Here is a 72,089-nt window from a genome sequence, read left to right as displayed (position 1 = left end):
AGTTTGAGGATCTCTGTATTGTTACTATATCTTTTCTTGTTTCTGTGTTCATTCTTGTTTTACGGAATATTTTTTTGTTGTTGTTTTATTCAACATATCAATTAACATAAACACCTTATATTTTTATATATTAAGAATGGGACCGAATGAATGGACATCTCGTTTATTTTCTTTTTTTATAGAACACACTCATATGGTTAGTGGGGAAAAAGGAGATGCTAATAATTTATAGTGATCGATGATCTCTGAGAAGGCAAGATATTTAACCAAAAGCAACACACATGTTGCCTACATATTACTTAGTATTAATTTTACTCCATTGTTATTGCTCCTTTTCAAATACCGATCATCACCATTCTCTTCCTTAAACCATCACTTACATATTACTGGTTGCTATACAACAAGAGCCATCAAACCCCACCGCAAGTCTACTGTTCGAATGACTATTCGACTATTAATGCTGCCATTGTTTTCGGTTATCTTCATCACCACTATCGAAACCCACATAACACACCACAAAAACACATGCGGTTGCTACTCCCTTCATAAACTATTTTCTGTGATATGCTCATCGAACACCATCATTCATCATCAATCAACAACGACTACTGCTGTTGCCTTCTGTTCTATTCCGAATGGAAACCACCGCCACCCTCACACACCATCGAAACCCATTCAAGATAGCCACCACTGGACACCATAACAACCCACCATAACCGTCACCCCGCCATCACCTTGCACCACCATAAACCATCATTGTTATAACTATTTCTTTCTTGTTAATCGTGAACCCAAACCACCGATTATCTAACATGAATCACCACCTACAACCATCTCTCCCTCTCTTTCTTCTCCTTGCTTTCTTTTTCGTAAAACCAAGGCTAAATCCGCCACTATTCCACCACCTTGACACCATAAACACCATCACTCGAATCCTCGTTAACTGATGCTCGTTCTTGTTGTATTTCAATCATACCCAGACAACATTGAACTGCTGTCGCTGTTCATTTGCTGAATCACACCCAACAAACCACCACCAACAACCACCCTTCCAAACACCATGCTCACCATCACCACCGTCCTCCACACCTATAAATAACCGCCACTAACACTGTGTTTGCTACTGCAGTAATACGTGCCTGTGCATAACAATAACCGTAACCTTTTGATGCAAGATAAATGGGTTATTTCGTTTACTACTATTCAATTTTTTTTATTTTTACCAACGATAATTCCATAATTCTTTTTGGGCTTCCCATTTCAACTAGGCTTAAATAATATAGGGATTGCTTAGTGGGCTTATGAACTGTTTTCCATGTTGGGCTCGTTAAATTTGTTAATAGGCCGAGAATCAATCTTAATTAGTTAATGGGAAATTAGAAGGGAAATGATCTGGAATGATAATAAATGATACATGTACGATAATGATGGTAGTACTAGGGGTGTTCAAAACCGGATATCCGAATTTTCGGATATCCGAATTTCGGATATCCGAAATTTCGGATAGTAGATTTTGCCATCCGATATCCGAATCCGAAATTTCGGATATCCGATTTTCGGATATCCGAAATTTCGGATTCGGATATCGGATTATCCGAATATCCGAAATTTACTTTTCTAAAGAAAACTTTTGATTTGCGAGATTGAACTATAAGTTATTTTTCTGTATTATATCTTCATCTTCACATATATATACTTAAACAACGGGCATCTTCATATCTAGTACAAGCCATGGGAGATCCCACTTGTAATTACATTAACTGTATCTCAAAATGGATAGAAGATACCACCACACTGAGCGGTAGGCTAATATGAAAATTTTAAAGAAGCTAACATTTTTCTTATGAGAAAAGAATGATGGTTATTGAAAATGACTATAAAGAATTGTTGTGAGGTAGCTGTGGTGAATAAATGGAATTCTTAAGTTTTAACAATTATTAAGAACGACATACCCATTCCTATACATTACGGCTCTCCATGATGTTATAAAATATACAGCTGTTATATCATTGTTACATGGAATTGCTGATTAGTGATTACAATCATCAATAGAATTTCAGAATCCATAAGCTTATTCCCCATTATAATTATAATATAAAAGTATATTTAAAATAAGTATATGTAATTTCGGATATTCGGATATCCGAAAATCCGAAAATTATCGGGTTTTCGGATTTTTCGGATTGCGGATTCGGATACGGATATTATGAACACCCCTAGATGGTTTGGTTATGATGATGAAGGATAATGGTCATGATTTTATGAAGATGAAGGGATCGAGACGATTAGGAAGCGAGATAATTTGATGATATGGTTTTGTGGATAGGTAACGGGTTTTGTTTTTGAATCAACTTAGAAACCATAAAAATTATGATTTTTGCTTATAATTTAAAAGTGATGTCAACGATGTATATTGATGATGATGGAGATGGATTATTAGATATGAATGATGATAGTTAGTTGATGATGATAATTGGTTGTGATTAGCCTCAGTTAATTAATTTAAGAAGAAGAAGAAGATAGAAATTATGGTTCAATATATAAAGCATGCGAATTAATAGAGAAAAACATGGAATGGTTCATTGGTTTGGAGTGATATCGGGTTAGCGGGACATCGCGAGTTCAAACCCGGACTTGGGCATTTTTTTAAGGACTACTCCATGAGGTAGTTATTACTAATACTATTATTATTATTATTATTATTATTATTATTATTATTATTATTATTATTATTATTATTATTATTATTATTATTATTATTATTATTATTATTAGAAAATATTATCATTTTTAGTAACATTAAATTTACCATTTTTATCATTATTAATATTATTATTGTTAGCATTATTGTAGTATTACTATAATTATTATTTTAACAAAGAAATAATACTTTTATAAAAATATAGTTAAAACATATAATCCAACTACAATGATATTTTTATATTAAGTATTTATAAAATAAGTATAGTTAATAATTAATGAAACATATAATTCATTAAAATAACAAATATATCATTAATAATAATAGTATATAAATTTTTTCGATTACAATGTGTTAATATATATAATTGATATAGGTTCGTGAATCCGAGGCCAACCATGCATTGTTCAGTTCAGTCGTATGCATATTTTTACTACAAAATATCGTATCGTGAGTTCATTTGATTCCCTTTTACTCTTTACATTTTTGGGACTGAGAATACATGCGCTACTTTTACAACTGCTTTATTAAATGCTTTTGAAATACATTTTGAACTGCGAATACATGAAATGCTTTAATAAATATTTGACGAGATAGACACAAGCAAAACATTCCTCGAATGAATTATGTAGACGTGATGATTGCCACCATTGAATTATGTGGACGTGATAATTGCCACAATTGATATGAATATTTTTTCCCTGATTATTATTGCTTGGTAACCTAAGTATTAGGGAACATCACTAATTTTGAGAATTAGTGTACGCCTAATTGACGCGAATCCTAAAGGTAGCTACCGAGTTTAACACCCCCACCCAGAATGTTCACTAGATGGAAGAGCTAGTGGGCGTGGTGTTTAGTACTTCGAAGTTTATATGATTATTATACAGATGAGATGTTCTGTTTTGGGGATATTATTATGCGTATTATATGTTAAGGTCGGTTACCAAGCCAAGCTAGGAAAGCAATGAAAAGTGAATGTTATGTATCGAGAGAATGATTTTATACACAGGTTATGTGTATGTTATTTTTGTGCATAAGATATGTGTACGGTTACTAAGATTTATGAAAGATGATTTCGTACACGAGAAAGGTGTACTGTATTTAAAAGATATCGCATGTACATTACAGGTGGGTATAGGATTCGGGCCCATTTGTACCATGCAGGATTTAAATCATGTGGTCTATCAAAATGATGAATTTTTATTGTTTTATGATAAACTTATGAACTCACCAACCTTTTGGTTGACACTTTAAAGCATGTTTATTCTCAGGTATGAAAGAAATCTTCCGTTGTGCATTTGTTCATATTACATGGAGTCGTTTATGGTATATAGAGGTCAGAACCTCACAATGGGACCAACCGTTGAAGACTTCGTCCAGATGGATTAGGACGGGGCATTTCATACTATTGGTATATACACATAATAATTCAGCTCTTAGAAGCCCTAGATAGTCAACACACATGTGGAACCAACCATTTGGCAACTAGCATGAATGATTACACAAAATTACAAACTAATGTGACCATATATGGACATGCATATCCACGTTTTCCATCACTCATCATAACACTTTCATTTTTCAATTATTTTTTGAATCAAACACATCTCTCTCAAGTTTTCTCTTAGTGTTCTAAGTGTTCTTCATCATCTTCATCAAAATCTAGCTCAATTTAACTTAAAAATCTAAACATAAATCAACATACATAACAATCTTTCAAGAACACTTCAAGAATCATTTCAAGTTTACTAGATTACTTCCAAGCTTTCAAAACCATTCCAAGTAATCATCCAAGATCAAGAAACCTTTGTTATTTATAGTAGGTTATCTTTCTAATTCAAGGTAATATTCATATTCAAGCTTTGATTCAATTTCTATAACTATAACTATCTTAATTTGAGTAATAATCTTACTTAAACTTGTTTTCATGTCATGATTCTACTTCAAGAACTTCCAAGTCATCAAAGTTCCTTTGAAGCTCAAGTTATTTTCTCATCATTTCCAGTAGGTTTACCTACTATACTTGAGGTAGTAAAGATGTTCATAACATCATTCGATTCATATATATATATATATATATATATATATATATATATATATATATATATAACTATCTTATTCGAAGATTATAACTTGTAATCACTAGAACATAGTTTAGTTAATTCTAAACTTGTTCGCAAACAAAGTTAATCCTTCTAACTTGACTTATAAAAACAACTTAACACATGTGTTATATCTATATGATATGCTAACTTAATGATTTAAAACTTGGAAACACGAAAACACCGTAAAACCGAACATACGCTGTCGTAGTAAAATCGGGGGCTGTTTTGGGTTGGAAAAATAAAAACTATCTTAATCTTTGATTTAAAAGTTGTTCTTCTTTGAAAATGATTTTCAATATGAACATGATACTATATCCAAAAATCATGGTTTAACTCAAAGTTGAAGTATGTTTTTCAAAATGGTCATCAAGATGTCGTTCTTTCGACGAAAATGACTATCTCTTTCAAAAATGACTTGTAACCTGTATTTCCGACTATAAACTTATACTTTTTCTGTTTAGTTTCATAAATTTCAGTTCGTTATGAAACCATAGCAACTCAATTCACTCAAAACGGATTTATAACAAAGAAATTATGGGTAAAACAAAATTGGTTATAATTACTAGTTTTAGCTACGAAAATTTTATAACAAATCTATACTAACCATATCCTAACTAACTTATCCTATATTATATATATATATATATATATATATATATATATATATATATATATATATAATAATATACCTTGATAAACCATAGACACGTATACAATGTTTTGACATATCATATTGGCATCATCTATATATATTATTTTGAATAACCCATAAGACACTATATGCGGTAATGATCGAGTTAGCATATAATAGGTCGAGGTTAATTCTAAAATAATATATATACCATGGGTTGTGATCGAGTCTGAGACATGTATACATTGGGTCGTGGATTGATTCGAGATAATATGCATAATATGATATATTGATTTATTTATGTACTACTAACTGTGGACTACTAATTATGGACTACTAATGTTGGACTGCTAACTTAACAACTTAAATCGTCAACACGTAATAAAATATGATATGAATATATTTCTATCGTACTTTGATATATGTATATATTTGTTATAGGTTCGTGAATCGACCCGTGGCCATGTCTAATTTTCGACGAATTGATAATATGTGAAAGTGAGTAATAGTCCCATTTTTACTATCGAATATTTTCGGGATGAGAATACATGCAGTTTTATAAATGTTTTACCAAATAGGCACAAGTACTTGAAACTACATTCTATGGTTGGATTATTATACAGGATATTACCCTTTTAGCTTGGTAGCCTAAGAATTGGTGTTTATTATAATTGCCACCAATTGACGCGAATCTTAAAGATAGATCTATTAGGCCTAACAAACCCCATCCGAGTTACGGATGCTTTAGTACTTCGATTTATCATATCCGATGAGAGTCCCGGAATGATGGGGATATTCTAGATGCATTTTGTTAATGTCGGCTACCAGATGTTCACCATATGAATGATTTTTATACGCTTGCGAGTGTATGGTTATTTATAATATTTGAAATCTTGTGGCCTATTATTATTACGATTTATGATATAGGTTAAACCTATAATTCACCAACATTTTTTGTTGACGTTTAAAGCATGTTTATTTTCAGGTGATTATTAAGAGCTTCCATTGTTGCATGCTAAATTAAGGACAAGATTTGGAGTCAGCATGCTTGTATTATATTGTTTAAAAACTGCATTCGAGAACTTACATTGTTGTAACATATTATTATTTGTAAACCGCTATGTAATGGTTGTGTGTGAGCATTATATTTTAGATTATCATTACTTGATAATCTAGGTTATGTCCTTTAAACCTTTGTCGACAAAATAAAGGTTATGGTTTGTTTTAAAAATCCAATGCAGTCTTTGAAAAACGTCTCATATAGAGGTCAAAACCTCGCAACGAAACCAATTAATATGAAACGTTTATAATCGATATGAACGGGACATTTTAGTTGGTATCCGAGCGTTGGTCTTAGAGAACCAGAAATTTGCATTAGTGTGTCTTATCGAGTTTGTTAGGATGTATTAGTGAGTCTGGACTTCGACCGTGTCTACTTTAAAAATGATTGCTTAACAATTTTTGTTGGAAACTATATATTTTTTCGTGTAAATATTATGTGAAATATTACTAATATGTTAGTTAATGTGTGATAGATGTCTACTTCAAGTACCAATCCCATCGACTCAAGTAATAACAATGAAGAGTCGAATGTATTTTGGAAAGATTCACAAATTCCGGAAGAAGAAGAAGAACCGGAAGAAGAGGAACCAGAAGAAGAGGTAACAGAAGAAGAGGAACCGGAAGAAGAGGAACCGGAAGAAGAAGAGTAACCAGAAGAAGAAGAAGTTCCGGAGGAGGAAATGTTAAAAAACACAGAAAAACCGTTAAATAAAAGAAAATCCTCAACCAATGGACCAAAGTTAAAAATGGTCGATGGTGTCTCCGCTAAGGAGGAAAAATATTGGGAAAATTATCAATTTTCTGACGAATTGGATCCCGATGAGGATTCTGATGAAGTGATAGAAATTACCGCGGCCCATTTTAATAAAGAAAGGGAAAACAATAAGGGAAAATCTATTAAAATAGAGAAACCCGATCCAAAACCCGATGAACTATATGTTAACATGAAATACCCTGACGGAAAATACCGTAAACACCCGTATTTCTTAAACTTTAACTATATCCCGGGAACATCTAAGGGACCAGATTTTTCCAAACCATTTGTGAAAAGGACTCCTCGTATAAGTACTGGCCAGTTTATCCCTACGAAATTAGCAAAACGAACTAAGTCCGAGGAAGATGAAGGAAACAAGTCTGAATAAAAGAGTTGAAGTCATTTACTCTTACCATGTCTTGTAATATATGTATGATAATGTGCTTGTACTTTTATGCTATATGTAAAATAGCGGTATGGTATGATTGTAAAATATTGTATCGAAAGTTTAAGCGTGAAATGATAATGAATTAAAGTTTTTCATGATATAATATTATTTTAGTAGTAGTAAAATTTTGAACTAGCTATTAAGTATGAACTTTAACTGGTAGGTATCACCCGAATTAAAATTATAAAATGCTAGTATGAAGAAAAGGCTTTTATAATAAGTTCATATTATGCTACAAAATACTACTCTTAATATTCTATATGATTAACTTAATTCTTTTGGCTATTTTTGAAGGAAATGGCACCGACTACTCGACAAAACTTGAATATGAGCGAAGAAGATTTCCGTGCATTCTTTGCTGCAAACATAGCCGCAGTACAGGCTGCAATGCAAAAAAAATAATAACTCAGGGTCTAGCAGTGGAGTTAACTCCACAGGAAACCGCGAAGGATGCTCCTACAAGGCTTTCACTTCCTGTAAACCTCTGGAATTCAATGGAACTGGAGGACCAGTCGGACTGAAACGGTGGACTGAGAAAGTCGAATCTGTGTTTGCTATAAGCAAATGTGCTGAAGAAGATAGGGTAAAGCACGCCACACATACTTTCACAGGTACTGCGTTAACCTGGTGGAACATCTATCTCGAACAGGTGGGACAAGATGCTGCTTACACACTACCGTGGTCACCATTCAAACACTTGATGAATGAGCAGTACCGTCCCAGAAATGAAGTCAATAAGCTCAAAACAGAGCTTAGAGAATTACGAGCGTAAGGATTCGATATTACCATATACGAACGATGATTCACAGAGTTGTGTTTATTGTGTCCAAGAGTGTTCGAAGATGAAGAAGAGCAGATCGATGCATTTGTAAAAGGGTTACCAGAGAGGATTCAGGAGGATGTGAGTTCAAGCTCGCCCACCTCAATGCAAAAGGCAAGTCGAATGGTTCACAAACTCATAAACCAGATTGAAGGAAGAATTAAGGAACAGGCGGCCGAGGAGGCCAAAATTAAGCAAGTCAAAAGAAAGTGGGAGAAAAATAGTGACAAGGGTCACCAATACAACAACAACAACAACAACAACAACAACAACAACAACAATCACAACCACAATCGCAATAACAATCACAACAACCGCAACATCAACCGTAACAATAATAATCGCAATCCCAACAACAACTACAACACCAAACAACTACAACAACCATCCCAACAACAATAACAACCGCAACAACAATTCCAACAACCATTTCAATAACAACAATGGCAATAAAAATTAGAAAATTCCATGCAAAAGGTGTGAAGGATACCATCTGGATAAGTTCTATGGGGTAGTATGTACCAAGTGTAATAATAAGGGGCATAGTGCGGCGAAGTGCGACGTTTTCGGACCAGTGGTTAAAGGAACGAAAAATGCCAACATTACTTGTTTCGGATGCGGGAAGAAGGGCCATTACAAAAGTACGTGCCCAAACCATGGGAATAATAATGGTCAAAGCCGTGGGAGAGTCTTTAATATTAACGCGGCTGAAGCGCAGGAAGACCCGGAGCTTGTTACAGGTACGTTTTTTATTGATGAAAAACCTGCTTATGTTTTATTTGATTCGGGTGAGAATAGAAGCTATATGTGTAGAGATTTCTGAGCTAAATTAAGTTGTCCATTGACGCCCTTGGATAATAAATTTTTACTGGAATTAGCGCACTGTAAATTAATTAAAGCCGATAATATATATCGGAACAGAAAAATTAAACTGGTTGATGAAACGTTTAAGATTAATTTGATACCAGTAGAGTTAAGAAGTTTTGATGTGATAATTGGCATGGATTGGTTGAAAAAAGAGAGAGAGCGGAGGTCGTTTGTTACAAAAATGCGATTCGCATTGTACGCGAAAAGGGAAAACCCTTAATGGTGTCCGGAGAAAAGAGCAACGCGAAGCTAAATCTTATTAGTAGCTTGAAGGCACAAAAACTAATAAGAAAATGTTGCTATGTTATTCTAGCACACATCTAAAAAGTCAATTCCGAAGAAAAGAACATCAATGATGTTCCTATCGCAAAAGAATTTCCCGATGTATTTCCGAAAGAATTACCGGGACTACCTCCACATCGATCCGTCGAATTTCAAATAGACCTTGTACCCGGAGCTGCACCGATAGCTCGTGCTCCTTACAGACTCACACCCAGTGAAATGAAAGAATTACAGAGCCAATTACAAGAACTTTTGGAGCGTGATTTCATTCGACCAAGCACGTCACCATGGGGAGCTCCAGTTTTGTTTATCAAGAAGAAGGATGGTACATTCAAGTTGTGTATCGACTACCGTGAGTTGAACAAACTAACTATCAAGAACCGTTATCCACTACCGAGAATCGATAACTTATTTGATAAATTGCAAGGTTCGTCGGTTTATTCGAAGATTGATTTACGTTCTGGGTATCATCAAATGTAGGTGAAGGAGGAGGATATCCCAAAGACTACCTTTAGAACACGTTACGGTCATTATGAGTTTATGGTCATGCCGTTTGGTTTAACTAACGCACCAGCCGTGTTCATGGACCTCATGAACTGAGTGTGTGGACCATATCTTGACAAGTTTGTCATTGTTTTCGTTGATGACATACTTATTTACTCCAAGAATGATAAAGAGCATGGAGAACATTTAAGAATGGTTCTAAAGCTGTTGAGGAAAGAAAAACTGTACGCTAAGTTTTCAAAGTGTGTATTTTGGTTGAAAGAAGTTTAATTCCTCGATCACATAGTGAGCAAAGAAGGTATTCAGGTTGATCCTGCAAAGATTGAAACCATTGAGAAATGGGAAACCCCGAAAACTATGACGCAGATACGCCAATTTTTAGAATTGGCTGGTTACTACAGAAGAATCATCTAAGATTTTTCCAAAATAGCAAAACCCTTGACTGCATTAACGCATAAAGGGAAGAAATTTGAATGGAAGGATGAGTAAGAGAAAGCGTTTCAATTGTTGAAGAAAAAGTTAACTACAACACCTATATTGTCATTGCCTGAAGGGAATGATAATTTTTTGATTTATTGTGACGCTTCAAAACAAGGTCTCGGTTGTGTATTAATGCAACGAAAGAAGGTAATTGCTTATGCATCTAGACAATTGAAGATTCAGGAGCAGAATTATACGACTCACGATTTGGAATTGGGCGCTGTTGTTTTTGCATTAAAGATATGGAGGCACTACTTATATGGGGTTAAATGTACCATATATACCAACCACAAAAGTCTCCAACACATATTTGATCAAAAACAACTAAACATGAGACAACGTAGGTGGATTGAGCTGTTAAATGATTACGACTTTGAGATTCGTTACCACCCAGGAAAGGCAAATGTGGTAGCCGATGCCTTGAGTAGAAAGGACAGGGAACCTATTGGAGTAAAAGCTATGAATATAATTATTCATACCAACCTTACTACTCGAATAAAAGAAGCACAACAGGAGGTTTTAAAAGAAGGAAATTTGAAGAATGAAATACTCAAAGGATCGGAGAAACATCTTAATGTTCGGAAAGATGGAACCCGGTATAGGGATGAAAGAATTTGGGTACCAAAGTTTGGAGATGCTAGAGAAATGGTACTTAGAGAAGCACATAAGACCAGATATTCAATACATCCCGGAGCTGGAAAGATGTATCGAGATCTCAAGAAACACTTTTGGTGGCCGGGTATGAAAGCCGATATTGCTACATACGTAAGAGAATGTTTGACTTATTCTAAAGTCAAAGATGAACATTAGAAACCATCAGGTCTACTTCAACAACCAGAAATCCCGGAATGGAAATGGGAAAACATTATCATGGATTTCATTACTAAATTTCCAAGGACTGCAAGTGGTTATGATACAATTTGGGTAATAGTCGATTGTCTTACAAAGTCAACACGCTTTCTACCAATGAGGGAAGATGATAAAATGGAGAAGTTGGCACGACTATACTTGAAAGAAGTCATCTCCAGATATGTAATACCGGTCTCTATTATCTCTGATAGGGATGGCAGATTTGTTTCAAGATTTTGGAAGACGTTACAACAAGCATTGGGGACTCATCTAGACATGAGTACTGCCTATCATCCACAAACTGATGGGCAGAGTGAAAGGACGATACAAATGCTTTAAGATATGCTACGAGCATGTGTTATTAATTTTGGAAATGGTTGGGATCGACATCTACCGTTAGTAGAATTTTCATACAACAACAGTTACCACTCGAGTATTGAGACGTCATCGTTCGAGGCACTTTACGGTAGAAAGTGCAGGTCTCCGATTTGTTGGAGTGAGGTGGGGGATAGACAAATTACGTGTCCAGAAATTATCCAAGAAACTACTGAGAAAATTATTCAAATTTAACAACGGTTGAAAACTGCCCAAAATCGACAAAAGAGCTACACGGACATTAGAAGAAAAGATTTAGAAATTGAAATCGGTGACATGGTCATGCTTAAGGTATCACCTTGGAAAGGTGTTGTTCGTTTTGGAAAACGAGGGAAACTAAACCCGAGATACATTGGACCATTTAAGATTATTGACCATGTTGGACCAGTAGCTTATCAACTTGAATTACCGCAACAATTAGCCGGCGTACATAATACCTTCCACATCTCGAATTTGAAGAAATGCTTAGCTAAAGAAGATCTCACAATTCCGTTAGACGAAATTAAGATCAACGAATAAACTACAATTCATTGAAGAACCCGTCGAAATAATGGATCGTGAGGTTAAAGGACTTAAGCAAAACAAAATACCAATCGTTAAGGTTCGATGGAATGCTTGTAGAGGACTCGAGTTCACCTGGGAGCGTGAAGATCAGATGAAGCAGAAATACCCGCACTTATTTTCCAGAAGAAGAGACAACACATGCCACAGCTTAAAATTTCAGGATGAAATTTATTTAACGGGTAGGTACTGTCATAACCCGGATTTTTCCATGATTATATATTATATGAGATTAATATTTACATGAATAAATGTTTCCAACATGTTAAGCAATCAAACTTTTCAAGAGTTGATTAATTGAAACGGTTTTTATGTAAACGTTTGACCACCCAGTTAGTCCGATGATTCACAAAAGTTATAACTTATATATGACATGATAATATATATATGGATATATATATATATATATATATATATATATATATATATATATATATATATATATATATATATATATATATATATATATATATATATGTTTAACATGATGAAATGATATTTGAGTATCTCATTATGTATATTAACAACAAACTATATACATAAAACAAGACTACTAACTTAAGGAATTCAAAACGATATCTATATGTAACGATTATCATTGTAATAACGTCTTATTATTTATATATCATACTAAGATATATTAACACACTATGTTATCATGATGACATAACAATTTAACATCTCATTAGGTATAATAACAATGGGATTAATTACATTTAACGAGATCGTTAACTTAAGGTTTCAAAACAACACATACATGTAACGACTAACGATGAGTTAACGACTTAATTAAAATGTTATATATATATATATATATATATATATATATATATATATATATATATATATATATATATATATATATATATATATATATATATATACAATGTATTAAGAAGTATTAATACACATTTGAAGGACCTCAAGACATATATCAAAACACTCTTACTTAACAAAGATGGTTACAATTACATTCACATTCATTTTCATCAATAATTCTACTCGTATTCATTCAGTACTCTTACTCGTATTATACCCAGCTTTTAGATGTATATACTATTGGTATATACACATAATAATTCAGCTTTTAGCAGCCCTAGATAGTCAACGAACATGTGGAACCAACCATTTGACAACTAGCATGAATGATTACACAAAATTATAAACTAATGTGACCATATATGGACATGAATATCCACGTTTTCCATCACTCACGATAACACTTTCATTTTTCAATTTTTTTAATCAAACACATCTCTCTCAAGTTTTCTCTTAGTGTTCTAAGTGTTCTTCATCATCTTCATCAAATTCTAGCTCAATCTAGCTCAAAAATCCAAACATAAATCAACATACATAACAATCTTTCAAGAACACTTCAAGAATCATTTCAAGTTTACTAGATTACTTCCAAGCTTTCAAAACCATTCCAAGTAATCATCCAAGATCAAGAAACCTTTGTTATTTATAGTAGGTTATCTTTCTAATTCAAGGTAACATTCATATTCAAGCTTTGATTCGATTTCTATAACTATAACTATCTTAATTCGAGTAATAATCTTACTTGAACTTATTTTCGTGTCATGATTCTACTTCAAGAACTTTCAAGTCATCAAAGATCCTTTGAAGCTCAAGTTATTTTCTCATCATTTCCAGTAGGTTTACCTACTATACTTGAGGTAGCAATGATGTTCATAACATCATTCGATTCATATATATATATATATATATATATATATATATATATATATATATATATATATATATATATATATATATATATATATATATATAACTATCTTTTTTGAAGATTATAACTTGTAATCACTAGAACATAGTTTAGTTAATTCTAAACTTGTTCGCAAACAAAGTTAATCCTTCTAAATTAACTTATAAAAACAACTTAACACATGTGTAATATCTGTATGTTATGCTAACTTAATGATTTAAAACTTGGAAACACGAAAAACACCGTAAAACCGGACATACGCCGTCATGGTAAAACCGAGGGCTGTTTTGGGTTGGAAAAATAAAAACTATCTTAATCTTTAATTTAAAAGTTGTTCTTTTGGGAAAATGATTTTTCATATGAACATGATACTATATCCAAAAATCATGGTTAAACTCAAAGTTGAAGTATGTTTTTCAAAATGGTCATCAAGATGTCGTTCTTTCGACAGAAATGACTACCTCTTTCAAAAATGACTTGTAACCTGTATTTCTGACTATAAACTTATACTTTTTCTGTTTAGTTTCATAAATTTCAGTTCGTTATGAAACCATAGCAACTCGATTCACTCAAAACGGATTTATAACGAAGAAATTATGGGTAAAACAAAATTCGTTAAAATTACTAGTTTTAGCTACGAAAATTTTATAACAAATCTATACTAACCATATCCTAACTAACTTATCCTATATTCTATATATATATATAATATACCTTGATATCATGTATATATATTATTTTGAATAACCCATAAGACACTATATGCGGTAATTCTCGAGTTAGCATATAATGTGTCGAGGTTAATTCTAAAATAATATATATACCATGGGTTGTGATCGAGTCTGAGACATGTATACACTGGGTCGTGGATTGATTTTTGATAATATGCATAATATGATATATTGATTTATTTATGTACTACTAACTGTGGACTACTAATTGTGGACTACTAACATTGGACTGCTAACTTAACAACTGAAATCGTCAACAAGTAATAAAATATGATATGAATATATTTCTATCATAATTTGATATATTTATATATTTGTTATAGGTTCGTGAATCGACCCGTGGCCAAGTCTAATTCTCGACGAATTGATAATCTGTGAAAGTGAGTTATAGTCCCATTTTTACTATAGAATATTTTTGGGATGAGAATACATGCAGTTTTATAAATGTATTACAAAATAGGCACAGTACTTGAAACTACATTCTATGGTTGGATTATTATACCGGATATCACCATTTTTAGCTTAGTAGCCTAAGAATTGGTGTTTATTATAATTGCCACCAATTGACGCGAATCCTAAAGATAGATCTATTGGGCTAACAAACCCCATCCAGGTTACAGATGTTTTAGTACTTCGATTTATCATATCCGATGAGAGTCCCGGAATGATGGGGATATTCTAGATGCATTTTGTTAATGTCGGTTACCAGGTGTTCATCATATAAATGATTTTTATACGCTTGTGATTGTATGGTTATTTATAATATTTGAAATCTTGTGGCCTATTATTATTACGATTTATGATATAGGTTAAACCTATAACTCATCAACATTTTTTGTTGATGTTTAAAGCATGTTTATTCTCAGGTGATTATTAAGAGCTTCCGCTGTTGCATGCTAAATTAAGGACAAGATTTGGAGTCAGCATGCTTGTATTATATTGTTTAAAAACTGCATTAAAGAACTTACATTGTTGTAACAAATTATTATTTGTAAACCGCTATGTAATGGTTATGTGTGAGCGTTATTTTTTAGATTATCATTACTTGATAATCTAGGTTATGTCCTTTAAACTTTGTCGACAAAATAAAGGTTATGGTTTGTTTTAAAAATCCAATGCAGTCTTTAAAAAACGTCTCATATAGAGGTCAAAACCTCGCAACGAAACTAATTAATATGAAACGTTTATAATCGATATGAACGGGACATTTCAGCCATCCTCATCATCGTTAGTGTGTTTCATTAATAAGTTTTCTGTGATGGTTTTATTAAATCCCCTTATTATTAATAATAAAATAGCGAAGATGAAATTCAATGGATCCATTCGATTGAGTAGGTATATGTGGTACCGAATGGGTCTCGGAGTTCCTCGCTTCTAATGTGGATGTAGAGTTCGAGTGGGTTAAATTTATATGGAATAAGCACGTTCCTTCAAAGTTGAAATGTCCCGTTCATATCGATTATAAACGTTTCATATTAATTGATTTCCTTGCGAGGTATTGACCTCTATATGAGACGTTTTTCAAAGACTGCATTCGTTTTTAAAACAAACCATAACCTTTATTTTATCGATAAAGGTTTTAAAACCATAATGTAGATTATCAAGTAATGATAATCTAAAAGATAACATTTTTCACACAACCATTACATAATGGCTTACAATAATATTACACATCGATTTAAATCTCCGAATGCAGTTTTTAAACAATATATTACAAGAATGCTGACTCCAATTCTTGTCCTTAATTTAGCATGCTACAGCGGAAGCTTTTAATAATCACCTGAGAATAAACATGCTTAAAACGTCAACAAAAATGTTGGTAAGTTATAGGTTTAATCTATATCATAATAATAATAATAATAGACCACAAGATTTCATATTTCCATTTCTCATAAATATACATCCCATACATAGAGATAAAAATCATTCATATGGTGAACACCTTGTAACCGACATTAACAAGATGCATATATAATATCCCCATCATTCCGGGACTCCCTTCGAACATGATAAAATCGAAGTACTAAAGCAGTTCAAATTCTCTGACTGGGGCTTGTTAGTGCCCATAGATCTATCTTTAGGATTCGCATCAATTATGGACCAGTTCCCTAATTCTTAGGCTACAAAGCTAACATGGGCATATTCGATTTCAATAATTCAACCATAGAATGTAGTTTCGAGTACTTGTGTCTATTTTGTAAAATATTTATAAAACTGCATGTATTCTCATCCCAAAAATATTAGATTTTAAAAAGTGGGAGTATAACTGTAGTGACCCGAACTTTTCCATGTTTATATATATTAATTGAGATTGATATTTACATGATTAAATGTTTCCAACATGTTAAGCAATCAAACTTGTTAAGACTTGATTAATTGAAATATGTTTCATATAGACAATTGACCACCCAAGTTGATCGGTGATTCACGAACGTTAAAACTTGTAAAAACTATATGATGACATATATATGGATATATATATAGTTAACATGATACTATGATAAGTAAACATATCATTAAGTATATTAACAATGAACTACATATGTAAAAACAAGACTACTAACTTAATGATTTTTAAACGAGACATATATGTAACGATTATCGTTGTAAAGACATTTAATGTATATATATCATATTAAGAGATATTCATACATGATAATATCATGATAATATAATAATTTAAAATCTCATTTGATATTATAAACATTGGGTTAACAACATTTAACAAGATCGTTAACCTAAAGGTTTCAAAACAACACTTACATGTAACGACTAACGATGACTTAACGACTCAGTTAAAATGTATATACATGTAGTGTTTTAATATGTATTTATACACTTTTGAAAGACTTCAATACACTTATCAAAATACTTCTACTTAACAAAAATGCTTACAATTACATCCTCGTTCAGTTTCATCAACAATTCTACTCGTATGCACCCGTATTCGTACTCGTACAATACACAGCTTTTAGATGTATGTACTATTGGTATATACACTCCAATGATCAGCTCTTAGCAGCCCATGTGAGTCACCTAACACATGTGGGAACCATCATTTGACAACTAGCATGAAATATCTCATAAAATTACAAAAATATGAGTAATCATTCATGACTTATTTACATGAAAACAAAATTACATATCCTTTATATCTAATCCATACACCAACGACCAAAAACACCTACAAACACTTTCATTCTTCAATTTTCTTCATATAATTGATCTCTCTCAAGTTCTATCTTCAAGTTCTAAGTGTTCTTCATATATTCTACAAGTTCTAGTTACATAAAATCAAGAATACTTTCAAGTTTGCTAGCTCACTTCCAATCTTGTAAGGTGATCACCCAACCTCAAAAAATCTTTGTTTCTTACAGTAGGTTATCATTCTAATACAAGGTAATAATCATATTCAAACTTTGGTTCAATTTCTATAACTATAACAATCTTATTTCAAGTGATGATCTTACTTGAACTTGTTTTCGTGTCATGATTCTGCTTCAAGAACTTCGAGCCATCCAAGGATCCGTTGAAGCTAGATCCATTTTTCTATTTTCCAGTAGGTTTATCCAAGGAACTTAAGGTAGTAATTATGTTCATAACATCATTCGATTGATACATATAAAGCTATCTTATTCGAAGGTTTAAACTTGTAATCACTAGAACATAGTTTAGTTAATTCTAAACTTGTTCGCAAACAAAAGTTAATCCTTCTAACTTGACTTTTAAAATCAACTAAACACATGTTCTATATCTATATTATATGCTAACTTAATGATTTAAAACCTGGAAACACGAAAAACACCGTAAAACCGGATTTACGCCGTCGTAGTAACACCGCGGGCTGTTTTGGGTTAGTTAATTAAAAACTATGATAAACTTTGATTTAAAAGTTATTATTCTGAGAAAATGATTTTTATTATGAACATGAAACTATATCCAAAAATTATGGTTAAACTCAAAGTGGAAGTATGTTTTCTTAAATGGTCATCTAGACGTCGTCCTTTCGACTGAAATGACTACCTTTACAAAAACGACTTGTAACTTATTTTTCCGACTATAAACCTATACTTTTTCTGTTTAGATTCATAAAATAGAGTTCAATATGAAACCATAGCAATTTGATTCACTCAAAATGGATTTAAAATGAAGAAGTTATGGGTAAAACAAGATTGGATAATTTTTCTCATTTTAGCTACGTGAAAATTGGTAACAAATCTATTCCAACCATAACTTAATCAACTTGTATTGTATATTATGTAATCTTGAGATACCATAGACACGTATACAATGTTTCGACCTATCATGTCGACACATCTATATATATTTCGGAACAACCATAGACACTCTATATGTGAATGTTGGAGTTAGCTATACAGGGTTGAGGTTGATTCCAAAATATATATAGTTTGAGTTGTGATCAATACTGAGATACGTATACACTGGGTCGTGGATTGATTCAAGATAATATTTATCGATTTATTTCTGTACATCTAACTGTAGACAACTAGTTGTAGGTTACTAACAAGGACAGCTGACTTAATAAACTTAAAACATCAAAATATATTAAAAGTGTTGTAAATATATTTTGAACATACTTTGATATATATGTATATATTGTTATAGGTTCGTGAATCAACCAGTGGCCAAGTCTTACTTCCTGACGAAATAAAAATCTGTGAAAGTGAGTTATAGTCCCACTTTTAAAATCTAATATTTTTGGGATGAGAATACATGCAGGTTTTATAAATGATTTACAAAATAGACACAAGTACGTGAAACTACATTCTATGGTTGAATTATCGAAATCGAATATGCCCCTTTTTATTAAGTCTGGTAATCTAAGAATTAGGGAACAGACACCCTAATTGACGCGAATCCTAAAGATAGATCTATTGGGCCTAACAAACCCCATCCAAAGTACCGGATGCTTTAGTACTTCGAAATTTATATCATATCCGAAGGGTGTCCCGGAATGATGGGGATATTCTTATATATGTATCTTGTTAATGTCGGTTACCTGGTGTTCACCATATGAATGATTTTTATCTCTATGTATGGGATGTGTATTGAAATATGAAATCTTGTGGTCTATTATTATGATTTGATATATATAGGTTAAACCTATAACTCACCAACATTTTTGTTGACGTTTTAAGCATGTTTATTCTCAGGTGATTATTAAGAACTTCCGCTGTCGCATACTTAAATAAGGACGAGATTTGGAGTCCATGCTTGTATGATATTGTGTAAAAACTGCATTCAAGAAACTTATTTTGTTGTAACATATTTGTATTGTAAACCATTATGTAATGGTCGTGTGTAAACAGGATATTTTAGATTATCATTATTTGATAATCTACGTAAAGCTTTTTAAACCTTTATTGATGAAATAAAGGTTATGGTTTGTTTTAAAATGAATGCAGTCTTTGAAAAACGTCTCATATAGAGGTCAAAACCTCGCAACGAAATCAATTAATATGGAACGTTTTTAATCAATAAGAACGGGACATTTCAGTTGGTATCCGAGCGTTGGTCTTAGAGAACCAGAATTTTGCATTAGTGTATCTTATCGAGTTTGTTAGGATGCATTAGTGAGTCTGGACTTCGACCGTGTTTACTTGAAAAATGATTGCTTAACAAATTTTGTTGGAAACTATATATTTTTAACATGTGAATATTATGTGATATATTAATCTCTTAACGCGTTTGATATTATGTGATAGATGTCTACCTCTAGAACAAGTCCCATTGACTCACCTAATAATAATGAAGAGTCAAATGTAAATTGGAATGATTCGTGGACTGATTCACAAGTTCCCGAAGAGGAACCGGAAGAAGAGTCGGAATCGGAAGAAGAATCGGAACCGGAAGAAGAATCGGAACCGGATGAAGAAATAGAACCGGTGAGGGAAATAATAAAACGGTTAAGTAAAAGAAAATCCTCAACCAACCGGCCAAGGTTAATTATGGTCAATGGTGTTTCCGCCAAGGAAGCAAAATATTGGGAGGATTACCAATTCTCCGATGAATCGGATTCCGACGAGAATTCCGACGATGTTATAGAAATTACCCCAACTGAATTTAAAAAGGTAAAAGAAAATAATAAGGGAAAGGGCATAAAAATAGAGAAATCTAATTCCAACCCCGATGAACTTTATATGTATCGTCAACTCCCGAAGTCCTTAAGTTGTAACAATGACCCGGGAACCTCTAAACCACCAGGTTTTTCTAAACCAATGTGGAAAACGACGGCTCGTATTAGGGGAACATCATATATCCCTAGAAACTTGGCAAAACGAACCAAAATCGAAGAAGAAGAAACAAGCAAGTCGGAATAAGATAGTTGTATTCGTATGGTGTAATATATGTAATATAGTGTGCTTATGCTTTATGATATATGCAAAAATTGCTTGTATTAATAAGTATTTTTTTTATGAATCTAACTCTTGTCTATTTTACAGTATAAAAACACAAAATGGATAGACAACCCAATATTTTAAGAGACCTACCCGGAGACATGATTGATGAAATCTTGTCTAGAGTCGGTCAGAATTCTTCGGCACAACTATTTAAGGCGAGATCAGTTTGTAAGACATTCAAAGAACGTTCCAAGAATGCCTCGGTTTATAAAAGGCTTTCGTTCGAAAGATGGGGGATATCACATTGGGAAATCCATAAGTTACGATGTGTTTACTTTGACGCATATATTGCGGGGAACCCAAATGCTATTTTACGCAACGGGTTAAGAAATTATTTTGACTCAATATATCCGAATATTGGACTTCGTGATTTAGAAAAAGCGGCTAACATGCGACATAAAGAAGCATGTTATGCTTACGGATTAGTAATGTTCGCTTCTCACCAAAGTGAGAACAAGAACATCGGGCTACAACTATTAAACAAAATGTTTCCACAAGTGACGGAGTCGGTAATTGGGGTAAGAAATGAGGTTTTTAGATTGTTACGGGACTGTTGGACATTACGTAACCCTCGTCCCTTTGACGACATTACAACACGTTGTCTTATCAACGGCCATAACGGTTATGTTCCACAAGACCAAGGATGGGAAGTAATCCTAGTAAAACTAGAATGCATGACTTGTTTCTGGACGTATGAATTACGTGTCTTTATTGCCTTTGCTGAACGACTTGTGTACTAGCTAGAATTATCTTCACAACCATCTTGTATCAAATTTATTGTGTGCTATATTTCATTCTATATGTAAAATAAGCGGTATTGTAAGTTTGTAAAATATTGTGTAAAAGTTTGAACGCAAAATATTATTATAATCAGTTTTTCATATAGAATTGTAGTAGTTGAATTGTATATTAGCTACTAAGTATGAACTTAACGGGTAGGTACTACCCGAATTTAAACTTATAAAATGCTAATATGAAGAAAAAGCTTTTATAAATGAGTTCATATTATGCTACGAAATACTATTAACTACTCTTAATATTCTGTATGATTAACTTGTTCCATTTGACTATTTTGAAGGAAATGGCACCGACTACTCGACACACCGTGAATATGAATGAAGAGGAATTCCGTACTTTTCTAGCTTCAAATATAGCCGCAGTACAGGCTGCGCTACATACCAACAATAACCTTGGATCTAGCAGTACAGGAAATCGTGTAGGATGCACCTACAAAGAATTCACTGCCTGCAAACCTTTGAAATTTGATGGAACCGAAGGACCGATCGGATTGAAACGGTGGACCGAGAAGGTTGAATCGGTGTTTGCCATAATTAAGTGTACTGAAGAGGACAAAGTGAAGTACGCTACGCATACCTTCACAGGTTCTGCGTTAACATGGTGGAATACCTATCTAGAGCAAGTGAGACAAGACGATGCGTACGCACTACCGTGGTCAGCATTCAAGCACTTGATGAACGAGAAGTACCGTCCCAGAACCGAGGTCAATAAGCTCAAGACAGAACTTAGAGGGTTACGAACCCAAGTATTTGATATTACCACGTACGAAGACGATTCACAGAATTGTGCCTATTGTGTCCGGGAGCATTCGAAGATGAGGAAGAGAAGATCGACACGTTTGTGAAAGGATTACCGGAAAGAATCCAAGAAGATATAAGTTCACACGAGCCCGCCTCCATACAACAGGCATGTAGAATGGCTCACAAACTAGTGAACCAGATTGAAGAAAGAATTAAAGAACAGACTGCTGAAGAGGCCAATGTGAAGCAAGTCAAAAGAAAGTGGGAGGAAAACGGTGATAAGAATCACCAATACAACAACAACAGCAATTACAACAATAATCGCAACAATTATCCCAACAATTGCAACATCAATCGCAACTACAACAAACGGCCCAACAACAACAACAACAACAACAGCAACTACAACAATCATCCCAACAACAATAATAACCGCAACAACAACAACAATCAGAAGCAGCTATGCCAAAGGTGTGAAAAGTATCACTCGGGGTTCTGCACCAAATTTTTCAACAAGTGTAAAAGAAATGGTCATAGCGCGGCGAAGTGTGAGGTCTACGGACCAGGGGTTAATAGAACGAAAGGAACAAATGGTGTCGGAACGAGTAATGGCGGAGCAAGTAGTGTCGGAGCAAGTTATGCCAATGTAGTTTGTTATAAATGTGGAAAACCGGGCCACATTATTAGAAATTGCCCGAACCAGGAGAACACGAATGGACAAGGCCGCTGAAGAGTTTTCAATATTAATGCGGCAGAGGCACAGGAAGACCCGGAGCTTGTTACGGGTACGTTTCTTATTGACAATAAATCTGCTTACGTTTTATTTGATTCGGGTGCAGATAGAAGCTATATGAGTAGAGATTTTTGTGCTAAATTAAGTTGTCCATTGACGCCTTTGGATAGTAAATTTTTACTCGAATTAGCAAATGGCAAATTAATTTCAGCAGATAATATATGTCGGAATCGAGAAATTAAACTGGTTAGCGAAACATTTAAGATTGATTTGATACCAGTAGAGTTAGGGAGTTTTGATGTGATAATCGGTATGGACTGGTTGAAAGAAGTGAAAGCAGAGATCGTTTGTTACAAAAATGCAATTCGCATTATACGAGAAAAAGGAAAACCCTTAATGGTGTACGGAGAAAAGGGCAACACGAAGCTACATCTTATTAGTAATTTGAAGGCACAAAAACTAATAAGAAAAGGTTGCTATGCTGTTCTAGCACACGTCGAGAAAGTACAAACTGAAGAAAAGAGCATCAATGATGTTCCCATCGCAAAAGAATTTCTCGATGTATTTCCGAAAGAATTACCGGGATTACCCCCACATCGATCCGTTGAATTTCAAATAGATCTTGTACCAGGAGCTGCACCAATAGCTCGTGCTCCTTACAGACTCGCACCCAGCGAGATGAAAGAACTGCAAAGCCAATTACAAGAACTTTTAGAGCATGGTTTCATTCGACCAAGCACATCACCGTGGGGAGCTCCTGTTTTGTTTGTCAAGAAGAAAGATGGTACATTCAGGTTGTGTATCGACTACCGAGAGTTGAACAAACTTACCATCAAGAACCGCTACCCACTACCGAGAATCGACGACTTATTTGATCAACTACAAGGCTCGTCTGTTTATTCAAAGATTGACTTACGTTCCGGGTATCATCAAATGCGGGTGAAAGAAGATGATATTCCAAAGACTGCTTTCAGAACACGTTACGGTCATTACGAGTTTATGGTCATGCCGTTTGGTTTAACTAATGCACCAGCTGTGTTCATGGACCTTATGAACCGAGTGTGTGGACCATACCTTGACAAGTTTGTCATTGTTTTCATTGATGACATACTTATTTACTCAAAGAATGACCAAGAACACGGTGAACATTTGAGAAAGGTGTTAGAAGTATTGAGGAAGGAAGAATTGTACGCTAAGTTTTCAAAGTGTGCATTTTGGTTGGAAGAAGTTCAATTCCTCGGTCACATAGTGAACAAAGAAGGTATTAAGGTGGATCCGGCAAAGATAGAAACTGTTGAAAAGTTGGAAACCCCGAAAACTCCGAAACACATACGCCAGTTTTTAGGACTAGCTGGTTACTACAGAAGGTTCATCCAAGACTTTTCCAGAATAGCAAAACCCTTGACTGCATTAACGCATAAAGGGAAGAAATTTGAATGGAATGATGAACAAGAGAAAGCGTTTCAGTTATTGAAGAAAAAGCTAACTACGGCACCTATATTGTCATTGCCTGAAGGGAATAATGATTTTGTGATTTATTGTGATGCATCAAAGCAAGGTCTCGGTTGTGTATTAATGCAACGAACGAAGGTGATTGCTTATGCGTCTAGAGAATTGAAGATTCAAGAACAAAATTATACGACGCATGATTTGGAATTAGGCGCGGTTGTTTTTGCATTAAAGACTTGGAGGAACTACTTATATGGGGTCAAAAGTATTATATATACCGACCACAAAAGTCTTCAACACATATTTAATCAGAAACAACTGAATATGAGGCAGCGTAGGTGGATTGAATTGTTGAATGATTATGACTTTGAGATTCGTTACCACCCGGGAAAGGCAAATGTGGTAGCCGATGCCTTGAGCAGGAAGGACAGAGAACCCATTCGAGTAAAATCTATGAATATAATGATTCATAATAACCTTACTACTCAAATAAAGGAGGCGCAACAAGGAGTTTTAAAAGAGGGAAATTTAAAGGATGAAATACCCAAAGGATCGGAGAAGCATCTTAATATTCGGGAAGACGGAACCCGGTATAGGGCTGAAAGGATTTGGGTACCAAAATTTGGAGATATGAGAGAAATGGTACTTAGAGAAGCTCATAAAACCAGATACTCAATACATCCTGGAACGAGGAAGATGTACAAGGATCTCAAGAAACATTTTTGGTGGCCGGGTATGAAAGCCGATGTTGCTAAATACGTAGGAGAATGTTTGACGTGTTCTAAGGTCAAAGCTGAGCATCAGAAACCATCAGGTCTACTTCAACAACCCGAAATCCCGGAATGGAAATGGGAAAACATTACCATGGATTTCATCACTAAATTGCCAAGGACTGCAAGTGGTTTTGATACTATTTGGGTAATAGTTGATCATCTCACCAAATCAGCACACTTCCTGCCAATAAGAGAAGATGACAAGATGGAGAAGTTAGCACGACTGTATTTGAAGGAAGTCGTCTCCAGACATGGAATACCAATCTCTATTATCTCTGATAGGGATGGCAGATTTATTTCAAGATTCTGGCAGACATTACAGCAAGCATTAGGAACTCGTCTAGACATGAGTACTGCCTATCATCCACAAACTGATGGGCAGAGTGAAAGGACGATACAAACGCTTGAAGACATGCTACGAGCATGTGTTATTGATTTCGGAAACAGTTGGGATCGACATCTACCGTTAGCAGAGTTTTCCTACAACAACAGCTACCATTCAAGTATTGAGATGGCACCGTTTGAAGCACTTTATGGTAGAAAGTGCAGGTCTCCGATTTTTTGGAGTGAAGTGGGGGATAGACAGATTACGGGTCCGGAGATTATACAAGAAACTACCAAGAAGATCATCCAAATTCAACAACGGTTGAAAACCGCCCAAAGTCGACAAAAGAGCTACGCTGACATTAAAAGAAAAGATATAGAATTTGAAATTGGAGAGATGGTCATGCTTAAAGTTGCACCTTGGAAAGGCATTGTTCGATTTGGTAAACGAGGGAAATTAAATCCAAGGTATATTGGACCATTCAAGATTATTGATCGTGTCGGACCAGTAGCTTACCGACTTGAGTTACCTCAACAACTCGCGGCTGTACATAACACTTTCCACGTCTCGAATTTGAAGAAATGTTTTGCTAAAGAAGATCTCACTATTCCGTTAGATGAAATCCAAATCAACGAAAAACTTCAATTCATCGAAGAACCCGTCGAAATAATGGATCGTGAGGTTAAAAGACTTAAGCAAAATAAGATACCAATTGTTAAGGTTCGATGGAATGCTCGTAGAGGACCCGAGTTCACCTGGGAGCATGAAGATCAGATGAAGAAGAAATACCCGCATCTATTTCGAGAAGATTCATCAACACCTTCAACAGCTTAAAATTTCGGGACGAAATTTATTTAACGGGTTGGTACTGTAGTGACCCGAACTTTTCCATGTTTATATATATTAATTGAGATTGATATTTACATGATTAAATGTTTCCAACATGTTAAGCAATCAAACTTGTTAAGACTTGATTAATTGAAATATGTTTCATATAGACAATTGACCACCCAAGTTGACCGGTGATTCACGAACGTTAAAACTTGTAAAAACTATATGATGACATATATATGGATATATATATAGTTAACATGATACTATGATAAGTAAACATATCATTAAGTATATTAACAATGAACTACATATGTAAAAACAAGACTACTAACTTAATGATTTTTAAACGAGACATATATGTAACGATTATCGTTGTAAAGACATTTAATGTATATATATCATATTAAGAGATATTCATACATTTAATATAATAATTTAAAATCTCATTTGATATTATAAACATTGGGTTAACAACATTTAACAAGATCGTTAACCTAAAGGTTTCAAAACAACACTTACATGTAACGACTAACGATGACTTAACGACTCAGTTAAAATGTATATACATGTAGTGTTTTAATATGTATTTATACACTTTTGAAAGACTTCAATACACTTATCAAAATACTTCTACTTAACAAAAATGCTTACAATTACATCCTCGTTCAGTTTCATCAACAATTCTACTCGTATGCACCCGTATTCGTACTCGTACAATACACAGCTTTTAGATGTATGTACTATTGGTATATACACTCCAATGATCAGCTCTTAGCAGCCCATGTGAGTCACCTAACACATGTGGGAACCATCATTTGACAACTAGCATGAAATATCTCATAAAATTACAAAAATATGAGTAATCATTCATGACTTATTTACATGAAAACAAAATTACATATCCTTTATATCTAATCCATACACCAACGACCAAAAACACCTACAAACACTTTCATTCTTCAATTTTCTTCATATAATTGATCTCTCTCAAGTTCTATCTTCAAGTTCTAAGTGTTCTTCATATATTCTACAAGTTCTAGTTACATAAAATCAAGAATACTTTCAAGTTTGCTAGCTCACTTCCAATCTTGTAAGGTGATCACCCAACCTCAAAAAATCTTTGTTTCTTACAGTAGGTTATCATTCTAATACAAGGTAATAATCATATTCAACCTTTGGTTCAATTTCTATAACTATAACAATCTTATTTCAAGTGATGATCTTACTTGAACTTGTTTTCGTGTCATGATTCTGCTTCAAGAACTTCGAGCCATCCAAGGATCCGTTGAAGCTAGATCCATTTTTCTATTTTCCAGTAGGTTTATCCAAGGAACTTAAGGTAGTAATTATGTTCATAACATCATTCGATTGATACATATAAAGCTATCTTATTCGAAGGTTTAAACTTGTAATCACTAGAACATAGTTTAGTTAATTCTAAACTTGTTCGCAAACAAAAGTTAATCCTTCTAACTTGACTTTTAAAATCAACTAAACACATGTTCTATATCTATATTATATGCTAACTTAATGATTTAAAACCTGGAAACACGAAAAACACCGTAAAACCGGATTTACGCCGTCGTAGTAACACCGCGGGCTGTTTTGGGTTAGTTAATTAAAAACTATGATAAACTTTGATTTAAAAGTTATTATTCTGAGAAAATGATTTTTATTATGAACATGAAACTATATCCAAAAATTATGGTTAAACTCAAAGTGGAAGTATGTTTTCTAAAATGGTCATCTAGACGTCGTTCTTTCGACTGAAATGACTACTTTTACAAAAACGACTTGTAACTTATTTTTCCGACTATAAACCTATACTTTTTCTGTTTAGATTCATAAAATAGAGTTCAATATGAAACCATAGCAATTTGATTCACTCAAAACGGATTTAAAATGAAGAAGTTATGGGTAAAACAAGATTGGATAATTTTTCTCATTTTAGCTACGTGAAAATTGGTAACAAATCTATTCCAACCATAACTTAATCAACTTGTATTGTATATTATGTAATCTTGAGATACCATAGACACGTATACAATGTTTCGACCTATCATGTCGACACATCTATATATATTTCGGAACAACCATAGACACTCTATATGTGAATGTTGGAGTTAGCTATACAGGGTTGAGGTTGATTCCAAAATATATATAGTTTGAGTTGTGATCAATACTGAGATACGTATACACTGGATCGTGGATTGATTCAAGATAATATTTATCGATTTATTTCTGTACATCTAACTGTGGACAACTAGTTGTAGGTTACTAACGAGGACAGCTGACTTAATAAACTTAAAACATCAAAATATATTAAAAGTGTTGTAAATATATTTTGAACATACTTTGATATATATGTATATATTGTTATAGGTTCGTGAATCAACCAGTGGCCAAGTCTTACTTCCCGACGAAATAAAAATCTGTGAAAGTGAGTTATAGTCCCACTTTTAAAATCTAATATTTTTGGGATGAGAATACATGCAGGTTTTATAAATGATTTACAAAATAGACACAAGTACGTGAAACTACATTCTATGGTTGAATTATCGAAATCGAATATGCCCCTTTTTATTAAGTCTGGTAATCTAAGAATTAGGGAACAGACACCCTAATTGACGCGAATCCTAAAGATAGATCTATTGGGCCTAACAAACCCCATCCAAAGTACCGGATGCTTTAGTACTTCGAATTTTATATCATATCCGAAGGGTGTCCCGGAATGATGGGGATATTCTTATATATGTATTGATGAAGTGCGAGGTGTATATAAAATAGTTATTATTTTACTAGGAAAATACTATTAAATACGATACAATTTTACACAAGATATTTATTTATTTATAGAATGGATATACTTAAACCTTGCTACAACACTTATAGGCAGTGTACCTAATCGTACAGTAGTGTAGTTTTTAGTAAGTCCGGTTCGTTCCACAGGGAAATCTTTAAACAAAGCTCAACGCTATATTAGTTTACTTTTATAAAAATTCAAATATATATATAAGTAATATTATTATTATAAAGGGGGGTTTTTACCGTTTAATGACCGGTTTGTCGATTTTAAAACTTTAGTCGCAGTTAAAACCTAATGTATAAAATAAATACAAGACTTAAATTAAAGCGTAAAGTAAATAACGATAATGAAATTGCGAATAATAAAATTGCGATAATTAAAAAGTACGATAATTAAAAGTGCGATTAAATAACAATAAATAAAAGTGCGATAATTAGAAGTGCAATTAAATATAAAATAAAGGGAATTAAATATGAAATAAAAGAATTATGCTTATTTAAACTTCCGTAATCATGATGTTTGACGTGTTGATTTTAGTTTTATGCCCATGGGTTAATTGTCCTTTGTCCTGGATTATTCAATATGTCCGTCTGGTTTTTGTCCATAACAGTCCATCAGTCATAAATATAAATTGCAAGTGTCCTTGTCAAATTATTATTATACCCGAAGATAAATATTCCAACTAATTGGGGATTCGAATTGTAACAAGGTTTTAATACTTTGTTTAATGAATACACCAGGTTATCGACTGCGTGTAAACCAAGGTTTTACTACTTTGTTAACAATTACACCAATTACCCTTGAATGTAATTTCACCCCTGTTTTAATTATTCTAGTGGCTATTAATCCATTCCCGTGTCCGGTTAAATGAACGATTATTCGTACATATAAATACCCCGCCCATCGTGTCCGATCGAGTGTATATGGTAATTTATAGGGACGCCCAATTGTAAATCTTTATATTAACATTAACAAACTTTCATTTAGTTAAACAAATATAAAGCCCATTATTAGCCCATAGTCTAGTTTCCACAAGTGTCGTTCTTTTGTCCAAACCCCAATTATGGTACAAAGCCCAATTACCCAATTTTAGTAATTAGCCCAACATCATGATTACTTCGTTTTAAATAAGCATAATAATAACTTAGCTACGAGACATTAATGTAAAAAGGTTGAACATAACTTACAATGATTAAAAATAGCGTAGCGTTACACGGACAGAATTTCGACTTACACCCTTACAACATTCGCTAACATACCCTTATTATTAGAATTATAATTAAAATTAAAATTAAAATATAAATTATATATATATTACGTATATATTGAGAGAGAGATTGAAAAATAAGATGATGATTTTGATCAGAATTCGGGTTGATTTATAGCCAGACTTGATTTTTGGGGCTCCGCGACTCGCGGCCAAATACCCTTAAAACTCCGCGAGTCGCGGAGAGGTATTTACAGTTTACACCCTTGGAGTTTCCTGCTGCCGACGGTTTTAAATATATATATAATATATATATAATTAATATAATTAATTATATATTATATTATATTTATATATATAGTTAACTTGTAATTTTTAGTCCGTTGCGTCGAGCGTTAAGAATTGACTCTGGTCCCGGTTCCGGATTTTCGAACGTCCTCGCGTACAATTTAATATCTTGTACTTTGCGTTTTGAATCTTGTACTCTTGTGATTTCGAGACGTTTCTTATCAATAATTGGAACCTTTTTGATTGTCTTTTGTTCTTTTGAGCTTTTTGGTCGTTTGCGTCTTCAATTCGTCGAATCTGTCTTTTGTCTTCACCTTTTATTATTTAAACGAATATCACTTGTAAATAGAACAATTGCAACTAAAAGCTTGTCTTTCTTGAGGAATAATGCTATGAAATATATGTTCGTTTTTAGCATTATCAAATATTCCCACACTTGAGCGTTGCTTGTCCTCAAGCAATATCGTCTTGAAATACTAGAATCACTTCTTTATTCTTCACACTTTGTACATCAGTGATTTCTTTACGGCGGTATAAACAATGGTAGTAACGATATGGTTTACAGTCCCACATGACTATAAAAATTTAGATCCATTAAAGAAATTGGATCTTTATGAAAACATTTGATCTTTTGAAAATTAAATCTAGTTTTTACCCTAGATAAGTTTTCCGGAATAACCCTTTACCGGTGTTTGCAAAATATTTTTGTGGGTTTGGTGGGTTTCAGATTTGAAAATTTTAGCTCAAAACTTGCGGTTTTGTGTCACCCACTTGCTAACCTTGTATTTGGAAAGCAACACGTCCAGTTTACTTGTTCCGTATATTACCTTTCGGTAAACTACCGTCCGGTTGTAGAGGAAAGCGTTGAACAAGCAACTGTTTAAGGCAATGTCCCGTGACATGCTTTTGATTATGGTCTATAACGTGTCGGACGCAATTACTATCCTTGGTAGGAGCAATAGTAAAGCTCACCCTTATAATTTGTCGGTCTGGCACAAGGTCCTGTCTTTGACCATGTTATGCAACCACCGTTCTTACGGTTGACACCCGATTTAGTTCAAGTGACCTAATGAATTCCAGGTGAATTCCTAGGATTTTACGTTCAATGGTAATGAACGCATTGAAAATAGGGTTTTCAGAAAACAAATCGGTTTGTATTTTTGATCAAAATATTTTCTCGTTCAAGCTCGAGTTTAGATATCATCGAATTCCATGAGTTTGAATTCTCAATCTTTAAGGTCAATCTCTAGGATTGAGTAATATCAGTCTTGAAAGCTGATTTTTAATCTTTAAGGAGATTATCCTTTCTGGGGATCTGATTCATTAGTCTTATCCAGCTAATTTGCATGGTGCCCCCCCATTGTACGAGATAAATCCTTCTCATGGTTAGGATAAATCTGACCACTTGGCGACCCTGTTTAATGCTGAGGTCCGTGGATTTCCTGCTGATTTTAGTGATGACTTTTCTAGATTTTTCGTCAACCTACAGCTGGTCTGGACGACAACTTCATGACCTAAATCAAGAAGCGCGTGTCTTTTTCGGAAGACTTTACTTCCTTTTAATGATGGAATTGATTCATCGTGTAGATCCATCTCTTCTTTTCTTTCATTGGGTAAAACAGTTTAGTTTAGTTCAAAGCAAAAGTATTTTCAGTTATTTGTTACAAATATATGTGACATATGTTTAAAATAACTTGGTAAATTTTCCCACACTTGGCTTTTTATTTTTCTTTTTATCGTCCTCTATTCCATTTTAAATGAATTTTAACATTTTAGTTTGTTTCTCAATTTATGTCCTTTCCGAGGTAACAATAATTTCGGTGTTAAAACCTAGTTTTATCGTTCATAAATATGTATAAACATGATTTGAATTCATTTAATTGAAAAATTTTACTAGAATTGGGTAGTCAGTATATAAGACTAGTGCTGTTCTTTTTTATCAGAGAGCACTAGATTCTAATACAACTACTGCTTTACTAGTATTTTAATGGTAACCAAGTGTTTAATAAAAATTTTTAAAATCCGAAAGAATTTAACCCCTTCCCACACTTAAGATCTTGCAATGCCCTCATTTGCAAGAAATCAGTAACAATTTAAATTATTGAGGGTGATTTGTGTGAAAATGATTAAATTTTTACCAAAGTTTCCAAATATATTGGCGTTTGTTTGCTGAATGATAAATGGTGCACGTCATTTGTTCATTCCGTCTTGTTGTTATTTCACATATATTTTGCATCATTGTCGTCAAAATTAGTTGCTTTTGCTGAACTTAATGCCAGTCTTTGAAAATGCGTTGTTTTACCCTGTTGTGTACATAAGATAAACTGCAAACATATATACATATTTTTGAAGTTTGGTTTATTACCCCACATTCAAAAATTATTAAAATCTAAGAATAAAAGTTAGATAATTATAAAAATGATTACAATATTAACAAAAATATTAAATATATCAATAATTACAAATTACAAAATAATAAAACAAAATAAGTAAACTAAGGATGATATTGGTACCAATAGGGGTTCCACGCATAACCATAAGTGCTATAGAATGCTTCGGCAGGGTCATACGTAGGATATGGTGGCTGCATCTCTATCGACCAAGGAGGGAAGACGGGTTTCGGAGTAGGAATATAGTTTCTACCTATATGTTGGCAATGCGCTATGATCTGGTTCTGATGAACTTGCCAATCTTCAAATGCTCTCTGTCTAGCATTTTCGTATTCCTGAGAAGCTATAAACCTATGCATTTCTTGCATCTCATTCCCCCCTCCTACATTACCTTGTTCCTGGTTTCTCTCTACCTGTGGATGTCTACCATTGTATCGTACTGCGGCGTTATTTCGCCGCTTCAAAACTTTAGCACCATGGTATACATTTAAACCTATAGTGTCGCGGGGTTCCGGCTCTTCTACTAATAATCCCCCCCGACTTATATCCACACCGAGATATTCACCAATCAAAGTAATAAAAATACCACCTCCTATTATGCTATGTGGACGCATCCCTCGAACCATAGCTGATAAATAATAACCCACACAATATGGTATACTTACAGCGCTGTGTGGGTCTCGAATACACATATGGTAAAACAAATCTTGTTCATTTACCTTTTCTTTGTTTTTACCCCTTTGTGTAATCGAATTAGCTAAAAACCTATGTATTACTCTTAATTCGGCTCTATCTATATCCAAATAAGAGTAGTTTCCCCCTTTAAAACGGTGATGGCTTGTCATTTGACTCCACACACCGTGTGTATCAAAATTTTCATCTATTTTCCTACCGTTTAGTATCAATCCTCTACAATCGGCAGACGCTAATTCCTCAGGCGTATATATACGTAAAGCCTGAGCCATGTCTAGTAAAGACATGTGGCGCATCGAACCGCCTAACAAAAATCTAATAAAAGAACGATCGGTTAAACTAGCTACCCGATCATTCAACTCTATACTACATAACAACTCTTCACACCATACTTTATATACAGGTCTGCGTATGATGAATAAACATATCCAGTCATTAAAAGAAGAATTACCATACCTCTGTACCAGTAATTCCCTAATTGGCCCGGCCAATTCTACAGCTTCCAAGGGTCCCCATTCTATGACCCTCGGTACCTCAACAACCTTGGAATGAAGAGTATGCAAACCCCGTTGATATTTTGGATAATCTATCCAAAGTCTGTCAAATCGCAAGTTCGGGTGCAACTGTTCCAAGTGCATATCTGAAAAGGTCATGACTGGATGAGGTACATCCTGCTTGTAGTAGTTATCTACCTCCTGTTGTTCCAAGTTCTCAGCAGGAGCATGACGGGCTTGGGATGAAGATTCACCCCTTTCATTCTGCAAAACACATCAAACACAAATTTTGTGCATCCAAATATGCATTAGTGTCAGCAAAATCATCAATAATGACATTATCAATTTATATCAAACTTAAGCTTATTTTCACATTTTTATCAATTCTACACTTTTTCAAATAAGCATATACGAAAATTTTCGCCAAGTTCATAAGCATTCAACTCAAATAACATGTCAAAATAATCATTACTAGCAAATAAACAAGTCTCAAATGGCATTATCTTTCAAAAATCAAGTTCATGAATTTTGGACTTGAAAAAGTCCACTTTAATTCTCAAAATCATGTTTAGGCTCAAAGTTTGGATCATTTAACTACCTAGACATGTTACACTACTCAATTTAGCAACAATTCATGACAAAAATCGGCCATAACCTGTTTATATCAAAAAGCCCTAAATTGCTCAAGAACACAAACCCTAGATTATTCAAAATTTGAAGTTTAAGGCTTCTAATCATGTTAAACAGCATCAATCTAGGTTATACAAGCATAATACATAAACAATTTAAGTCTAATTACACTAAAAAGCATCAAAATCAAATTGGGGAAAAATAGCTCAAGAACACTAAAATTCGAATTAAATGGTGTTTAGGTGTAGAAATTTACCGTTTTTCTTGAGTAGTTCCTAGATATCATCCTTCTCAACATGATTTTAGCAAAAAATTTGGTGATTAACGGTTAAAAATTGAGATTTTTGGGGGTAATTTTCGGGTTTTTTCGAGCTGTATGTGTGTTTTTGTGTGGGTTATGTGTACTGATCGAGCAGCTCTTTTATTTTTTTTTCTGAGTTTTGGACCCTCCGCGAGTCGCGGAGGTTTGCACTGCAAACTCCGCGAGTCGCGGAGTTTACCCTTTTTTTTTTTTTTTTTTTTTTTTTTTTTTTTATTTATTTTTATAATCTTTAACTTATAAAACAATTAAGAAATTAATTTTAAAATTTTGTTTCCCTTGTTATTTAGGACGAGGTCGTTTCGGATCGATGTCCTAGTCCGTCCCTCGACAAAATTTTAAAATTTGTCTTTTTGTAGCGATTGTTTTAAAAGCTAAGATTTTTGGGTTTTTTAATGTTTTTGGCATACTTTAAATCAATAAGATTAAAAATAATGATAATAAAAGTTCTCGTCCCTCCCTCGGGTAAAGCAATTTCGGTTCAAAGACCTAGTCTTCAACTTACGACGAATTTTAAAAATCATATTCTTAACTTAATGAGATAAAGTAAATTTTTGTTTTTAAATTCACACAACATAAATATAAAATTCAAAATTAAAAATTAAAAAATTCACACCAAACTTAAAATTTGAAATGCATAAAATTAAAAATTAATATTTTAAAAATTAAAAATTCACACCAAACTTAATTTAAAAATTCATAAATTCATACCAAACTTATATAAATTTTTCAAATATTTACAATTTTAAATATATTGTTTTTACAAAGTTTACAATATTAACTTAAGATTTAAATATTAATTTTAAAAACATGGTAAAAATAAATTTAAAAATCTTTTTGTCTTTTTATCCCACTTTAATCAATCAAATATTATCAAAAATATGCGCCCCTCTTTTCGGTAAAGTAATTTCGGTTCCAAGACCTAATTTAACTCATGACGAATTTTTGAAATATTTTGATTGATTGATTAAAGATATTTATACCTTAAGAATAAACGTTAAATTTCGCAGTGATGTAATAAATTTTTGAACGATATCAATAATTTCGGTCGCCAAACCTAATTTTATTTAATACCAATTTAATACTTTTTAGCGAACAAATTAGCGTTTATTATCAAAAGGTTAAAAATAAAAATAAAAATAAAAACTATACAGACATACCTGTGAAATAGATTTCTTAGTTATATGATCTATTATATTCATAAGATAGTCGGTTTAATTGGTTTTCCATGGCTGCATAGGCGTAACCTCGAGCATTCATTGTCTTTTCTTCTAAACATATGAACGGTCCGTCTCTGCATAAAGTAACAAATTCGGTATTTGAATAGGTTTGATTATTTGAACATTTACCTCCATGTGACCATTTTCCGCATTTATGACATTTTTCTAGGTGTCGTGCTCTTCTTTTCGCTGCGGATTTTGATTTTCCTTTACCAAATTGTAACTTATTATCTTCGCATCTGGATCCTTTTCTAACTCCGTCCATTCTTCCTCTGATTACTGATACTAATTCACTCGGTAGTATGTCATTATTTCTTTTAGTGATCAAAGCGTGTAGCATTAGACCATGGTTTAATTCACAGGCAGTCTTCATTTTGTAAAAACCTAAAAAAAATAAAAATTCAGAATGGGGGGAGAAGACTAGTTCTTTAGGGTCTGCTAGGGAAAGACCATACGTGTTCCATTTTCGAGAACTACACGAAAACAGACAATCTAACTCTAACAGAAATACATATTATCTTTTAAAGACTTGATTCTCCCCACACTTAGTTAGCTGTGGTGTCGAAATTGTGATTAACTTCGTTGTCGACTTCCATCGGACCATGTATGTAATGTTTAACTCTGTGACCATTAACTTTAAATTCAATCCCATTTGAATTTATTAATTCTATCGTTCCGTATGGGAAAACTCTTTTGACTATGAATGGTCTAGACCATCTTGATTTCAATTTTCCAGGAAATAGCTTGAATCGTGAATTGAAAAGAAGAACTCTGTCTCCTTCTTTGAATTCTTTTGAATTTCTGATTCTTTTATCATGCCATTTCTTCGTTCTTTCTTTATAGATTAACGAATTTTCGTATGCTTCATGTCTTAATTCTTCTAATTCGTTTAGTTGACTTAATCGTAGACGTCCGGCTTCATGTAAATCAAGATTACATGTCTTCAAAGCCCAAAATGCTTTGTGTTCAATTTCTACTGGAAGGTGACATGCTTTTCCATACACAAGTCTAAAAGGTGTGGTTCCAATTGGAGTTTTGTAGGCTGTTCTAAAAGCCCAGAGTGCATCCTCCAATTTAATGGACCATTCCTTCGGATTTGATCCTACGGTTTTCTCAAGAATACGTTTTAAAGCTCGGTTTGTATTTTCAACTTGTCCACTTATTTGTGGATGATATGCGGTGGAGATTTTATGAGTTACTCCATATCTTTTAAGAACTTTCTCAAGTTGATTATTACAGAAATGAGTACCCCGATCACTTATTAAAGCTTTCGGTGTTCCAAACCTTGCAAAAAGACGTTTTAAAAAATTAACTACAACTCGTGCATCGTTAGTTGGGAGAGCTTGTGCTTCCGCCCATTTAGATACATAATCAATGGCTACGAGTATATATAGATTATTATGAGATTTTGGAAATGGACCCATAAAGTCAATACCCCAAATGTCAAATACTTCACATACTTGGATGACATTTTGTGGCATTTCATCACGTTGACTTATTTTTCCGGCCCTTTGACATGCATCACAGGATTTGCAAAGAAGGTGTGCGTCTTTGTAAATTGTAGGCCAATAGAATCCAGCTTCATAAACTTTTCTTGCTGTTAGTTGAGGCCCATAATGCCCTCCTGTTGGTCCTGTGTGACAATGGTTTAAAATTTTACTAGCTTCATCTCCAAATACACATCGGCGTATTATTCCATCGGGACAACTTTTAAACAGATGTGGATCTTCCCAGAAATAGTGTTTTATATCACTGAAGAATTTCTTTCGTCTTTGGTACGATAATCCTTTTTCAAGGAATCCACAAACTAAGTAGTTTGCATAGTCTGCAAACCATGGGATTTCTTTATAATCTATCTTCAATAGATATTCATCAGGAAAGTTGTCTTGTATGGCCGATTCATTCAGAACTTCTAATTCGGGATTTTCAAGACGAGAAAGATGATCAGCGGCGAGATTTTCTGCTCCCTTTTTATCTCGAATTTCAATATCAAACTCTTGTAAGAGTAAGATCCAACGGATTAATCTTGGTTTAGCATCTTGTTTTGAAAATAGGTATCTAAGAGCAGAATGGTCGGTATAGACCACCGTTTTTGCTAGAACTAGATATGATCGAAATTTGTCAAAAGCAAAGACAATAGCAAGGAGTTCTTTTTCAGTAGTTGTATAGTTCGTTTGTGCTCCTTGTAATGTCTTACTAGCATAATATATAGGTTGAAATCGTTTTTCAATCCTTTGTCCTAAAACGGCTCCCATTGCAAAATCACTTGCATCGCACATTAGTTCAAATGGTAGATTCCAATTTGGTGTTATCATGATCGGTGCATTAGTGAGTTTTTCTTTAAGAATATTAAAAGATTTGATACATTCATCTGAAAAGATGAATGGCGCATCCTTTTCTAGGAGTTTATTCATAGGAGTGGCAATTTTAGAAAAATCTTTTATGAAACGTCGGTAAAAACCGGCATGCCCTAGAAAACTCCTAACTCCTCTAACATTGGTGGGATGTGGAAGTTTAGCAATTACATCTACTTTAGCTCTATCCACTTCAATTCCTTCTTTTGAAATTTTATGTCCAAGAACGATGCCTTCTTTAACCATGAAATGGCATTTCTCCCAATTAAGTACTAGATTTGATTTTTCGCATCTAATTAGCATTCGTTCCAGATTAACTAGACATGATTTAAATGTATCACCGAAGACTGAAAAGTCATCCATGAATACTTCCATGCATTCTTCTATCATGTCGTGAAAAATCGCCATCATACACCTTTGAAAGGTTGCAGGGGCGTTACAAAGTCCAAATGGCATGCGTTTGTAAGCAAAAGTACCATAAGGGCACGTGAATGTGGTTTTCTCTTGGTCCTCGGGTGCTATTGGAATTTGAAAATATCCGGAAAATCCATCTAGAAAACAATAGTAACTATTTCCGGCTAATCTTTCCAACATTTGATCTATGAAAGGTAAGGGAAAGTGATCTTTTCTGGTGGCGTCATTTAATTTTCTATAATCAATACATACACGCCATCCTGTTACAGTCCTAGTAGGAATAAGCTCATTTTTCTCATTTGTGATGACAGTCATGCCACCCTTCTTAGGCACGCATTGAACTGGGCTTACCCATGGACTATCAGAGATTGGATATATTAAACCTGCATCTAGCAGTTTAATAATCTCTTTCTTAACTACATCTTGCATATTAGGATTTAGTCTTCGTTGGCGTTGCACATACGTTTTATGACCTTCTTCCATAAGGATTTTATGTGTGCAATACGAAGGACTTATTCCTTTAATATCATGAATCTTCCATGCAATGGCTGGTTTATGAGCTTTCAACACAGAAATGAGTTGTGATTTCTCATTTTCAGTAAGAGAAGACGATATTATTACAGGTAATTCAGATTCACCATGTAAATAAGCGTATTCCAAATGGTTTGGAAGTGGCTTTAACTCTAATTTCGGAGGTTCTTCTATCGATGATTTATATCGATATCTGTCTTCTTCTTTTAGCATTTGAATTTCTTCTGTTGTTGGTTCATATCCATTAGCTATAAGTGTAGCTAACATTTCGGCTTCATCAATTGGTTCATTACCTTCTCCTAAAAAACATTCTCCTGTTCCTTGTAATTCTGGAAATTCTTCTAATAATTCTGCATGTGCATCTATAGTTTGAATATAATAACATGTATCATCTGCAGATTGTGGTTGTTGCATTGCTCTATCAACTGAAAAGGTAACACTCTCATCCTCTATACTTAGGGTCAGTTTCTTACCGAACACGTCTATCATTGCTTTAGCCGTGTTTAAGAATGGTCTTCCTAATATGAGAGGAACTTGAGAATCTTCTTCCATGTCCAAAACAACAAAATCTACTGGAAATACTAAAGTACCAACTTTAACTAGCATGTTCTCCATTATCCCTCTAGGATATTTTATTGATCTATCGGCTAGTTGTATGCTTATTCTGGTTGGTTTCAATTCTCCAAGGTCTAGTTTAGCGTATAGTGAATACGGCATTAGATTTATACTAGCACCTAAGTCTGCCAATGCTTCTATTGAACTAAGACTACCCAGAAAACATGGAATTGTGAAACTTCCTGGATCAGATAGTTTTTCTGGTATCTTATTCAACAGTACTGCTGAACAATTAGCATTCATAGTAACAGCCGAGAGTTCTTCCATTTTCTTTCTATTTGTGATTAAATCTTTCAAGAATTTAGCATACCTTGGCATTCCTGAAATCACATCAATGAAAGGAAGATTTACATTTATCTATTTAAACATATCCAAGAATTTGGATTGCTCGGCTTCAAGTTTTTCCTTCTTCATTTTACTCGGATAAGGAAGTGGTGGTTGGTATGGTTTAACATAAGGTTTATCCTTAACTGTGTTATCTTCATTAACCTTTTCAACTACCGGTTCTTTTTCCTTATCTTGATCTGGTTGTGGTTCTTGTGGAGTAGGAATAGTTTCATCAGAAGTTACAGGTATTTCAGGTGGTTTAAGTGTTGTACCACTTCTTGTGGTAATAGCTTTAGCTGTTTCATTCCGGGGGTTAGCGTTTGTATCACTAGGTAAACTTCCCGGTTTTCTTTCACCTATTAACCTTGCTAGGTTACTTACTTCTTGTTCCAGATTTTGAATAGAAGCTTGTTGATTTCTAAATGCTTGAGCATTTTGTTCATTGGTTTGTTTTTGAGATGTGAAAAACTGCGTTTGAGTTTCAACTAGCTTCGTCATCATATCTTCTAAATTCGGCTTTTTATCATCGGTTTGTTGTGGTGGTTTGTTTTGAAAATTCGGTCTTTGCTGATTGTAAGTATTATTGGATACTTGTTGATTGCTAGGACCTTGTTGGTTGTTGTATGGGATATTTCGGTTATAATTCTGGTTTTGATTGTAAATCGGTCTTGGCGGTTGATAATTATTCTGATAATTATTTCCAGGCCTTTGGTTTATGTATGAAATATTCTCTCTTTGTTCCATTGTTAATTCAATACCGAGACAATCTTTTGTCAAATGTGGTCCTCCACACTGCTCACAACTAATTCGTATTGAGTGTATATCCTTAGTCATCTTTTCCATTCGTCTCTCGAAAGCATCTATCTTTGCTGAAATGGAATCTAAGTCATGGCTAGAATCGGCTCTAGCTGCTTTAGATGATCTAATGATGTCTTTTTCTTGATGCCACTCATGTGAGTGGGAAGCAGTGTTATCAATAATTTTGTAAGCATCAGTTTCGGTTTTCTTCATAATAGAACCACCAGCTGCTATATCTATATCTTTCCTTGTAGTGATGTCGCATCCTTGGTAGAATATTTGTACTATTTGACAGGTGTCTAAACCATGTTGCGGACATCCTCTTAACAACTTTCCATATCTTGTCCACGCCTCATATAGAGTTTCATTTGGCTTTTGTGTGAACGTAACAATTTCTGCTTGAAGTCTTACGGCTTTAGATGCAGGAAAGAATTGTTTAAGAAATTTATCAATTAAAACGTCCCATGTATCAATCGCCCCTTCAGGTAACGATTCCAACCAATCTTTGGCTTCTCCCTTTAAAGTCCAGGGAAATAACATGAGATATATTTGTTCATCCTCCACTTCTCGGATTTTAAATAGTGTGCAGATCCTATTAAAGGTACGTAGATGTTCATTTGGATCTTCCTTCGGCGCACCACTAAATTGGCATTGATTAGTCACCATGTGTAGAATTTGTCCTTTGATTTCATAATCTGGCGCATTAATGTCTGGATGAGTAATTGCGTGACCTTGGCCAGTGCGTTTAGCTCTCATTCGGTCTTCCATACTTAAAGGTTCCAGATTCTCCATAATTGAATTTGTTGACTCGGTATCACTGAATGATTCTGATTTAATAGTTCGTTCCTCAACAATCTCTGTTTGAATGATTGGTGGTTCCGGAGGAAAGTTTAATGGTTCAGGATCTATGAACCGTTCCTGAATATTTTCTGGATTCTCAATTGTGAGGTCGGGTTCAAAAAATGGATTATCGGTATTTTGAACTGAAGTACTTGGTCGACTGGATGACGATTCTAAAGAAAAATCAACGGCGGTTATATTTGTTAAACGATGTCTTGATCGAGTTACAGGTGGTGAACGTACAAAAGGTGGTGAACGTCTTGCTCGGTGCATTCACTGAATATCCTATTAGTTTTTAAAAAGGAAAGAAAAATTATAATAAATTATCCAATCAATAGACTTTTCTGATTTTGCCCACGTTTCGAATAGCCAAAAGATGCAGCAGAGGGGCAGGATTCGTTTGGTCTCAATATAATTGAGGACTGTTTGGCTCCAATAACCCGGTCCACGTACAAATCCAACTATTACTACGAACCAGAAAATTTTGATGTCTATCAATTTAACCACTTAAAATAAATTTTCGTAATTTTAAGAAATTTAGATAAGAAGTAGAAAAAATTCTAAGTCCTAAAAACTAGAATGGCGAGAAATAAGAGAGAAAAATATTGCGCGTCGAAAAATGTCGAAAAAGAAAAAATTGGTTGAAAAATAAAAGGTGACGGAAAAATAAAAGAAACTTATAAAAACTTAAAAATACTTAACTAATTTAACCTTATTACTACAACTAACTTAAAATTATAATCGCAAATTGAAATTACTAATTGGAATGATAATTGATACATAGTAAAAGGTCTAAAAATATTAAAGCTTACAAGGAAAAACTAAATTCCAAATGGAAATAACTTAAAAAGAAACTAAAACTTAAAAAGGCGTCGCAAAATTCTAAAGCACCTAAATCTTAGTCTAAAGAAAAAGCACTTAAGGAATTCTACGGCAAAGCCTAAAAATCTAGGAGTAAAAATAACTATAGCTAAAACTAAGTTTAAAATTAAATATGAGCTAAAAAAATACAAATATTATGCTACAACGATTAAAAAGGTACAAAATATAAAAATATACAAAAAGTTGTAAAAAGTACAATTTTTTATAAAAATATTATTTTTATATTATTTATTTAATAAAACTACTAATTTTACAATTTTAATAAAACTAATTAAACAAAATACATAAATATAAAGTAAAAAGTAAAAATAAAACTAAAATTAATAATAATAATAATATTTAGGTTTTAATAATAATAATAATTAAAAATAACCCGTGATTAGGGTTTTTGTCCGTGTGTCAGAGGGTCTCCGCGAGTCGCGGCAAATAAAGAGGAAAACCCCGCAAGTCGCGGGGTTCAGGAATTCAGTTGACAGCTTTGTCTTTTTACGCGTTTTTCTTTTTATTTTTTTTTTCTTTTTATTTTGTTTTCTGTTTTTTTAATTAAATAAAAGATATTAAAATTAAAACTTATATTTTTATAAACTAAAATAAAAATAAAGAAACTTATAAAACTTAAATATTTAACAAAATCTTAAAAATGCTTATATTTTTGTTTTTTATATTTTTGAATAATTAAAACGTATTTCTACAAAAGCAAATTTTTAATAAAAGTAACAAAAAAAAATCTTTTTTTTTTTTATTAGCGTTGCGCTTCCGGCTTTTAAGATAGTCCCCGGCAGCGGCGCCAAAAATACTTGATGTGCAGCGGGGTGTATATAAAATAGTTATTATTTTACTAGGAAAATACTATTAAATACGATACAATTTTACACAAGATATTTATTTATTTATAGAATGGATATACTTAAACCTTGCTACAACACTTATAGGCAGTGTACCTAATCGTACAGTAGTGTAGTTTTTAGTAAGTCCGGTTCGTTCCACAGGGAAATCTTTAAACAAAGCTCAACGCTATATTAGTTTACTTTTATAAAAATTCAAATATATATATAAGTAATATTATTATTATAAAGGGGGGTTTTTACCGTTTAATGACCGGTTTGTCGATTTTAAAACTTTAGTCGCAGTTAAAACCTAATGTATAAAATAAATACAAGACTTAAATTAAAGCGTAAAGTAAATAACGATAATGAAATTGCGAATAATAAAATTGCGATAATTAAAAAGTACGATAATTAAAAGTGCGATTAAATAACAATAAATAAAAGTGCGATAATTAGAAGTGCAATTAAATATAAAATAAAGGGAATTAAATATGAAATAAAAGAATTATGCTTATTTAAACTTCCGTAATCATGATGTTTGACGTGTTGATTTTAGTTTTATGCCCATGGGTTAATTGTCCTTTGTCCTGGATTATTCAATATGTCCGTCTGGTTTTTGTCCATAACAGTCCATCAGTCATAAATATAAATTGCAAGTGTCCTTGTCAAATTATTATTATACCCGAAGATAAATATTCCAACTAATTGGGGATTCGAATTGTAACAAGGTTTTAATACTTTGTTTAATGAATACACCAGGTTATCGACTGCGTGTAAACCAAGGTTTTACTACTTTGTTAACAATTACACCAATTACCCTTGAATGTAATTTCACCCCTGTTTTAATTATTCTAGTGGCTATTAATCCATTCCCGTGTCCGGTTAAATGAACGATTATTCGTACATATAAATACCCCGCCCATCGTGTCCGATCGAGTGTATATGGTAATTTATAGGGACGCCCAATTGTAAATCTTTATATTAACATTAACAAACTCTCATTTAGTTAAACAAATATAAAGCCCATTATTAGCCCATAGTCTAGTTTCCACAAGTGTCGTTCTTTTGTCCAAACCCCAATTATGGTACAAAGCCCAATTACCCAATTTTAGTAATTAGCCCAACATCATGATTACTTCGTTTTAAATAAGCATAATAATAACTTAGCTACGAGACATTAATGTAAAAAGGTTGAACATAACTTACAATGATTAAAAATAGCGTAGCGTTACACGGACAGAATTTCGACTTACACCCTTACAACATTCGCTAACATACCCTTATTATTAGAATTATAATTAAAATTAAAATTAAAATATAAATTATATATATATTACGTATATATTGAGAGAGAGATTGAAAAATAAGATGATGATTTTGATCAGAATTCGGGTTGATTTATAGCCAGACTTGATTTTTGGGGCTCCGCGACTCGCGGCCAAATACCCTTAAAACTCCGCGAGTCGCGGAGAGGTATTTACAGTTTACACCCTTGGAGTTTCCTGCTGCCGACGGTTTTAAATATATATATATAATATATATATAATTAATATAATTAATTATATATTATATTATATTTATATATATAGTTAACTTGTAATTTTTAGTCCGTTGCGTCGAGCGTTAAGAATTGACTCTGGTCCCGGTTCCGGATTTTCGAACGTCCTCGCGTACAATTTAATATCTTGTACTTTGCGTTTTGAATCTTGTACTCTTGTGATTTCGAGACGTTTCTTATCAATAATTGGAACCTTTTTGATTGTCTTTTGTTCTTTTGAGCTTTTTGGTCGTTTGCGTCTTCAATTCGTCGAATCTGTCTTTTGTCTTCACCTTTTATTATTTAAACGAATATCACTTGTAAATAGAACAATTGCAACTAAAAGCTTGTCTTTCTTGAGGAATAATGCTATGAAATATATGTTCGTTTTTAGCATTATCATGTATCTTGTTAATGTCGGTTACCTGGTGTTCACCATATGAATGATTTTTATCTCTATGTATGGGATGTGTATTGAAATATGAAATCTTGTGGTCTATTATTATGATTTGATATATATAGGTTAAACCTATAACTCACCAACATTTTTGTTGACGTTTTAAGCATGTTTATTCTCAGGTGATTATTAAGAGCTTCCGCTGTCGCATACTTAAATAAGGACGAGATTTGGAGTCCATGCTTGTATGATATTGTGTAAAAACTGCATTCAAGAAACTTATTTTGTTGTAACATATTTGTATTGTAAACCATTATGTAATGGTCGTGTGTAAACAGGATATTTTAGATTATCATTATTTGATAATCTACGTAAAGCTTTTTAAACCTTTATTGATGAAATAAAGGTTATGGTTTGTTTTAAAATGAATGCAGTCTTTGAAAAACGTCTCATATAGAGGTCAAAACCTCGCAACGAAATCAATTAATATGGAACGTTTTTAATCAATAAGAACGGGACATTTCAATAACTCACTTTCACGTATTTTCACTTCGTCGGAAAACAAGATTTGGTCACGGGTCGATTCACAAACCTATAACAAATATATACATACATATCAAAGTATGATCGAAATATATTCACAACATATTTTATTACATTTTAACGATTTAAATTTGTTAAGTTAACAGTCCAACGTTAGTAGTCCACAATTAGTTGTCCACATTTAGTAATACAGAAAATAAGTCAATATATATTATCTCGAATCAATCCACGACCCAGTGTATACAAGTCTCAGACTCAATCACAACTCAAAGTATATATATTCTATTGGAATTAACCTCAACCCTCTATAGCTAACTTGAGCATTACCGCATATAGAGTGTCTATGGTTATTCCAAATAATATATATAGATGACGTCGATATGATATGTCAAAACATTGTATACGTGTCTATGGTGTAATGACCCGAACTTTTACATGTTTATATATATTAAATGATATTGATATTTACATGATTAAGTATTTCCAACATGTTAAGCAATCAAACTTGTTAAGACTTGATTAATTGAAATAGGTTTCATATAGACATTTGACCACCCAAACTGACCGGCGATTCACGAACGTTACAAATTCGTAAAAACTACATGATGTTATATATATAGACATATATATGGTTAACATGGGATTATGATAAGTAAGTATCTCACTAAGTATATTAACAATGAGTGATATACATAAAAATGAGTTTATTGAATTAAGGAAACTCGAAACGATATATATAACGATTATCGTTATAACAACGTCTTACTAAATACATATGAATTATATTAAGATATTGAAACACTATGTTTAAACATGATAAATGATAAGTAAACATATCATTAAATGTATTAACAATGAACTACATATGTAAAAACAAGACTACTAACTTAAGGATTTCGAAACGAGACATATATGTAACGATTATCGTTGTAACGACATTTAAATGTGTATATATATATATATATATATATATATATATATATATATATATATATATATATATATATATATATATATCATATTAAGATATATTAATACATCATAATATCAAGATAATGTAATAATTTAACATCTCTTTAGACATAATAAACAATGGGTTAACAACATTTAACAAGATCGTTAACTTGAAGGTTTCAAAACAACACTTACATGTAACGACTAACGATGACTTAACCACTCAGTTAAAATGTATATACATATCGTGTTTTAATATGTATTCATACACTTTTGAAAGACTTCAAGACACATATCAAAGTAATTCTACTTAGCAAAAATGCTTACAATTACATTTCCGTTCATTTTCATCAACAATTCTACTCGTAGTCATTCAGTATTCGTATCCGTATTATACACAGCTTCTAGACGTACTTACTATGAGTATATACCAATAGGAACTAGCATGGGATTCCACTCTTGATTATGTCATGCATGACTAATCAAATTTAACTTCTACCATGAACTAGTCAACTAACTAGAACTCCTTTTAACCCCACTCACCACTCATCATTCACCACTCACCAATCAATCCATTTCACTTCCAATTCTATTTCTAATTCTCTCTCAACACCTACACACACGTATGAACGAATTTTTCCAGTAAGCTAATCATCATCTTCATCAAAAATTACTTCAAGAATCAAGCTATAATCATCATAAGAAGAACACTTCAAGAACACTTCAAAAATCCTTTCAAGTTTACTAGTTACTTCCAAGCTTTCTAATCCATTCCAAGTAATCATCTAAGATCAAGAAACCTTTGTTATTTACAGTAGGTTATCTTTCTTATTCAAGGTAATATTCATATTCAAACTTTGATTCGATTTCTATAACTATAAACTATCTTAATTCAAGTAAAAATCTTACTTGAACTTGTTTTTGTGTCATGATCCTACATCAAGAACTTTCAAGCCATCCAAGATCCTTTGAAGCTAGATCATTTCTTGTCACTTCCAGTAGGTTTACCTAATAAACTTGAGGTAGTAATGATGTTCATAACATCATTCGATTCATTTATATGAAACTATCTTATTCGAAGGTTTAAACTTGTAATCACTAGAACATAGTTTAGTTAATTCTAAACTTGTTCACAAACAAAAGTTAATCCTTCTAACTTGACTTTTAAAATCAACTAAACACATATTCTATATCTATATGATATGCTAACTTAATGATTTGAAACCTGAAAACACGAAAGACACCGTAAAACCGGATATACGCCGTCGTAGTAACACCGCGGGCTGTTTTGGGTTAGTTAATTAAAAACTATGATAAACTTTGATTTAAAAGTTGTTCTTCTGGGAAAATGATTTTTCTTATGAACATGAAACTATATCCAAAACTCATGGTTAAACTCAAAGTGAAAATATATTTTCCAAAATGGTCATCTAGACGTCGTTCTTTCGACTGAAATGACTACCTTTACTAAAACGACTTGTAATCTGTATTTCCAACTATAAACTTATACTTTTTATATTTAGATTCATAAACTTAAGTTCAATATGAAACCATAGAAACTTGAATCACTCAAAACGGATTTAAAACGAAGAAGTTATGGGTAAAACAAGATTGGATAATTTTTCTTGTTGTGGCTACGTGAAAATTGGTAACAAATCTATATTAATCATATCCTAGCTAACTCATATTGTATTATACATGTATTCTAATATATTATGTAATCTTGGGATACCATAGACACGAATACAATGTTTTGACATATCATATCGACCCATCTATATATATATTTTGGAACAACCATAGACACTCTATATGCAGTAATGTTGGAGTTAGCTATACAGGGTTGAGGTTGATTCCAAAATATTATATATACTTTGAGTTGTGATCTAGCCTGAGGCTTGTATACACGAGGTCGTGGATTGATTCGAGATAATATATATTGCTTTATTTTCTGTACATCTAACTGTGGACAACTAGTTGTAGGTTACTAACAAAGACAACTGACTTAATAAACTTTAAACAGTAAAACGTATTAAAAATATTGTAAATATATTTTGAACATACTTTGATATATATGTACATATTTGTTATAGGTTCATGAATCGACCAGTGGCCAAGTCTTAATTCCCGACGAAGTAAAAATCTGTGAAAGTGAGTTATATTCCCACTTTTAAAATCTAATATTTTGGAATGAGAATATATGCAGTTTTATAAATATTTTACAAAATAGACACAAGTAAATGAAACTACATTCTATGGCTGGATTATTAAACCGAATATGCCCCTTTTTAGTCTGGTAATCTAAGAATTAGGGAACAGACACCCTAATTGACGTGAATCCTAAAGATATATCTATTGGGCCCAACGAGCCCCATCCAAAGTACCGGATGCTTTAGTACTTCGAATTCATCATGTCCGAAGGGAGTCCCAGAATGATAGGGGATATTCTATATGCATGTTGTTAAGGTCGGTTACCAGGTGTTCACCATATGAATGATTTTTATCTCTATGTATGGGATGTATATTGAAATATGAAATCTTGTGGTATATTATTACGATTGATAAATATATAGGTTAAACCTATAACTCACCAACATTTTTGTTGACGTTTAAAGCATGTTTATTCTCAGGTGATTATTAAGAGCTTTCGCTGTTGCATGCTAAAATATGGATAAGATTTGGTGTCAGCATGCTTGTATAATATTGTTTAAAACTGTATTCGAGATTTACTTTGTTGTAACATATTAATATTGTAAACCAATATGTATTGGTAGTGTGTAAGTGTGATATTTTAGATTATCATTTCTGGATAATTTAGGTGGTGGCTTTTTAACCTTGTCGATAAAATAAAGGTTATGGTTTGTTTTAAAAACGAATACAGTCTTTGAAAAACGTCTCACATAGAGGTCAAAACCTCGCAACGAAATCAATTAATATGGAACGTTTATAATCAATATGAACGGGACATTTTAGTTGGTATCCGAGCGTTGGTCTTAGAGAACCAGAATTTTTTGCATTAGTGTGTCTTACCGAGTTTGTTAGGATACATTAGTGAGTCTGGACTTCGGCCGTGTTTTTCTTCAAAAACGATTGCTTAACATTTTTTGTTGGAAACTATATATTATTAACATGTAAATATTATGTGATATATTAATCTCTTAACGTGTTTGATATTGTGTGATAGATGTCTACCTCTAGTACAAATCCTATCGACTCACCTAATAATAATGAAGAGTCGAATATACTTTGGGAAGATTCACAAATTTCCGAAGAGGAACCGGAATAGGAGGAACCGGAAGAGGAGGAACCGGAAGAAGAGGAATCGGAAGAGGAGGAACCGAAAGAGGAAGAACTGGAAGAAGAAGAGGTTCCGGAGGAAGAAATATTGATACCTACAGTAAATCGATTAAATAAAAGAAAATCCTCAACCAACGGACCAAAGTCAAAAATGGTCAATGGTGTTTCCGCCAAGGAAGCAAAATATTGGGAAGATTACTATTTTTTCGATGAATCGGATCCCGATGAGGATTCCGATGATGTTATAGAAATTACCTCGACCCAATTTAATAAAGCAAAAGAAAATAATAAGGGAAAAGGTATAAAAATAGAGAAACCTGATTCCAACCCCGATGAACTTTATATGTATCGGCAACGTCCGTATTTCCTAAAATATAACAATAACCTGGGAACCTCTAAACCACCAGGTTTTTCTAAACCATTGTGGAAAACGACGGCTCGTATTAGAGGAACACCATATATCCCTAGAAAATTAGGAAAACGAACCAAGTCCGAAGAAGATGAAACCAGTGATTCGGATTAGAGGGTTGTAATCATGTTGTGTATTATATGTATTGTAGTGTGCTTGTACTTTTATGTTCTATGTAAAAATTGCTTGTATTGTTGTTAATTATCTTTTACGAATCTAATCCTTGTCTATTTTATAGTATAAAAACAAAATGAACGTTAAGGGTAGACAACCGAATATTTTAGAAGACCTACCAGAGGATATGATTGAGGAAATCTTGTCTAGAGTCGGTCAGAATTCATCAGCACATTTAGTTATGGCGAAATTAACTTGTCAAACATTTGAAAGACTTTCCAGAAATGCCTTAGTTTATAAAAGGATTTCCTTTGATAGGTGAGGTATATCACATTAGGGAGACCGTAAGTTACGCCATGTTTTCTTTAAAGCGTTAAATGCAGGGAACCCAAATGCAATTTTACGCTACGGGTTAAGAACCTATTTTGACTCAACATATCCCAACATAGGATTTCGTGAGTTAGAAAGAGCTTCTAACATGCAACATAAAGAAGCATGTTATACTTACGGGTTAGTGATGTTCGCTTCTTACCAAAGTGAGAAAAAGAATATCGGATTACAACTTTTAAATAAAACCTTCCCACAAGTGACGGATTCAGTAGTTGGGGTGAGAAACAAGGTTTTTAGATTATTACGAGGCTGTTGGACATTACGAAACCCTCGTCCTTTTGACGACATTACAACATACTGCCTAACTAATGGTCATAACGGTTACTTTCTACAAGACCAAGGATGAGAAGTCGTCTTAGTAAAGCCAGAATGCATGACTTATTTTTGGACTTATGAATTACGTGTCTTTATTTCTTTTGCTGAACAACTTGCGTATTAACTAGAATTGCCTTTATAGCTGCCGAGTAGCAAAGTTATTATGTGCTATATTTCATCCTATATGTATAATAGCGGTATTGTAAGTTTGTAAAATATTGTATAAAATTTGAACGCGAAATTTTATTATAATCGGTTTTTTCATATAGAATTGTAGTAGTTGAATTCTATATTAGCTACTAAGTATGAACTTAACGGGTAGGTACTATCCGAATTAAAACTATAAAATGCTAATATGAAGAAAAAGCTTTTATAAATGACTTCATACTATGCTACGAAATACTATTGACTACTCTTAAAATTCTATATGATTAACTTAATTCTTTTGGGCTATTTTTGAAGGAAATGGCACCGACGACTCGTCAGAATTTGAACATGAGCGAGGAAGACTTCCGTGTTTTCCTTGCAGCAAACATAGCCGCAGTACAGGCTGCGATGCAAAATAACAATAAATCTGGATCTAGTAGTGGAACTAATTCCACAAGAAATCGTGTAGGATGCTCCTACAAAGAATTCAATGCCTGTAAACCTTTGGAATTTGATGGAACCGAAGGACCAATTGGATTGAAACGGTGGACTGAGAAGGTCGAATCGTTGTTTGCCATAAGTAAGTGTACTGAAGAGGACAAAGTTAAGTACGCTACGTATACCTTCACAGGTACTGCGTTAACGTGGTGGAACACCTATCTTGAACAAATAGGACAAAATGCTGCTTACGCACTACCGTGGTCGGCATTCAAGCAATTGATGAACGAGCAGTACCGTCCTAGAAACGAAGTCAATAAGCTCAAGGTAGAACTTAGAGAGTTACGAACACAAGGATTCGACATTACCACATATGAACGATGATTCACAGAGTTATGCCTATTGTGTCCGGGAGCGTTCGAAGATGAAGAAGAGAATATCGACGCGTTTGTAAAAGGGTTACCAGTAAGGATTCAAGAAGATGTGAGTTCACACGAGCCCGCTTCCATACAGAAGGCAAGTCGAATGGCTCGTAAACTCATAAATCATATTGAGGGGAGAATTAAAGAACAGGCGGCCGAAGAAGCCAACACGAAACAACTCAAGAGGAAGTGGGAGGAAAACGGTGACAAGAGTCACCAGTACAACAACAATAACAATTACAACCACAACCGCAACAACAATCGCAACAATAACTGCAATCTTAACAATAACTACAAGAAACGTCCCAACAACAACAACAACAACTACAACAACCATTTAAACAACAATAACAATCCCAACAACAACCTCAATAACAACAAACAACAGAAATAACCATGCTTCAGGTGTGCAGAGTACCATCCGAATGCGTTTTGGACAATAGTTTGCACCAAGTGTAAGAGAAGTGGTCATGGCGAGGCAAAATGTGCGGTCTACGGACCAAAGAACAACAAAAATAAAGAAACAAATAAGGTCGGAACAAATAATGCCGACGTAGTTTGTTATAAATATGGAAAACCGGGCCACATTATTAGAAATTGCCCAAACCAATGGAATACTAATGGGCAAGGCCACGGAAGAGTTTTCAATATTAATGTGGCAGAAGCGCAGGAAGACCCGGAGCTTGTTACGGGTACGTTTCTTATAGACCATACATCTGCTTATGTTTTATTTGATTTGGGTGCGAATAGAAGCTATATGAGTAGAGATTTTTGTGCTAAATTAAGTTGTCCACTGACGCCTTTGGATAATAAATTTTTACTCGAATTAGCAAACGGTAAATTAATTACAGCAGATAATATATGTCAAAATCGAGAAATTAAGCTGGTTAGTGAAACATTTAAGATTGATTTGATACCAGTAGAGTTAGGAAGTTTTGATGTGATAATTGGCATGAACTGGTTGAAAAAGGTGAGAACAGAGATCGTATGTTACAAAAATGCAATTCTCATTGTACGGGAAAAAGGAAAACCCTTAATGGTGTACGGAGAAAAGAATAACGTGAAATTAAATCTTATTAGTAGTATGAAGGCGCAAAAACTAATAAGAAAAGGTTGTTACGTCATTCTAGCACACATCGAGGAAGTTAAACCTAAAGAAAAGAACATCAGTGATGTTTCCGTCGCAAAAGAATTTCCCGATGTATTTCCGAAAGAATTACCGGGATTACCCTCACATCGATCCGTTGAATTTCAAATAGACCTTGTACCAGGAGCTGCACCAATAGCTCATGCTCCATACAGACTCGCACCCAGCGAAATGAAAGAATTACAAAGTCAGTTACAAGAACTTTTAGAGCGTGGTTTCATTCGACCAAGCACATCACCATGGGGAGCTCCTGTTTTGTTTGTCAAGAAGAAGGATGGTACATTTAGGTTGTGTATCGACTACCGAGAGTTGAACAAACTTACCATCAAGAACCGCTACCCACTACCGAGAATCGATGACTTATTTGATCAACTACAAGGCTCATCGGTTTATTCAAAGATTGATTTACGTTCTGGGTATCATCAAATGCGGGTGAAGGAGGATGATATTCCAAAGAATGCTTTTAGGACGCGTTACGGTCATTAAAAGTTTATGGTTATGCCGTTTGGGTTGACTAACACACCAGCTATGTTCATGGACCTCATGAACCGAGTGTGTGGACCATACCTTGACAAGTTTGTCATTGTTTTCATCGATGACATACTTATTTACTCAAAGAATGACCAGGAGCACGAAGAACATTTGAGAAAAGTGCTAGAGTTGTTAAGGAGAGAAAAACTGTACGCTAAGTTTTCAAAGTGTGCATTTTGGTTGAAAGAAGTTCAATTCCACGGTCATATAGTGAACAAAGAAGGTATTCAGGTGGATCCAGCAAAGATTGAAACCGTTGAAAAGTGGGAAACTCCGAAAACTCCGAAGCATATACGTCAATTTTTAGGATTAGCTGGTTACTACAGAGGGTTCATCCAAGATTTTTCCAGAATAGCAAAACCCTTGACTGCATTAACGCATAAAGGGAGGAAATTTGAATGGAAGGATGAACAAGAGAAAGCGTTTCAATTGTTAAAGAAAAAGTTAACTACGGCACCTATATTCTCATTACCTGAACGGAATGATGATTTTGTGATATATTGTGACTCCTCAAAGCAAGGTCTCGGTTGTGTATTAATGCAACGAACGAAGGTAATTGCTTATGCGTCTAGACAATTGAAGATTCACGAGCAGAATTATACGACGCATGATTTGAAATTAGGCGCGGTTGTTTTTGCATTAAAGAATTGGAGGAACTACTTATATGGGGTCAAAAGTATTATATATACCGACCACAAAAGTCTTCAACACATATTTAATTCGAAACAACTGAACATGAGGCAACGTGGGTGGATTGAATTGTTGAATGATTATGAATTTGAGATTCGTTACCACCCGGGGAAGGAAAATGTGGTAGCCGACGCCTTGAGCAGAAAGGATAGAGAACCCATTCGAGCAAAAGCTATGAATATAATGATTCACAATAACCTTACTACTCAAATAAAGGAGGCGCAACAAGGAGTTTTAAAAGAAGGAAATTTAAAGGATGAAATACCCAAAGGATCGGAGAAGCATCTTAATATTCGGGAAGATGGAACCCGATATAGGGCTGAAAGAATTTGGGTACCAAAATTTGGAGATATGAGAGAAATGGTACTTAGAGAAGCTCATAAAACCAGATACTCAATACATCCTGGAACGGGGAAGATGTTCAAGGATCTCAAGAAACATTTTTGGTGGTCGGGTATGAAAGCCGATGTTGCTAAATATGTAGGCGAATGTTTGACGTGTTCTAAGGTCAAAGCTGAGCATCAGAAACCATCATGTCTACTTCAACAACCCGAAATCCCGGAATGGAAATGGGAAAACATTACCATGGATTTCATCACCAAATTACCAAGGACTGCAAGTGGTTTTGATACTATTTAGGTAATAGTTGATCGTCTCACCAAATCAGCACACTTCCTACCAATAAGAGAAGATGACAAGATGGAGAAGTTAACACGACTGTATTTGAAGGAAGTCGTCTCCAGACATGGAATACCAATCTCTATTATCTCTGATAGGGATGGCAGATTTATTTGAAGATTCTGGCAGACATTATAGCAAGCATTAGGAACTCGTCTAGACATGAGTACTACCTATCATCCACAAACTGATGGGCAGAGTGAAAGGATGATACAAACGCTTGAAGACATGCTACGAGCATGTGTTATTGATTTCGAAAATAGTTGGGATCGACATCTACCGTTAGCAGTATTTTTCTACAACAACAGCTACCATTCAAGCATTGAGATGGCACCATTTGAAGCACTTTATGGTAGAAAGTGCAGGTCTCCGATTTGTTGGAGTGAAGTGGGGGATAGACAGATTACGGGTCCGGAGATAATACAAGAAACTACCGAGAAGATCATCCAAATTCAACAACGGTTGAAAACCGCCCAATGTCGACAAAAGAGCTACGCTGACATTAAAAGAAAAGATATAGAATTTGAAATTGGAGAGTTGGTCATGCTTAAAGTTGCACCTTGGAAAGGCGTTGTTCGATTTGGTAAACGAGGGAAATTAAATCCAAGGTATATTGGACCATTCAAGATTATTGATCGTGTCGGACCAGTAGCTTACCGACTTTAGTTACCTCAACAACTCGCGGCTGTACATAAAACTTTCCACGTCTCGAATTTGAAGAAATATTTTGCTAAAGAAGATCTCACTATTCCATTAGACGAAATCCAAATCAACGAAAAACTTCAATTCATCGAAGAACCCGTCGAAATAATAGATCGTGAGGTTAAAAGACTTAGGAAAAACAAGATACCAATTGTTAAGGTTCGATGGAATGCTCGTAGAGGACCCGAGTTCACCTGGGAACGAGAAGATCATATGAAGAAGAAATACCCGCACTTATTTCCAGAATATACGTCAACACCTCCAACTTCTTAAAATTTCGGGACGAAATTTATTTAACGGGTAGGTACTGTAGTGACCCAAACTTTTCCATGTTTATATATATTAAATGATATTGATATTTACATGATTAAGTGTTTCCAACATGTTAAGCAATCAAACTTGTTAAGATTGGATTAATTGAAATAGGTTTCATATAGACATTTGACCACCCAAACTGACTGGCGATTCACGAACGTTACAAATTTGTAAAAACTACATGATGTTATATATATAGACATATATATGGTTAACATGAGATTATGATAAGTAAGTATCTCACTAAGTATATTAACAATGAGTGATATACATAAAAATGAGTTTATTGAATTAAGGAAACTCGAAACGATATATATAACGATTATCGTTATAATAACGTCTTACTAAATACATATGAATTATATTAAGATATTGATACACTATGTTTAAACATGATAAATGATAAGTAAACATATCATTAAGTGTATTAACAATGAACTACATATGTAAAAACAAGACTACTAACTTAAGGATTTCGAAACGAGACATATATGTAACGATTATCGTTGTAACGACATTTAAATGTATATATATCATATTAAGATATATTAATACATCATAATATCAAGATAATGTAATAATTTAACATCTCTTTAGACATAATAAACAATGGGTTAACAACATTTAACAAGATCGTTAACTTGAAGGTTTCAAAACAACACTTACATGTAACGACTAACGATGACTTAACGACTCAGTTAAAATGTATATACATATAGTGTTTTAATATGTATTCATACACTTTTGAAAGACTTCAAGACACATATCAAAGTAATTCTACTTAGCAAAAATACTTACAATTACATTTCCATTCATTTTCATCAACAATTCTACTCGTAGTCATTCAGTATTCGTATCTGTATTATACGCAGCTTCTAGACGTACTTACTATGAGTATATACCAATAGGAACTAGCATGGGATTCCACCCTTGATTATTTCATGCATGACTAATCAAATTTAACTTCTACCATGAACTAGTCAACTAACTAGAACTCCTTTTAACCCCACTCACCACTCATCATTCACCACTCACCAATCAATCAATTTCACTTCCAATTCTCTTTCTAATTCTCTCTCAACACCTACACACACGTATGAACGAATTTTTCCAGTAAGCTAATCATCATCTTCATCAAAAATTACTTCAAGAATCAAGCTATAATCATCATAGGAAGAACACTTCAAGAACACTTCAAAAATCCTTTCAAGTTTACTAGTTACTTCCAAGCTTTCTAATCCATTCCATGTAATCATCTAAGATCAAGAAACCTTTGTTATTTACAGTAGGTTATCTTTCTTATTCAAGTTATTTTTCATATTCAAACTTTGATTTGATTTCTATAACTATAAACTATCTTAATTCGAGTAAAAATCTTACTTGAACTTGTTTTTGTGTCATGATCCTACTTCAAGAACTTTCAAGCCATCCAAGATCCTTTAAAGCTAGATCATTTCTTGTCACTTCCAGTAGGTTTACCTACTAAACTTGAGGTAGTAATTATGTTCATAACATCATTCGATTCATATATATGAAACTATCTTATTCGAAGGTTTAAACTTGTAATCACTAGAACATAGTTTAGTTAATTCTAAACTTGTTCGCAAAAAAAAGTTAATCCTTCTAACTTGACTTTCAAAATCAACTAAACACATGTTCTATATCTATATGATATACTAACTTAATGATTTGAAACCTGAAAACACGAAAAACACCGTAAAACCGGATATACGCCGTCGTAGTAACACCGCGGGCTGTTTTGGGTTAGTTAATTAAAAACTATGATAAACTTTGATTTAAAAGTTGTTCTTCTGGGAAAATGATTTTTCTTATGAACATGAAACTATATCCAAAAATTATGGTTAAACTCAAAGTGGAAGTATGTTTTCCAAAATGGTCATCTAGACGTCTTTCTTTCGACTGAAATGACTACCTTTACAAACATGACTTGTAATCTGTATTTTCGACTATAAACTTATACTTTTTCTGTTTAGATTCATAAACTTAAGTTCAATATGAAACCATAGCAACTTGAATCACTCAAAACGGATTTAAAACGAAGAAGTTATGGGTAAAACAAGATTGTATAATTTTTCTTGTTGTAGCTACGTGAAAATTGGTAACAAATCTATATTAATCATATCCTAGCTAACTCATATTGTATTATACATGTATTCTAATATATTATGTAATCTTGGGATACCATAGACACGAATACAATGTTTTGACATATCATATCGACCCATCTATATATATATTTCGGAACAACCATAGACACTCTATATGCAGTAATGTTGGAGTTAGCTATACAGAATTGAGGTTAATTCCAAAATATTATATATACTTTTAGTTGTGACCTAGCCTGGATTGATTCGAGATAATATATATTGCTTTATTTTTTGTACATCTAACTGTGGACAACTAGTTGTAGGTTACTAGCGAGGACAGCTGACTTAATAAACTTAAAACAGCAAAATATATTAAAAATGTTGTAAATATATTTTGAACATACTTTGATATATATGTACATATTTGTTATAGGTTCGTGAATCGACCAGTGGCCAAGTCTTAATTCCCGACGAAGTAAAATCTGTGAAAGTGAGTTATAGTCCCGCTTTTAAAATCTAATATTTTGGGATGAGAATACATACAGTTTTATAAATGTTTTACAAAATAGACACAAGTAAATGAAACTACATTCTATGGCTAGATTATTAAACCGAATATGCCCCTTTTTAGTCTCGTAATCTAAGAATTAGGGAACAGACACCCAAATTGACGCGAATCCTAAAGATAGATCTATTGGGCCCAACGAGCCCCATCCAAAGTACCGGATGCTTTAGTACTTCGAATTCATCATGTCCGAAGGGAGTCCCGGAATTATAGGGGATATTCTATATGCATCTTGTTAAGGTCGGTTACCAGGTGTTCACCATATGAATAATTTTTATCTCTATGTATGGGATGTATATTGAAATATGAAATCTTGTGGTCTATTATTACGATTTGATAAATATATAGGTTAAACCTATAACTCACCAACATTTTTGTTGACGTTTAAAGCATGTTTATTCTTAGGCGATTATTAAGAGCTTCCGCTGTTGTATGCTAAAATATGGACAAGATTTTGTGTCAGCATGCTTGTATAATATTGTTTAAAACTGCATTCGAGATTTACTTTGTTGTAACATATTAATATTGTAAACCAATATGTATTGGTAGTGTGTAAGTGTGATATTTTAGATTATCATTTCTGGATAATCTAGGTGGTGACTTTTTAACCTTGTCGATAAAATAAAGGTTATGGTTTGTTTTAAAAACGAATGCAGTCTTTGAAAAACGTCTCATATAGAGGTCAAAACCTCGCAACGAAATCAATTAATATGGAACGTTTATATTCAATATGAACGGGACATTTCATATGGTCTATCATGATTACATAATATATGTTAGAATACATGTATAATACAATATATGTTAGTTAAGTTATGGTTAGTATAGATGTGTTACAAAGTTTCACGTAGCTAAAACAAGCAAAAATACCCAATTTTGTTTTACCCATAACTTCTTTGTTTTAAATTCATTTTGAGTGAATCAAGTTGCTATGGTTTCGTAATGAACTTAAATTTATGAAACTAAACATAAAAAGTATAAGTTTATAGTCGGAAGTACAGGTTACAAGTCATTTTTGTAAGAGGTAGTCATTTCCATCGAAAGAACGACATCTTGATGACCATTTTGAAAAACATACTTCCACTTTGAGTTTAACCATTATTTTTGGATATAGTTTCATGTTCATATGAAATATCATTTTCCCAGAAGAACAACTTTTAAATCAAAGGTTATCATAGTTTTTAATTATCCAACCCAAAACAGCCCCCAGTTTTACTACAACGGCGTATGTCCGGTTTTTCGGTGTTCTTCGTGTTTCCAGGTTGTAGATCATTAAATTAGTATATTATATAGATATAGAACATGTGTTTAGTTGATTTTAAAAGTTAAGTTAGAAGGATTAACTTTGTTTGCGAACAAGTTTAGAATTAACTAAACTATGTTCTAGTGATTACAAGTTATAATCTTCGAATAAGATAGTTTTATATATATGAATCGAATGATGTTATGAACATCATTACTACCTCAAGTATAGTAGGTAAACCTACTGGAAATGATGAAGAAATAACTTGAGCTTCAAAGGATCTTGGATGACTTGGAAGTTCTTGAAGTAGAATCATGACACGAAAACAAGTTCAAGTAAGATTACTACTTGAATTAAGAGAGTTATAGTTGTAGAAATTGAATCAAAATTTGAATATGAGTATTAACTTGAATTAGGATGATAACCTACTGTAAATAACAAAGATTTAGTGAGGTTGGATGATCACTTGAAATGGATTTGCAAGATTGGAAGTAAGTTAACAAACTTGAAAGTGTTCTTGATGTGTTCTTGAGTAGTTGTTTTGTAAGTTGATCTAGGTTAGGATTTATGAGCTAGATTGATGTATATTATGAAGGAAATGATGAAGAACACTTAGAACAATATGAGAGAACTTGAGAGAGAGTAGTTTGATGCATGCAAATTGATAAATGAATGTGTTTGTGGAGATGCAAGTTCACGTGAATATGAGGTTGTTATATAGGCTCCATTAATTTATAATTTTGTGTAATCATTCATGCTAGTTGCCAAATGATGGTTCCCACATGTTAGGTGACTCACTAAGGGCTGCTAAGAGCTGATCATTGAAGTGTATATACCAATAGTATGTACATTTAGGAGCTAGGTATTGTACGAGTACGAATACGGTTGCATACGAGTAGAATTGTCGATGAAAATGAATGAGAATGTAATTGTAAGCAGTTTTGTTAAGTAGAAGTACTTTAATATGTGTCATAAAGTCTTTCAAAAGTGTACTAATACATCTTAATACATTATATGTATATGCATTTTAACTGAGTCGTTAAGTCATCGTTAGTCGTTACATGTACATGTTGTTTCGGAACCTTTAAGTTAACGATTTCGTTAAATGTTATTAATCCCATTGTTACTATATCTAATGATATGTTAAATTATTACATTATAATGATAACATGATGTATTAATATATCTTAATATGATATATAAACATTAAGACGTTATTACAACGATAATCGTTACGTATAGATATCGTTTTGAATTTCTTAAGTTAGTAGTCTTGTTTTAAGTATAAGGTTCATTGTTAATATACATAATGAGATACTTTAATTATCATTTCATCATGTTAAACATATATATATATATGTTCATATATAAAATATCATGTCATATACATGTTATAACGTTCGTGAATCATCGGACAAACTGGGTGGTCAAACGTTAACACTAAATCCGTTTCAGTTAATGAAGTCTTAACAAGTTTGATTGCTTAAAATGTTGGAAACATTTATTCATGTAAATATTGATCTCATAAAATATATAATCATGGAAAAGTTCAGGTCACTACAGTACCTACCCGTTAAATAAATTTCGTCCCTAAATTTTAAGCAGTTGGGGGTATTGTCGTATCTTCTGGAAATAAGTGTGGGTATTTCTTCTTCATCTGATCTTCACGCTCCCAGGTGAACTCAGGTCCCCTATTAGCATTCCATCGAACCTTAACGATTGGTATCTTGTTTTGCTTAAGTCCTTTAACCTCACGATCCATTATTTCGACGGGTTCTTCAATGAATTGAAGTTTTTCATTGATTTGGATTTCTTTCTAAAGGAATAGTGAGATCTTCTTTGGCTAAGCATTTCTTCAGGTTCGATACATGAAAATTATCATGTACGCCGGCAAGTTGTTGAGGTAATTCAAGTCGGTAAGCTACTGGTCCGACACGATCTATAATCTTGAATGGTCCAATGTACCTTGGATTCAGTTTCCCCCGTTTACCAAATTGAACAACACCTTTCCAAGGTGATATCTTAAGCATGACCATGTCACCAATTTCAAATTCTATATCTTTTCTTTTACTGTCTGCGTAGCTCTTTTGTCGACTTTGGGCGGTTTTCAACCGTTGTTGAATTTGAATGATTTTCTCGGTAGTTTCTTGGATAATTTCTAGACCCGTAATTTGTCTATCCCCCACTTCACTCCAACAAATCAGGGACCTGCACTTTCTGCCATAAAGTGCCTCAAACGGTGCTATCTCAATACTCGAGTGGTAACTGTTGTTGTAGAAAAATTCTGCTAATGGTAGATGTCGATCTCAACTGTTTCCAAAATCAATAACACATGCTCGTAGCATGTCTTCAAGAGTCTGTATCATCCTTTCACTCTGCCCATCGGTTTGTGGATGATAGGCAGTACTCATATCTAGACGAGTTCCCAATGCTTATTGTAACGTCTGCCAAAATCTTGAAACAAATCTACCATCCCTATCAGAGATAATAGAGATTGGTATTTCATGTCTGGAGATGAATTTCTTCAAGTATAGTCGTGCTAACTTCTCCATTGTATCATCTTCTCTCATTGGCAGAAAGTGTGCTGACTTGGTGAGACGATCGACTATTACCCAAATAGTATCATAACCACTTGCAGTCCTTGATAATTTAGTAATGAAATCCATGGTAATGTTTTCCCATTTCCATTCAGGGATTTCGGGTTGTTGAAGTAGACCTGATGGTTTCTGACGTTCAGCTTTTACCTTAGAACACGTCAAACATTCTCCTACGTATTTAGCAATATCGGCTTTCATACCCGGCCACCAAAAATGTTTCTTGAGATCTTTGTACATATTTCCCGCTCCGGGATGTATTGAATATCTGGTTTTATGTGCTTCCTTAAGTACTATTTCTCTCACATCTTCAAACTTTGGTACCCAAATTCTTTCAGCCCTATACCGGGTTCCGTCTTCCCGAACTTTAAGATGTTTCTCCGATCCTTTGGGTATTTCATTCTTCAAATTTCCCTCTTTTAAAACTCCCTGTTGCGCCTCCTTTATTTGAGTAGTAAGGTTAGTACGAATAATTATATTCATAGCTTTTACCCGCATAGGTTCTCTGCCCTTTCTACCCAAAGCGTCGGCTACCACATTCGCCTTCCCCAGGTGGTAACGAATCTCAAAATCGTAATCATTCAACAACTCAATCCACCTACACTGCCTCATGTTTAGTTGTTTCTAGTCAAATATATGTTGGAGACTGTTGTGGTCGGTATATATAATACTTTTGACCCCATATAAGTAGTGCCTCTGTGTCTTTAATGCAAAAACAATGACGCCCAATTCTAAATCGTGAGTCGTATAATTTTGCTCGTGAATCTTTAATTGTCTGGACGTATAAGCAATTACCTTCGTTCGTTGCATTAATACACAACCAAGACCTTTCTTTGAGGCATCACAATAAATCACAAAATCATCATTCCTTCAGGCAATGACAATATAGGTACCGTAGTTAACTTTTTCTTTAACAATTGAAACGCTCTTTCTTGCTCATCCTTCCATTCAAATTTCTTCCCTTTATGCGTTAATACAGTCAAGGGTTTTGCTATTTTGGAAAAATCTTGGATGAATCTTGTGTAGTAACCATCCAATCCTAAAAATTGGCGTATTTGCTTCGGGGTTTTCGGTGTTTCCCACTTTTCAACGGTTTCAATCTTTGTCGGATCAACTTGAATATCTTCTTTGCTCACTATATGATCGAGGAATTGAACTTCTTTCAACCAAAATACACACTTTGAAAATTTAGCTTACAATTTTTCCTTCCTCAACAATTGTAGCACTTTTCTCAAATGTTCTTCGTGCTCTTGATCATACATTGAGTAAATAAGTATGTCATCAATGAAAACAATGACAAACTTGTCAAGATATGGTCCACACACTCGGTTCATGAGGTCCATGAACACAGCTGGTGCGTTAGTTAATCCAAACGGCATAACCATAAACTCATAATGACCATAACGCGTTCTAAAAGCAGTCTTCGGAATATCATCCTCCTTCACCCTCATTTGATGATATCCAGAACGTAAATCAATCTTTGAGTAAACTGACGAACTTTGCAGCTGATCAAACAAGTCTTTGATTCTTGGCAGTGGATAACGGTTCTTGATGGTAAGTTTGTTCAACTCTCGATAGTCGATACACAACCTGAATGTACCATCTTTCTTTTTGACAAACAAAATAGGAGCTCCCCACGGTGATGTGCATGGTCGAATGAAACCACGCTCTAAAAGTTCTTATAATTGGCTTTGAAGTTCTTTCATTTCACTGGGTACGAGTCTGTATGGAGCACGAGCTACTGGTGCAGCTCCTGGTACAAGATCTATTTGAAATTCAACAGATCGATGTGGAGGTAGTCCCTGTAATTCTTTCGGAAATACATCGGGAAATTCTTTTACGACGGGAACATCATTAATGTTCTTTTCTTTGGGTTTGACTTCTTCGATGTGTGCTAGAATGGCATAGCGCCTTCAAATTACTAATAAGATTTAACTTCGCGTTGTTCTTCTCTCCGTACACCATTAAGGGTTTTCTCTTTTCGCGCATAATGTGAATCGTATTTTTGTAATAAACGATCTCTGCTTTCACCTCTTTCAACCAGTCCATGCTAATTGTCATATCAAAACTTCCTAACTCTACTGGTATCAAATCAATCTTAAACGTTTCGCTAACCAGTTTAATTTCTCGATTCCGACATATTTTATCTGCTGTAATTAATTTACCATTTGCTAATTTGAGTAAAAATTTATTATCCAAAGGCGTCAATGGACAACTTAATTTAGCACAAAAATCTCTACTCATATAGCTTCTATCCGCATCCGAATCAAATAAAACATAACCAGATTTATTGTCAATAAGAAACGTACCCGTAACAAGCTCCGGGTCTTCCAGCGCTTCTACCGCATTAATATTGAAAACTCTTTCGCTGCCTTGTCCATTAGTATTCCCCTGATTCGGGCAATTTCTAATAATGTGGCCCGGTTTTCCACATCCATGACAAACTACAGCGGCATTATTTGTTCCGACATTATTTGTTCCTTTAATTCTATTATTCATCGGTCCGTATACCTCACACTTCATCGCACCATGACCATTTCTATTACACTTGGTACAAAATGTCGTGCACAACACATTCGGATGGTACTCTTCACACCTTTGACATGGCTGTTTCTGCTTCTTATTGTTATATGAATTGTTGTTGTTACGGTTGTTATTGTTGTTGGAACGATTGTTGTAGTTGTTGTTGTTGGGACGTTTGTTGTGGTTGTTATGGTGGTTATTATAGTTGTTGCTGGAGTTGTGATTGTTGTTGTTGCGATTGATGTTGCGGTTGTTGGGATAGTTGTTGCGATTGATGTTGTGATTGTTGTTGTTGAATTGGTGACTCTTGTCACTGTTTTCCTCCCACTTTCTCTTGACTTGTTTCATGTTGGCCTCTTCGGCCGCCTGCTCTTTAATTCTTCTCTCACTTTGGTTTATGATTTTGTGAGCCATTCGACTTGCCTTTTGTATGGAGGCGGGCTCGTGTGAACTCACATCTTCTTGAATCCTTTCTGGTAACCCTTTTACAAATGTGTCGATCTTCTCTTCTTCATCTTCGAACACTCTTAGACACAATAGGCACAACTCTGTGAATCGTCATTCGTACGTGGTAATGTCGAATCCTTACGCTCGTAATCCTCTAAGCTCTACCTTGAGCTTATTGACTTTGTTTCTGGGACGGTACTTGTAGTGACCAAAACTTTTCCATGATTATATATTAAATGAAAACTATATTTGCATGATTAAATGTTTCCAACATGTTAAGCAATCAAACTTGTTAAGACTTGATTATTTGAAATGAGTGTCATGTAGACATTTGACCACCCAAGTTGACCGGCGATTCACGAACGTTAAAACTTGTAATTAAGTATATCACTAGGTATATTAACAATGAGTTATATACATAAAAATGAGACTACTAAGTTAAGAAACTCGAAACGATATATATAACGATTATCGTTATAACAACGTATTACTAAATACATATGTATCATATTAAGATATTGTTACACTATATTTAACATGATAAAATAATAATTATATATATCATTAAGTATATTAACAATGAACTACATATGTAAAACAAGACTACTAACTTAAGAATTTCGAAACAATATATATACGTAACTATTATCGTTGTAATAGTATTTTAACATATATATATATATATATATATATATATATATATATATATATATATATATATATATATATGATGTTAAGATATATTCATACACCATGTTATCATGTTAACATAACAATTTAACATCTCATTTAAGTATAATAACAATGAATTAATTACATTTAACAAGATCGTTAACTTAAAGGTTCCGAAACAACACTTACATATAACGACTAACGATGACTTAACGACTCAGTTAAATGTATATACATGTAGTGTATTAAGATGTATTAATACACTTTTAGAAGACTTCATGAAATATATCAAAGTACTTCTACTTAACAAAAATGCTTACAATTACATCCTCATTCATTTTCATTAACAATTCTACTCGTATGCACCCGTATTCGTACTCGTACAATACACAGCTTCTAAGATGTATATACTATTGGTATATACACTCAATCATCAGCTCTTTAGTAGCCCATGTGAGTCATTAAACATATGGGAACCATCATTTGGCAACTAGCATGAAATATCTCACAAAATTACAAAAAATATTATAAATCATTCATGAATTACTTACATGAAAACAAACTTACACATCCTTTATATCTAATCCATGTACCAACGACCAAAAACACCTACAAACACTTTCATTCTTCAATTATCTTCATCTAATTAATCTCTCTCAAGTTCTATCTTCAAGTTCTAAGTGTTCTTCATAAATTCTATAAGTTCTAGTTTCATAAAAAATCAAGAATAGTATCAAGTTTGCAAGATTACTTCCAATCTTTCTAATCCAATCCAAGTAATCATCTAAGCTCAAGAAATCTTTCTTATTTACAGTAAGATATCTTTCTAATACAAGGTAATACTCATATTTAAACTTTGATTCAATTTCTATAACTATAACTATCTTATTTCGAGTGGAAATCTTACTTGAACTTGTTTTCGTGTCATGATTCTACTTCAAGAACTTTCAAGCCATTCAAGAATCCTTTGAAGCTAGATCAATTTTTGTCACTTCCAGTAGGTTTACCTACTAAAATTGAGGTAGTAATGATGTTCATAAAATCATTCGATTCATATATATAAAACTATCTTATTCGAAGATTTGAACATGTAATCACTAGAACATAGTTTAGTTAATTCTAAACTTGTTCGCAAACAAAGTTAATCCTTCTAACTTGACTTTTAAAATCAACTAAACACATGTTCTATATCTATATGATATGCTAACTTAATGATTTAAAACCTGAAAACACGAAGAACACCGTAAAACCGGACATACGCCGTCGTAGTGAAATCGGGGACTGTTTTGGGTTAAAAAATAAAAAGTATCTTAATCTTTGAATTGGAAGTTTGTTTTCTGGAAAAATTATATTACATATGAACATGATACTATATCCAAAAATCATGGTTAAACACAAAGTGGAGGTATGTTTTTCAAAATGGTCATCAAGATGTCATTTTTTCGACAGAAATGACTACCTCTTTAAAAAATGACTTGTAACCTGTATTTCTGACTATAAACTTATACTTTTTTTGTTTAGTTTCATAAATTTCAGTTCATTATGAAACCATAGCAACTTGAATCACTCAAAACGGATTTGAAACGAAGAAATGACGGGTAAAATAAAATTGGATAAACTTGCTAGTTTTAGCTACGAAAATTTTGTAAAAAATCTAGACTAAACATATCCTAACTAATTTATATTGTATTATACATATTATGTAATCTTGAGATACCATAGACACGTATACAATGTTTTGACATATCATATCGACCCATATATATATATATATATATATATATATATATATATATATATATATATATATATATATATATATATATATATATTACTTGGAACAATCATAGACACTCTATATGCAGTAATGTTTGAGTTAGCTATACAGGGTTGAGTTTGGTTCCAAAAATATATATACTTAGAGTTGTGATCTAGCCTGAGACGTGTATACACTGGGTCGTGGATTGATTCAAGATATATATATTGATTTATTTCTGTATATCTAACTGTGGACAACTAGTTGTAGGTTACTAACGAGGACTGCTAACTTAACAAACTTAAATCATAAAAACGTAATAAAAAATGTTGTGAATATATTCCGATCATAAATTGATATATATGTACATATTTATTATAGGTTCGTGAATCGACCAGTGGCCAAGTCTTACTTCCCGATGAAGTAAAAATCTGTGAAAGTGAGTTATAGTCCCACTTTTACAATCTAATATTTTTTTTTGGGATGAGAATACATGCAACTTTATAAATGTTTTACAAAATAGACACAACTACGCAAAACTACATTCTATGGTTGGATTATTAAACCGAATATCGCCCTTCAAGTCTAGTAACCTAAGAATTAGGGAAATGGCTCCTAATTGACGTGAATCCTAAAGATAGATCTATTGGGCTTGACAACCCCCATTCAGGTTATGAATGGTTTAGTACTTCGAGATTATTATACAGACGAGAGGTTCTGTTTTGGGGATATTCTATGCATTAAGTTAACGTCAGTTACCGGGTGTTCAACATATGAATGATTTTTATCTCTATGCAGTTTGCGAAATGCCTGATATGAGATGTGTTACAAAAATGAAATCTTGTGGTCTATTATTATGATTTGATAATATATAGGTTAAACCTATAACTCACCAACATTTTTGTTGACGTTTTAAGCATGTTTATTCTCAGGTGATTATTAAGAGCTTCCGTTGTTACATACTAAAATAAGGACAAGATTTGGAGTCCATGCTTGTATGATATTGTGTAAAAACTGCATTCAAGAAACTTATTTTTGATGTAATATATTCTTATTGTAAACCATTATGTAATGGTAGTGTGTAAACGATATATTTAGATTATCATTATTTGATAATCTACGTAATGCTTTTTAAACCTTTATCGATAAAATAAAGGTTATGGTTGTTTTAAAAATGAATGCATTCTTTGAAAAACGTCTCATATAGAGGTCAAAACCTCGCGACAAAATCAATTAATATGGAACGTTTATAATCAATATGAACGGGACATTTCAGTTGGTATCAGAGCATTGGTCTTAGAGAACCATAAATTTGCATTATTGTGTCTTATCGAGTTCGTTAGGATGCATTAATGAGTCTGGACTTCGACCGTGTTTACTTGAAAAACGATTGCTTAACATTTTTGTTGGAAACTATATATTGTTAACATGTAAATATTATGTGATATATTAATCTCTTAACGTGTTTGATATTGTGTGTTAGATGTCTACCTCTAGTACAAATCCTATCGACTCACCTAATAATAATGAATAGTTGAATATAGTTTGGAAAGATTCACAAATTCCCGAAGAGGAACCGGAAGAAGAGGAACCGGAAGAGGAGGAACCGGAAGAGGAGGAACCGGAAGAGGAGGAACCGGAAGAAGAGGAACCGGAAGAAGAGGTTCCGGAGGAGGAAATATTAGGAACCATAGAAAAACAGATAAATAAAAGAAACTCCTCAAACAATGGACCAAAGTTAAAAATGGTCAATGGTGTTTCCGCCGAGGAAGAAAAATATTGGGAAGATTACCAATTTTTTGATGAATCGGATCCCGATGAGGATTCCGATGATGTTATAGAAATTACCTTGACCCAATTTGAAAAGGCAAAAGAAAATAATAAGGGAAAGGGTATCAAAATAGAGAAACCTGATTCCAACCCCGATGAACTTTATATGTATCGTCAACACCCGTATTTCTTAAGTTGTAACAATAACCCGAGAACCTCTAAGCCACCAGGTTTTTCTAAACCATTTGTGAAAATAACGGCTCGTATTAGAGGAACATCATATATCCCTAGAAAATTAGCAAAACGAAACAGGTCCGAAGAGGAAGAAACTAGTGAGTCGGAATAAAGAGTTGTAATCATGAGGTGTAAAATATGTAAAATAAGTGTGCTTGCACTTTTCTTGTTGTATGTGAAAATTGCTTGTATTATTTGATAATTATCTTTTATGAATCTAACCCTCGTCTATTTTTACAGTATTAAAACAAAAATGGATGTTAAGGATAGACAACCAAAAATTTTAGAAGACCTACCCGGGGACATGATTGATGAAATCATGTCTAAAGTCGGTCAGAATTCATCGACACAATTATTTACGGCGAAATTGATGTGTAGAACATTTGATGAACGTTCCAGGAATGCCTTAGTTTATAAAAGGCTTTCATTTGAAAGATGGGATATATCACATTGGGGACACCGTAAGTTACGCCGTGTTTTCTTTAAAGCATTAAATGCGGGGAACCCAAATGCAATTTTACGCTACGGGTTAAGAACCTATTT

Source organism: Rutidosis leptorrhynchoides, chromosome 2, assembly GCF_046630445.1.
Source record: "Rutidosis leptorrhynchoides isolate AG116_Rl617_1_P2 chromosome 2, CSIRO_AGI_Rlap_v1, whole genome shotgun sequence".
Taxonomy (NCBI): Eukaryota; Viridiplantae; Streptophyta; class Magnoliopsida; order Asterales; family Asteraceae; genus Rutidosis; species Rutidosis leptorrhynchoides.
The sequence above is the reverse complement of the archived record's forward strand: the minus strand, read 5'-3'. Positions refer to the sequence as shown.